Below are 52,252 nucleotides of genomic sequence, written 5' to 3'. Positions count from 1 at the left end.
GCAGAACCTCAAAGGTATTTAGGTTCTCGTCTTCCACCTTTGAGTTCTGGACTTGTGAGTTTTTTCCAGTAACTTCCATAAGCTTTGGATGAGAACTTCTGTCAGGCTCCTTTTCTGCACTCTGCAAAGTGTGCTTTGTATGAGTGTGCGTTAGTGCTGTTATAACGAATGCCAGCCTCGTTATCTGTTTCTGGGAGAGTCCCACTAGCGCTGGTCAGGAATCTTTTGATAAAGCAGCTTTTTGTTTGAAAATGCCAATTCTGTGAATGCAAAACTTTTTGTGGAAACAGAGCTGGTTTCATGAAACATAGCCAGGACAGACTATGTGAGAATAGCCCAGGGGTCAGGGCCCTCACCTGGGATGTGAAAAAACCCTGGTCAACTTCCTGATCTGTCCCATTCGGAGCAGCGACTTACTTGTATCTCCTACCTCTCAGGTGAGTGCACTCACTGTTGGGGGAGTGGGTTGCTCTCAACTTGTTTGGGAAATTGTGAAATGGTTTCATCCCGATTTGGGACAGAATTTTTTTTTTTTTAAATATCAAGGTTTTTGTGGGATGCGAAAACCATTTCCTGCCCAGCAATTTACAGGCTGCCCTGTATAAGGCACTTTTTGTCCTGAGACTATAAGCGATTCACATCAGGGAATCTATGTTGAGGGGAAGGGAAGCAAAACATGTAATTTATCTACACATCAATAGACCAGGTCAAAACCTTGCCATCAAAACATTTTTCTTAAACAGAAAATAACTTTTTTACAAAAAGAAAAGGTCTAATTCCCTTCCCTCCTCCCCAATATCTTTATTTAGGTTGAATTTAATTTCTTTTTTTTTGTTTGGACAAAAGATTTTGAAATGAAAAATTCTGGAAAGAAACTCCCCCCCAACTACTTTGTCTCTCTTTAAAAACTATTTTCCCCATCCCTCCCTCCCGACTTGGGAAAAAGAGTTTCTAGAAGTGAGGAAGCAGAGTCGGTTGGTTTATTTTTCCTCCTATCACAAAAAAGCTTTATTTACTTGTCTATTTTAAACACCAGACTAACCCCAATGGGAGGTCTGGCTTATGTGGGAATTATTTGGTGGCAGGTCTCTGGCCTGTGTCGTACAGGAGGTCAGATGATATGACCACCACCGTCCATTCTGGCCTTGGAATCTATGACTCGTGTTCAGTTTTCCATTTGTGTTTTTTGTTTGCTTTTTGCTTTAGTTTCTGCTCCAAGTTAAGGACCCTCAAGTTTCCCTCATCCACCATGGCAGCTCCCTTGCGACTCTTAGAGCAGATTTTCAGAGCAGCTCATCTCACTGGTGTAGATTGCCATGTACTTTTAGGGGCGAAAGAAAAATGCAGAGCTGTTATTTACCAGGCTGCACGTGGCAATAGACTGTATAGGTAAGGGATGCAAGGAGGGTCTGGGTCACGATGCAAACTGCAGGCACGCACACAACTAAAATTAGTTAATTAAAAGTTTTATTGGGGATAGTTACAGGGGGTAGGGGAGCAGCATATGATTAGCTAATAGGGTTAATGGAACTTAAAACATACAATGGCTAAAGTATTTACTATTAAACAATATTTATAAACAAAGATGCAATAAACAATATTTATAAACACAGATGCAGCATTTAGTAATAACCAATACTTATGAAAACAAACCAACTCATAACGACCGGCAAACGTAGAAACTCTGCTTAAAACACGTGAGCTGAGAGAGGCTTCGAGGTGATCAGGCTCGGTTACGGGTGTGCACAAGGTACACAGGATTCGTTTTTCTTTCTCCTCTTCTGCCTGCACATGGTAAACCAGCCTAAAATACCCACTATGACATCATAGAAGTGTCATAGGGGATGGGGCCCAAAAACTGTGTGTGTTCGTTTCTGATTGGTACAAGCAAAGTTTACACCAAGTAGGGGAGCAGGTGCCTGAAAGTCTGGCTTCGCCCCCAAAAGGTGAGGAAATCCATATAGTTCAGAAGGCCTTTAACACTGACTGACAAAGGAAGAGGCCAGGGCAATACCGGTATGGGCAAGTCTTTAGGATGCAGACAGGAACTTATCTTAACAACTGGATATGGTGTCTGTGAGCTGGACGCCGGACTGGTGCCTTTCTAGAAGATAGATGTTAGCCAAACACAAGTTCTTGGGCTCAATACAGGGGTAAGTGGGGAAAATTCTCTGGACCGTGCTAAACAGGAGGCCAGACTAGATCATTTAATGGTCCCTTCTAGCCTTAATCTACATGAATCTATTGAAAAATCTGGCCACTCATTTTGGTTCCTAACTGGGAGTCATTATGGGTTACTCTGGTATTTACACAGCCCAGGGGAAGGGACTAAAACCTTCCAGGAGCTCTCCCGACCCAAACAGTCTTAGCTCAAAGTAATGAATTAAATGCAGATGATGAGAGATGCTGACTAAATATCTCCCATTCACAGTTTCTGTCAAAATTGTAAATGAATAAATAAATATATAAAGGATGGCAAACAAGTCCTGGAGAAAACACTGTTAAAAATGTTTCTTGTCAAATTCTGATCAGATCTACTCAAAAAGGCATAAAAAAATAAAGTTCATCAGAACAACCATACGGGGTCAGACCAATGATCCATCTGGCCCAGTGTCCTGTCTTCCCAAAGTCGCTGGTGGCAATTGCTTCAGAGGGAATGACCAGAACAGGGCAATTATCAAGTGATCCATCCCATATCATCCAGTCCCAGCTTCAAATGTCTCCAAGATCCACTGGCTACTTCTTACCCCAACTTTGGTTCAATGTCTCTTCGGCCTTTTCCCAAGTGTATCCCATGGGTCTGTATCCTACACTCAGAGTCTCTGTCCCCCTGTAGTAGCAGCTGTTCACAAGTCTGGTTCTTTAGCTCAAAGAGTAGCCACCTGTGTCTGCAGAGGCAGCGATCCCAGACTCACATCATGGCAGATGCACTGGGTTAACTTAGGGCTGCAGATACGCTGGTGCAGTGTAGATACTTGCTAATGAGACAGGTGGTTTTCTTCTCGTCACTACTGTAAATCCAGCTCCTGGTGAGACTGTAGAATACTTTCCTTGACCAAGCGGTGTCTACAAGGGGGCTGAGGAAGCTTCACTACATCTCTCAGGGCTGTGAAGTTTTCACACCCGACAAAGTATCTAGGTCAACCTAAGTTTTAAGCGTAGAGAGACCAGGTGTGCTCTTTGCACACTAGTGTCCACTTCCCATCTAACCTTGATCCCCCCCACCCTCCTACACACACGTTGAGCAACACAGAAAGGGCAGGTGAGGTCACAACTAATGCTGGGCATATAATGGATTTTTTCCACTTTGTTGGAAGTTCCAACAAATCAAACAAAAATTAGTCTTCGATAAAGTCAAGAACAATTTTGTTTCAAAATTCTCATTGCAACAACAACAAAAAAATTGTCGAAAAAAAAGTTTCATTTTGATTTTTAAGGTTTAAAAACAAAATTAAAGGAAATTATGAAACAAAAAGCCAAAACCAGCGAAATGAAATGATCAGCTCTTTTGGAGTTTGTTTCTAGGTTGTTTGTCTGCTAAATTGATCTGGCAAAATTGATAAACATTCTCATATTGTTTTGGTGTCAACAGATCTGCATTTTTGGCCAAAAATAAAAAAGATTTTGTCAAAACATTTCACCCAGTTCAAGCTGCGACCAAAATTTATGACCTTTAGATTTTGTTAATCCAGTTTTGTCGAACCCAAACATTCAAAAATCTCCCCAAAATTATGACTTTTTTTAATACACAAATTAAGGGTTTTTTTTAAAACCCTTGTTGGGGAGGGGAGGATCCCATTTTCAAACTTTTCTCTACAATCAGGAAGGCTAGAAATATTCTCATGTAATCATATGACTCCTGGGGCTAGAGATTTATGAAAACCCTCCAAATAAAATCACATTCCAGTAGCAGAATCTGGCTTTAAACTAGTAATTGAGACTTAGACCCTCAAAAGTATTTAGGCTCCAAGGAAACCTTGGAGGTTCCAGGCCTGAGTTCTTAGCTCTTCTGTCCCGCATTCAACATCACTCAGGGGGATCCTTCTTTTAGAGCAACCTGTCCTTTCCATCTCTTCTTTCTCCATCCTCCCCTCTCTGCTCTTTCCCCTTGTCTTTGTCACTCTCTTCCTTTCTCCCCTCTGCAGCTCCAAGCTCTCATTCACTAAAATGAGCTAAATTAATTTACGAATTAATGTGGTAATTTTAGTGTCAGGCCAGTTTCCATTGCGGAGGGCCAGCCCATCGTGGGAATCCCCCAGGAGGAGCTGGAGTCTGTTGTGGAGGAAAAGGAGGTCTAGTCATCCCTACTCTCCATGTTGCTGTCACAACCCTCAACAGGAAAAACCGGCATAAAGGAAAAAGAAAAAGACGACTTAGTGTCATCACTAAGTTCCAGAGTTAACACGTCAATCAATTAAATGGGGCACTTTTCTGAGTTATTGTTTCAAGTTCTGGGCTGACTCAGGCTCTCTTTGTTTGCCAGGGCTTATTCACTTTAGGTATTAATGCAATGTTAGATTTAAACCTCTAAAGCACCTGTGCAGTAGTACCATGGCAATGGAGTTATTGTGCAGTAGAGTTAGTGTCGTGAGCATTGAAAGATGGTTTTTCAGCAGAGATCTGGAGGGAGAAATGGTTGCAGAGGTAGGATGCAACGTACCTTGCTAGACTTGATTTTAACAAATAGGGAGGAACTTGTTGAGAATTTGAAAGTAGAAGGAAGCTTGGGTGAAAGTGATCATGAAATCAGAGTTTGCAATTCTAAGGAAGGGTAGAAGGGAGTACAGCAAAATAGAGACAATGGATTTCAGGAAGGTGGATTTTGGTAAGCTCAGAGACCTGATAGGTAAGGTCCCATGGGAATCAAGACTGAGGGGAAAAACAACTGAGGAGAGTTGGCAGTTTTTCAAAGGGACGCTATTAAGGGCCCAAAAGCAAGCTATTCCGATGGTTAGGAAAGATAGAAAATGTGGCAAAAGACCACCTTGGCTTAACCACGAGATCTTGCGTGACCTACAAAAAAAAATGGAAACTAGGTCAGATCACAAAGGACGAATATAGGCAAATAACACAGGAATGCAGAGGCAAGATTAGAAAGGCAAAGGCACAAAATGAGCTCAAACTAGCTATAGGAATAAAGGGAAACAAGAAGACTTTTTATCAATACATTAGAAGCAAGAGGAAGACCAAGGACAGGGTAGGCCCACTGCTCAGTGAGGAAGGGGAAACAGTAACGGGAGACTTGGAAATGGCAGAGATGCTTAATGACTTCTTTGTTTCGGTCTTCACTGAGAAGTCTGAAGGAATGTCTAGTATAGTGAATGCTTACGGGAAGAGGGTAGGTTTAGAAGATAAAAAAGAGCAAGTAAAAAATCACTTAGAAAAGTTAGATGCCTGCAAGTCACCAGGGCCTGATGAAATGCATCCTAGAATACTCAAGGAGTTAATAGAGGAGGTATCTGAGCCTCTAGCTATTATCTTTGGGAAATCATGGGAGATGGGGGAGATTCCAGAAGACTGGAAAAGGGCAAATATAGTGCCCATCTATAAAAAGGGAAATAAAAACAACCCAGGAAACTACAGACCAGTTAGTTTAACTTCTGTGCCAGGGAAGATAATGGAGCAGATAATTAAAGAAATCATCTGCAAACAGTTGGAAGGTGGTAAGGTGATAGGGAATAGCCAGCATGGATTTGTAAAGAACAAATCGTGTCAAACTAATCTGATAACATTCTTTGATAGGATAACGAGCCTTGTGGATAAGGGAGAAGCGGTGGACGTGATATACCTAGACTTTAGTAAGGCATTTGATACGGTCTCGCATGATATTCTTATAGATAAACTAGGAAAGTACAATTTAGATGGGGCTACTATAAGGTGGGTGCATAACTGGCTGGATAACCGTACTCAGAGAGTAGTTATTAATGGCTCCCAATCCTGCTGGAAAGGTATAACAAGTGGGGTTCCGCAGGGGTCTGTTTTGGGACCGGCTCTGTTCAATATCTTCATCAACAATTTAGATGTTGGCATAGAAAGTACGCTTATTAAGTTTGCGGACGATACCAAACTGGGAGGGATTGCAACTGCTTTGGAGGACAGGGTCAAAATTCAAAACGATCTGGACAAATTGGAGAAATGGTCTGAGGTAAACAGGATGAAGTTCAATAAAGATAAATGCAAAGTGCTCCACTTAGGAAGGAACAATCAGTTTCACACATACAGAATGGGAAGAGACTGTCTAGGAAGGAGTATGGCAGAAAGAGATCTAGGGGTCATAGTAGATCACAAGCTTAATATGAGTCAACAGTGTGAAACTGTTGCAAAAAAAGCAAACGTGATTCTGGGATGCATTAACAGGTGTGTTGTAAACAAGACACGAGAAGTCATTCTTCCGCTTTACTCTGCGCTGGTTAGACCTCAACTAGAGTATTGTGTCCAGTTCTGGGCACCGCATTTCAAGAAAGATGTGGAGAAATTGGAGAGGGTCCAGAGAAGAGCAACAAGAATGATTAAAGGTCTTGAGAACATGACCTATGAAGGAAGGCTGAAGGAATTGGGTTTGTTTAGTTTGGAAAAGAGAAGACTGAGAGGGGACATGATAGCAGTTTTCAGGTATCTAAAAGGGTGTCATCAGGAGGAGGGAGAAAACTTGTTCACCTTAGCCTCCAATGATAGAACAAGAAGCAATGGGCTTAAACTGCAGCAAGGGAGATTTAGGTTGGACATTAGGAAAAAGTTCCTAACTGTCAGGGTAGTTAAACACTGGAATAGATTGCCTAGGGAAGTTGTGGAATCTCCATCTCTGGAGATATTTAAGAGTAGGTTAGATAAATGTCTATTAGGAATGGTCTAGACAGTATTTGGTCCTGCCATGAGGGCAGGGGACTGGACTCGATGACCTCTCGAGGTCCCTTCCAGTCCTAGAGTCTATGAGTCTATGCTGCACAAGAGATGGTGAATGTGTAAGTTCTGCATCCACTGAAGAGGCTGCATTGACCCTTTAAGTGATCTTAAATATTGTGTCCCCTCCTGCGGCACTGGGCTTCCTTCTAGAGCACTTGTCCGGCCGCTTGCAGATGAAATGTCTCTCTGAGTAGCACCTGGAGCTGCTGACCCCATATTCATCCAGGTAGGTGCACTGCCCTTCCCCTCTGACTGGAAACCTGCAAAGAGAAGCGGTGTGGGGTTATCAGATGCAGCCGGCTCCCGTTCCTGCTCACTTACAGAGAAACGATGTGGTTCAGTGGCGTACGATGTAGAGGAACTGGGTTCTCAACCAGGCTTTGCGACTAATCAACCCTGAGCTAGTCACTTCTAGCTGTAAATGTCACAGTGGATGCTGAGCACCTGAAAATCAGGCTCACAGAAAACAGGAAACAGAGGTTGTGAAGTTTCTTGCAGGTCTTTCCAGTGTGTGAGGGGACATAGGCCTGGAAGGGAGCTCCTGGGTCACTGTGTCCAGCCCCCTGCTACGGCAGGCAACTCCAGAATATCATCCTGTTCACGGACTTCTCCGGCTGTGTATTCTATCTAGTTAGGTGGTTCGCCCCACGGCTCCTATGGGGCGGCTGCTTCAGAACCTCCCTCCTCTGATGGGCAGAAACCTGCTAATTTCCAGCCCCAAATTAATTCCTGGCCAGTTTATCCCTGTGTGATCTTGTGCCAACATTGTCCTGTAGCTTTCGTAGCTCCTCGCCCGCCCAGGTGTCTACCCCCGAGGTATTTACAGAGAGCAATGAGATACCCTCTCATCTTGCTAGGCTCAGCCAGCCAAGCTCTTTCAGTCTCCTCAGATAAGAGAGACTCTCCATTCCCACGAGCATCCTAGCTGTACTTCTCTGCACCTGTTCCAGTCTGAGTGCGTCTTTCTTGACTACGGGTGACCAGAACTGGACACCTTAGTGCAGCTAGACCAGAAATCAGGCAATACCTCAGGGTAAGCCAACCTCATAAGAACGGCCATGCTGGGTCAGACCAATGGTCCATCTAGCCCAGTATCCTGTCTGCTGACGGTGGCCAGTGCTAGGTGCTTCAGAGGGAATAAACAGAATGGGGCAATCATCAGGTGATCCTATTGGCCACTCCCAGCTTCTGGTAAACAGAGCTAGGGACACTCAGAGCATGGGGTTGCTTTCCTGACCATCATGGTTAATAGCTATTGATGGACCGGTCCTCCCACTTTCCCTCCAGACTCGCCTCTTCCAGCAACTTCCCCTCTTTCCCACAACCCTTTTGCTGTCCCACCTGCCCCCTCACCCATTATGTTCTCCACTTGGGTCTCCCAAGCCCTCCCCCACACTTCCCAACCATTTCCTCTGCCTCTCCTCCCCAGGCAGCCAGAGCCCAGCTCTCCCATTAAGATGCCACATGTTCTGCTGCATCCTGTAGCCATAGCGATTCTCCTCAGTGGGGTGTCACTGTGCATGAACGATGGGATGTGCTTGTGAATGCCTCAGGGGGAACTGTTTACACAGAGGTGGGTGGCAAATGGAATTTCCATCCTGAGGGAAATTCTCATGTTTTGGGACAGAAAGGTCAAAATATTTAAAATTTCCTACAGAACAGAAATTCTCTTCCCCTCGCCCCCCCAAAATGCTTTAGCTTGACCCAAAATGAAACATTTTCCTAATACGGTGAGGCTGATGCCAGGCATCATGGGAATTGTAGTTCTTGGTTCTTCCACTCATGTTCTTTCCTATAGGTCCTGATTCCCATCTGGACTACATCTCCCATGATGCACTGCGGTGTCTTCCTACCACCAAAATACCATATAAGAACATGCATGAGTGAAACACTGGGCTGCAGCCCACGAAAGCTTATGCTCAAATAAATTTGTTAGTCTCTAAGGTGCCAAAAGTTCTTCTGTTCTTTTGGTGGATACAGACTAACATGGCCGCTACTCTGAAACCTGAAACACTGCAGTGCATCATGGGAGCTGTTGTCTGGTCAAAGACCAGGGACAAATGGGACTGGAAGAACCCAGAACTACAATTCCCATGATGTGCTGCAGTGGCCCCACAGGCAAACCAAAATGAAAATATTTCATTCTGGGTTGACTGAAAATAAACATTTGAGTCAATTTCCGCAATGAAAATATCTCATCCAGTGTACCTTTCCTTCCAGGAAATTTTGCTTTTGACACAATCAGATTTTCCATAAGGGAAAACTTTGAGTAGGAATTTTTCCAACCAATCCCACTGGTGTCATCCACATTAACTGAGTGGGCCTCTCTGTCCTCCTCCGGTGCCTACGCTATGGAAGAGGTCTACAAGTCTCCTACAGGTGCAACATCCACAGAACGAGCCCTGTAGCTCAGGCAGTAGAGGATCAAACTTTTTAAGATCCTGAGGTCTCGCTTCCAATTCCAGTTCTCCACCCAGCCCAGAGTTTTTTGTTGCATTTCTCTGCGCCCTAATACTGAGAGGGTGAATGAGGAAAAGGGACACACAGGTTGTTGAATATGGTGCCGTTGGTCCACTTCCAGGGCTGGCCCTCGCCTTGTTCCCTCCGGAGGCCAATCCAGTGGTAAGGCACCCCTTTATAGCGCAGCATGAAATCCTGTGGATAAGAACATACACACTATATCCTTAGCTGTATTACATCCGCCTTCACGGGAATCAGGGCCCCCATGCACTGGGTGCCGCACACACAGAAAGCTGGCCCCTCGCCCAAAAAGCTGCCAGTCAAACTACACAGGACAAAGGGGTTCATTCAAAATGATTTTTTCCACAGGAAAATTTATTTAAAAAACCCAAATACTTCCCCCTCCCGCCGTTTCATAATTGGGCAATTTCCTCCCATTTTCTTACAATTTCCCAACTTTGGGGAATCATAGAACATAGGGCTGGAAGGGACCTCGAGATCATCATCCAGAGCCCTGCACTCAGGCAGGACAAAACAGACCTAGACAATCACCTCCCATGTCTTATGTACAACACTCCTGTTCATACACCCCGGGATGAGATTAGCCTTTTTCTCAGCTGCATCACACTGTCAAGTCATATTTAATTTGTGGTCCATTGTAACACCCAGACCCTTTTCAGCAGCACTACTGCCTAAGCAGGTATTCTCTATTTTGCCTTCATGCATTTGATTTTTCCTTCCTAGGTGAAGTACTTTGCACTTGTCTTCATTGCTGGTTAACTTATATAGATACTGTATACAAAAATGAGGCATATACTGTTGAGATAAAAACATTCCTTTCTTTTTCAGAGTAACCTTTGCACTGCTTTCCTGCTGGGAAAAGTCTGGGAAATAGTTTTTGTTTTGTTTTTTAAGGTGGGTTTCCACACCTTTTCCCCATGCTTTTTATTTTTCCTCCGTTTTTCCAGTATAAAATGATGTGGGAAAAGGGAAAAAAAGGGGGGGGGGGCAGGATTTTGGAGGTTTTTTTTAAACTGAAATGAAATTTGAAGTTAAAAATTTGGGAGAGAGGGAAAGAATCAACTTTTTTGTATTAAAAAAAAAAGTAATATCCTGCCCCTGAATTTCCATTTTACAACCAGCTCCTTGAAACTAGGAGCTGCCTTAGGCCTTCGGGGGGCGCCAGGCTCTGGCATGTTCCTAGCTGTGGTTATGAAGGTTTGTGTCTCTTCCTTACCAGCTCTGGCAGGGAATCAATGGAAGTCAGGGAGGAGTTGAGGGAAGAGCAGTTGCTCTGGCTGTTGTTCCAGTTCCCTTCAGTCTCTGAGAAGTAGTAGCATTTCCCTTGGTATCCCACCCAGCCATACGGGCAGGCAGCAGTGACATGGGGCGGGCAGCCTGGGCAGGGGGGCGTCTTCGTGGCTGAAAATAAGGAAGTAGCACAGAGGTGAGAGATGGACCTATCCCGGGTGTCTGTCTCTGTGTGGGAATCCCGTACAGAGAGGGCACTAAGACCCACACATCTCAGGCTGGGTTGTTATTTTGCATAGATCCCAAGATCAGAAGGGACCAATCTCTTGTCTGACCTCTTGCATCACACAGGTCTTAGAACTGCCCCAAAATAATCTCTCGAGCGGAGCTTTTACATCATCATCCCATCATGATTTAAAAACGGTCAGTGACGGAGAATCCACCCTGCCCCTCGGTAAATCGTTCCAAGGGTGAATAACGCTCACTGTTAACAGCTGCTGCCTTATCCCCAGTCTGAATTTCTCCAGCTTCAACTTCCAGGCACTGGATCGTGTTAGACTGAAGAGCCCATTGTTAAATATTTGTGCCCCAAGTAGGTATTTGTAGACTGGGATCAAGTCACCCTTTAACCTTCTCCTGTAAGTAGACAGAGCTCTTTGAGTCTATCACATAAAGCAGGTTTTAATCCTTCTTGTGGCTCATCTCTGACCCCTCTCCAATTTATCAACATCCTTCTTGAATTGTGGGCACCAGAACTGGACACGGGTTTCCAGCAGTAGTCGCACCAGAGCCACATCCAGAGGTAAAATAACCCGTCTTCTCCTACTCGAGATCCCCGTTTATATATCCCAAGGTCGCATTAGTTCCTTTGGCCATAGCATCCCACTGGGAGCTCGTGTTCAGCCAATTATACCCCATTACCCCCAAACCTTTGTCAGAGCCCCTGCTTCCCTGGACAGAGCTCCCCCTCCTAGTTGTACGGCCACCATTTGCATGGGGTGGCTGGGGAGGACAAAGTGGAGCTAAGATGGCGTCATGACCCACTGTAACCACGCATCCAAATGGGCCCATCGGCCATCTTAACTTCCGGCACTATCTAGGTGCACCCTTTCTGTCAGGCAAGAGGTGAAAAATGGGAGGGGTGGGCGCATTTCATGGACTCCTCCTTGACATATCATCCTCAGTGCACACGTGACGGCTGCCACATCAGGGCTAGAACTGGGGCCCTCCAGAGCTAAGAGTGAGACCCATAATATCGGAGCCGAGAGCCCCTAGGTGGGGCTAGAAGAACTCACGTTCTCTGTGGCTGGGCCATAGGGTGACCAGACAGCAAGTGTGAAAAATTGGGCCGGGAGTGGGGGAGTAATAGGAGCCTATATAAGAAAAAGACCCCAAAATTGGGACTGTCCCTATAAAATCGGGACATCTGGTCACCCTACTGGGCCCAAAGCCGGCCTGTCACACACACTCGCCAAGGCGTTTCACTCAGGAGAGCAAAGCAGCCACTAAAACGGAGGGCAAAGGAGCCTAACAAGAGGGATGCGGGAAATGGTTTTCCCAACATTCTGCAAAAACGTTTGAGGTTTCACAGAATTTTCCCTTCCTGAGTCGAGGAGCAAAGTCAAACGTTTTCATGAACTGAAAAGCCAGAAACAATTTCAGTTCGGGTCAATGGAAACTTTTACCAGCCATGTGATTTCCCAACGCACAGACGCATTAACTATGAGCAGACATGCTGGCACGTGCTCTGTAGCAAAACAGCACATGGGAATGTCTGGCATATGTCGGAGATGCTGGCTTTGTGCTTCCTGTATTCTGGGGCCATTCAGGGCCCTGACCTTCCCCTGGTGTGACTTAGAGCAGCCCCAGGGTTGCTCTAACTTACCCTCTGCTTCTCAGGCTGCCTGGGAAGCACAGAACAGCTGTAATGCAGCGTGCTTTGGCCACAACCCCAACCCATCCCATATACCAGTTTCACACCAGCTGGGGCGGGGGGGGGTCCTCTGAATTGGGGGAATTTTCAGAGGGCTCTTTGCATCCACCATGAGTCCCCAGAGTAGTGTCAAGTGGTCTAAGGATCCAGCCCAGAGTCTCCCACTCTCTACGCAGTCCAACCCGACCCCTACAGCATGTTCCTCCCTGTAGCCATTTCCAGTGAGGCCAAGCAGCCAGCGCCTCGCTCCAACACGAACAGCTGTCACCGCACACTCCCTACCACGTGTCTTCTCTAAGGAATCCTGGGAACGCTTCGGTTCCCGGGGGCAAGACACACACACCCCAACACACCCCTTTCTGCTGCGCCATCCATACCCAGCCAGGAATGGGAAGAATTCGTACAGCATGACAGATTCTCTGTGAGTTTTACGGAAGAACTTTGGCACAGAAAAAACATTCAGAAATGCTCCCAAAGCCACGAGAGACTGGCCGGGATCAGGGAACTGAATCCTCTGCCTGAGATTCCCAGTTGCATTTACACACAGTACTGTGGATGAGGGAGTATCTATTGGGTTTCCGGGAAGTGGGCGGGCAAAGCCAGCCCACTGCTAAAGGATCCTCCCCCAGCCTAAGGGGAGGACCCACAGGACCACAGAACCCACTGATTACGGGGGACAACTAATAAAAGAACAGGGACAGGAGTGCGGTTAAAGGGTCATAAGAAGGGAACCTGACTGGGACACCGAGCAGAGAATCCCGGACAGCGCCCACTGCTCCTCGAAGGCGTCAAGGGAGCCAGTGGACGCCGCCCAAAGGAACTCCGCCCGGATTCGTGAATGGACCATGGAGCGGAAACAAGAATAAATGGATTGCAAACATTTTAGAGATGCACTGTGAGCCATGGCCACACGGTGGCACCCAAACCTACGATAATTTAAGGTGAGACTGGGCGTTGGATGACGCAGAGAGTGGGAGGCAGGGAGACCCACCCACTGCATCCCTACAACACTACCCAGGCCTGGGATCCAGTGGGGCTGCTTCCAAGGGGGCAGGGAACAGGGTTAGGTCCTTCCTCTTTGGGGAAAAGGGTCTGGAAATTGCTTCAATGGAGGAGTCAGACCAGGGCAAAGACGGGATGAGAAGAGGCCGTGGGAAACGCAAGTGGGCACCGTGACCTTGGGGCTAGGACAAGCAGTCAGTGAAGAACCAGTGACAAGGAATGAGAATCAGCTGGGTTAGTAATGACCCTTCACTCACCTGCCAGTGCAATTATGGTGATGATCAAAGCTGTGATTACGACAGTAACAATAATTGGGATTCGTTTACCTTTAATGCATTTTAGGCTGAAATCTGAAAAAGAAAAAAAAAATATGAAAGCAGACAAAGGCATTTCAATAGCAAATGCTGCCGAGCCCTGATCTCAGCTTGGGCAGGGACTGTCTCTCCCTGTGGGTCTGTGCAGCACCCGGCACAACGGGGCCCTGATCTCAGCTGGGGCAGGGACTGTCTCTCTTTGTTAGTCTGTGCAGCACGCAATGGGGCTCAGCTGCTGTTACCATATTGTACCCAATAAATAATGTAATTATTTACCCACATCTCTTCCCCTTTCTTCCACTGGTCCGTGACCCCGCAGCATTGCGCCAGTCACCCCTCCACCTACCAGAAAGCAAAAGAAACTGTCATTTAAGGTCAGATCATACAGTCCCCTCCATGCAGGGCCCAGTGCTGTGTCCAAAGCCCAGGCCTTTTGAAGTGTCCAGCACTGCTTCTCCTCCCCCTGTGCATCCCAAAGTGACTGGCAGTCCCCAATCTTGCCATCCCCACCCCACACTTGGCCTGGCTGAGGGGCTCCAAGCAGATTAGAGAGCATGGCAATGCAATTGACAAATTGTGTGCCATGTCCCCCCTCAAGTGGCTGGTAAGAGGATAAAATCTCTGCCAACATTTTTGTTACCATTATAACAACTCTGGCTCTTCCTGTTCTCCGGAGAAATCTCCAATCCCTCTTGGAATTCTGCTAAGTTCTCGGCCTTAAGATCATCGGTTGATGTCACCTAGCAGCGAGTTCCACCATCTAATTACCCAGTGTGTGAAAAATTGTTTCCACTGATCAGTTTGAAGTTCCCACCTTTCCATTCCATTGACTGTCCACTTTGTGCTTGTGCTAGACACGGATCTACCTTCTCTATCCCATCCATTATCCTGTCCCTTGTACCCGTCTCCTCTCCAAGGTAACAATCTCCGTCTTTTCAAGCTCTCTTCACAGGAGAGTTTTCCCAGGCCCTTGAGCCTTCTTGTCACCTCTCTCTGAACGCCCTCTAGTTCTACAATATCCTTTCCGAGACTGGGCACACACAGTATTCCAGATTTTTAGCCTTTCACTACACCAGATCTCCTGTTGGCCAGAGTCCTTCAGGGTAGAAAAGACCCAAATTGCTAATGTAAACAACAAGCATGAACCAAAAAGCAACAAAAACTCCTTGTTTCCTGTCTTTATCCCTCATAAAAAAGAAGGGGAACCCACCCACTGTATTTTTGTCCCTCTGCCAATCACATTGCAGGCTCCCTTTTAATTAAGACTAAAGGATTTATTCTCTTTCTGATTTCTTCCTCTGCTGGGAGTTGACAGGTCCTCTCCAAGAGGTGGAATGAGTGAAAGGATTTATTATTTACTGGTATCACTTGCTGCTTCGGCGCTCTCTTCTGCCATTTTCTGGACAATCAGCACCAAGACTGCTGTGTCGTCACCTACCAGGAAGGAACAGAGACGGTCACTCAGGGTGTGTTATTTTAATTATGCATGTCTCATTTAAAGCCGTCAGAACGTACCATGTGCCAAATGCAACAGACAATGCCTAGTCCAACCTCTCACTGTATCCATCAAGGTGTTTTCAGTGCGACTGTCACCATGTAAGAACCACGGTCGTGGCTTCCCCTAGCCTTAATATCCTCCAATACCCAACAGTCCCCACCCCTCCTTTAGAGAGTCGTAGATTTTAACACCCGAAATCAGGCTGTTGATTAATTGCAGTTAACTCACGCGATTAGCTCAAAAAAATTAATTGCGATTAGTTTAGTGGGGTTTAGGACACACTCACTGATCAGAGAGATCTCCTGGCTGACAAAGGGGCCTGTAATATAATGGGTACACAGGGTTCCCCAAACAAGGGCTTAGTAAGTAAGAGCAATGGGCCAGCGCTGCACTTTCTCCTGCTCCAGCTACTGGCCTCTGGGCCACCAAATTCCCAGCCTTCACTTACACCAACCACACGGCTACTTTTAAGGCATTAAATAATATGACCTCCACTGGCACCAGGCCTTTACCTCAAGGGACACACAGAATTTCCTTTCCACCTTGGCTTCAGTGGTGCGGGCTGCTGGGCAGGGCAAGCGAGACTTTGCACAGACTCCTGGGAATGCAGAAGGCTCTTGTCTGTCTCCCTCATTCCAGCCCTTAGTGTTGTCAGTTCTATCTCGTCACCGTAGCTTCTGAGAATCTCCCACGTACTCGGTGCCAACGCACCTACGGTTAATATTATTAGCTGCTTCACTTGCAGAAGTCTCACAGGGCATCAACCAAGACTGAACCCCCGTTTTGCCGGCGCTGCCCAGACACACAGGGAGAGACAGTCCCTGCTCCAGCTGAGATCAGGGCCCCATTGTGCCGGGCGCTGCACAGACACACAGTGACAGTCACTACCCTAGAGAGATCAGAGCCCCATTGTGCAGACAGTCTCTGACCCAAAAAGCTCACAATCTAATCAAAGGGCGTGAGGAGAAACAGTGCAGAGAGGGGACTTGCTCAGAGTCACATTACAGTTTAGTGGCAGAACCAGGATTAGAACCCAGGTCTTCTGTCACCCACTCTGCTGCTCTAGGCACTAGCATAACCATGGTTTTTTTTGTCTTGATTAGCATAAGCCTGGCTGGAGTCCTTGGCATAACAACAGTGTGACCAAAGTAGGCCTGACCCCTCGTACAACAGGGAGGGGATGACAGAATAACAGATCAGGATGTTTTGTCGCAACTAGAAGGTACAAGGCCAAGGGTGGTAACTAATAATGTCTGTATTGATGCCTAAAGAGGAGAAGCCAGAGGAGGGGTGACTTTTCGCTGATCTAGAGGATCCTGGTGCGCTGACTGAGCAGGTACCATTGTCCCAGGTATACATGTGTTAGTGTCCTTGTGGCTCCTAAGGGACGCTAGCACTGTGGTGTGTCAACAATGAACCTGGACGAGTGCCTTAGCCACTGAACCGAGCCCTGGGGCTTATGAAAAACACACTGAATGAACTCGCTGCGCTGTGAGCGGGAACAACGCTGCAGCATCAGCCGCGCCCTGCAGAGTGGACGAGAGTCATTGAAAACAGCCAAATTTACAGAAACAGCTGAGCGTCAGGGATGCTGAAAATCAGGTTCTTTCCCCAGTTCAAAGGCTAGCAGGGCCCATTAAGATCATCTCGTTAACCACAGGCCAGAGACCCTCCTTGGCAGCGCGTCCGATATCCAGAACTGTGAAGTGTTAAACAGAGCGTGTGTTTCAGGAAGATAGCTAATCTCAGTTTACTGATTTTGCCTGCCATGGGAACCCCTCGGCCTTGGAGAGTTGTTCCATTGACTGATTAACCTGTGAAAACAGGTACTGTTTCTGCAGCCTGATTTTCCCCACCCTCAGCTTCCTTCTCTTGGCTCTGCTTTTGTCTGCTCCATGCCAGGGACTTCCATGAGGCTGCCCAGCATGGCCTCTTCAGTCGCGGTGCTTATTTAGCCCGGTTTTCTCTGCAGGCAGGAAACAGGAAAAGGCCGGTGATCTCCAGAGCGGCATTACCAAGATGACAGCGGTTGCTGGGCTCCCATCTGAGGCCTAGGCTACCCGAAGAAGTGATTCCGGAGTAAGCTAGGGAGAGACGTTAAAGGACCAGAGCAGTTCTGGAATAACTCCCAGGGCAGGTGCTCTCGTTCTGAAATATGATCACCTCGTTCTGGTTCAGCTTCACCCACTTCTGGAACAAAAGGAGCTATTCTGGAGCAGCGCGGCCCACGGGAGCTATTCTGGTCCATTTCCCTGTGTAGACAAGCCCTCGGAAGGCGTTTGATTGTGAGAGTCAGACTTGAGCTTGGGGAAGGCTAAACCACCCCTCCAGAAGGATGAGGAGCCATGACAGTGCAGTGGATTCTCTCCCCACTCCCCCCTTATGCCGCTCTACTTGCTCAGAAGCCCTGTGCCCCCCTCCTACACAGCCCCCAGCACAGAGGCCTTCTGGGGGTGCAGCTAGGGCTAGGAGTGAGCATGACTCTGCAAGGTTGCTGCAAATTAGAGTAGCTCTCGGGCTACTCTAACTTGCACCAACATCCCCAGAGCAGATCTGAAAAAAGGAGACCCTCTGGTGGTTTATGCCTTTCCGCCCCACTGCCTGGGCTCTGATCCCTGTGCTGACACCTCAACATCTCCCCTTGTCCCCTCTTCCTGTCAGAACTCCAGGGGTTAAAGAAAGGGGGAGCTAAAAGGCTTTGCAGCTCCCCTTCCGTTCTGGCTGGTGCAGACAGGATGCCCCCTTCCTGTTTCTATCTACTTCAACACCCATGGACTCCTGTGGGACAGGATGGTCCAGCAGCAATAGGGTGACCAGTCAGCAAGTGTGAAAAATTGTGACAGAGGGTGAGGGATAATAGGAACCTATATAAGAAAAAGCCCCAAATATCAGGACTACTCCTATAAAATCAGGACATCTGGTCACCCTAAATACAGAGGGTACCATGCTGTGTCTCAGAAGAGCTAAATTATGTTTTCAGCTCTGCCACTGCTTTCCTAGGTAATCTTGGGCAAGTCCCTGCTCTGTGACTCAGTTTCCCCTCCTGCCCCATTCTTTCTGGTGCACTTCACTTGCAAGCTCCCTACTTCTGAGTATGTGTGTCTGTTCTGTGCCCAGCACAGTGGGATCTTGGTCTCAGTTAGGGCCTCTAGACCCCACAGTAATAATACAACCAGTAAAGTAACAACAGCTAACTGGGAGTGAGAAACATCAGATGACACCCAATGGAGCTCAGCTGAGGCACTTCAGCTGAAAGTCTGGTGCTGGTTTAAAGAGGAAGATGCAGCTGTATTGGCCTTCATTACAATCACAGTCCTTAAATGCTAGAACTTTCACTTCTCACTCCATGGATCTAGTTTCCTTCCTCTCAGACATTTTCAGGTGGGATTGGTGGAGTGAGACCTTTAATTGAACTTGAGACTTTCACATCGATGGGCCTTGGAGGCTTTTAGCTTTGGAGCCATTGTTACGTGCTATGCATTTACTGAGCCAGGGTGGAACGGCAGCCAGAGCCGGGGCTGATGGTATGTTCAGGCAACAAATATTTTGGACTGACAATGCTTAAAAGCAAAAATCTAAGGCGGCAAATTGCCCCGAGCTCCTCAAAGAGCCAGTTCATCAAATCATAGGATCCGAAAAATGTCGGGTGGGAAGGGACCTCACAGGTCATCAAGTCCAGCCCCCTGCGCTAAGCACGACCAAGTAAACCTAGACCATCCTGGATGGGGGTTTCTCCAATCTGGTCTTAAACATCTCCGGTGACAGGGATTCCACAACCTCCCCTGGAAGCCTGTTCCAGAGCTTAACTCCCCTTAAAGTTATATTTTTCCTAATATCTCACATAAATCTCCCTTGCTGCGGATTCAGCCCATTACTTCTTGTCCTGCCATCAGCGGCCATAAAGAACAATTGATCATAGTCTTCTTTATAACAGCCTACAAATACATTAAGGATTATTATTAGGTCCCCCCTCAGCCTTCTCTTCTCACGACTAAACACGTCCAATTCTTTCATCCTTTCCCCATAAGTCGTAAGAACATAAGAACAGCCATACTGGGTCAGACCAAAGGTCCATCCAGCCCTGTATCCTGTCTACTGACAGTGGCCAATGTCAGGTGCCCCAGAGAGAGTGAACCTAACAGGTTATCAACAAATTATCTCTCTCCTGCCATCCATCTCCACCCTCTGACAAACAGAGGCTAGGGACACCATTCCTTACCCATCCTGGCTAAGTTGGGTTTTCTAAACCTTTTATCACTTTTGTCGCTCTCCTCTGAGCTCTCCCCAAATTGTCCACATCTTTCTTAATGTCCAGAAATGGGCACTGTACCCCAGATGAGGTCTCACCAGCACCGAACAGAGCTGGACAATGACCTCCTCTGTCTTCCACATGGCACTTGTGTTCATGCACCCCGGAATGATATCAAAGCGTTTTTTGAAACTGCATCACGTTGTTGTCTCACATTCAAGTTTTTGATCCACTAGAATCCCCAGATCCTTTTCCCCACTACGACCACCTGGCCAGTATTCCCCAGCTGGTAGTTGTCCATTTATTTTTTTCTGCTTATTACGTTTAGTACTTTCCACTTGTCCTTATTGAATTTCATCTTGCTAATTTCAGGCCAATTCTCCAATTTATCAAGGTCACTTTGAATTCTAATCTTGTCCTCCAATGTGCTTGCAACCCCTCCCGGCTTGGTATCAGCCTCCCATTTTATAAGCATTTGCTCCACTCCATTATCCAGCTAATTCCTGAAAATGATGACTAGCACCTGACCTACAACTGACCGTGCTAAAGACTACTAGATACATCCTCTCAGATGGACAGCGAACCATTGATAAGTATTCTGAGCACAACCAGTTGTGCACCCACCTTATAGTCATTTCTTCTAGACCACATTCCTCAGTTTGCTTGTGAGAATGTCATGTGGGACTGTGTCAAAGGCCTTGCTAAAATCAAGATATATCACGTCTCCTGCTTCTCCACTAGGCCAGTGACCCTGTTAAAAGGAAATAAGGTTGGTATAGTTAGTATGATTTTTTTCTTGACCAATCCATGTTGACTCTTACTTATCACCCTGTTATCCTCTAGGCTAGGGGCTTGCACACTGATTGTTTTATCATTTGTTCTAGACCCTTTCCAGTGATGGAAGTTAGACTTACTGGTCTATAATTCCCTGGGTTCTCTTTCTTCCTCCTTTTAAAGGTGGGTCCACTGTTTGCCCTGCTCCATTCCTATGGGACCTCACCCACCTTCCATGAGATCTTGAAGAGAATCGCTAACAGTTCTGAGATGATTTCGCCTGCATCGTCACTGCAAAGTGGGCAGGTTCCAGGCTCTCAGTAATGACCCAGGGTACCTCTACACTGCAAAACACCCATGGCAGCAAGTCTCAGAACCCGGGACTAGAGACTCGGGCTTGTGCTATGGGTGCTAAACAGGGGGAGACGCCCCCTTCTCACCAAGCTTCAGGGCAGGAACTTCTACGTGGCTCCTTTTAGCACCATTGTGTGTAGACCCAGAATCAGAGATGAACATCTGTCACGGGTTGTTTGTTCTCTCTTGCTCTATGCCCACGGGGTGAATTGCCAGTGCCCTGGAGTGTTTTGTTTTGGTAGGTGTCAAGGCTAATTTGCCACTCTGGCATTTCAAGTGCAGAAGATGGGGGCCCACACGGATTTTAAAAAATTAATACTGGCCACTTCAGGCTTGTATTAAACTCCCAAGGTTACAGCTTTTCTCTGACCTTGGCTTGGTAAACGCTGCCATCACCCAAATGCAAAATAAAATAAACAAACCCTTTGAACCCAGTGTCATAACTTTAGTCCCAGATTTGGACCTTAGCGTCCAAAATATGGGGGTTAGCATGAAAACCTCCAAGCTTAGTTACCAGCTTGGACTTGGTACTGCTGCCACCACCCAAAAGATTAGAGTGTTTTGGGGCAATCTGGTCCCCCTGAAAAACCTTCCCTGGGGACCCCAAGACCCAAATCCCTTGAGTCTCACAACAAAGGGAAATAATCCTTTTTCCCTTCCCCCCTCCAGGTGCTCCTGGAGAGATACACAGAAGCAACCTCCGTGAATCTAAACAGAGGGATTCCACCCCCTCTAATTCCAGTCCTGGAACAAAAAAAACACTTCCCTCTGACTTCTTCCTCCCACCAATTCCCTGGTGAGTACAGACTCAATTACATCTGGAACTTAGGCTTTTTCCTAGATCTTAAAAGACAATTACAAAAATCAAGCATCCAAAAGAGCTTTCTTGGGGGTTCAGCTTAAAGGTTTCAAGCAAACAAAGGCCTCTGGGGTTCGCACAGAGGAGTCCACAAGGCAGTAAGAAATAAAAGAAATAACCCTAATCGTGTCTAGCTAAACATTCTGATCTACTTACACAGCTGGAGCTCAGATAAGTAGTTCTAGGCACGATGTAATAAATTTATGATCATGCCTGGCTTCAGCTGCTTATAGCCCGGCTGCTCTGTCTCTCCAGCCCAGAGAACAACAGACAAACGGGAAGTTTCTTTCCCTATTTTATAAAGTCCTACCTTCCCATTGGCTCTTTTGGTCAGGTGCCCACTTTTTTTTTTCCTCTTTACCTGGGGGACATTTTAACCCGTTACAGGTGAAGCAAGCAACGAACAGCTACCAAGCAGAAATGATGGCTGGGTGTCCATCAAAGGGAGCTACTCACTTCCATTTATCACAGCAGGGTTGTGTTGTTAATGCACACACTGCCCTGTGTACTAAACAGCAACATTTGTTGCTAGTCATAAAAATCTCCAGGCTGTGGCAGCTTTTTTCTGCTTCCAAGGATTTGTCTTTGCCGCAGGGTTAACTGGAGGTGCCACTCGAGCGTTGCCCTGAGCCAGCTCCCATGCACACCTACAAGCCTCTAGCCTGAGTGAAGCGGTGCTGTAACCACGATCCAGCCACCTGCTGGGGCTGGGGGGACCCGTAGCTCGAGTGCTGCTGATGTCAGAGCTAGTACTGCAGTCTGGCCATCGTTAGCGCAAGTCGTCGGGCACAAATGCTCTGCCCTGCCAGTCTCTGTGCTGCCCATGAAATCACCCGGTGGCGCGGTTCTGCAGCGTGGATCACTGGACTCAGTCAAGCGCAGCACCTCGAGCTGGCTGTGACCACACACCCCTTTGGGCCTGGAGTGTTGTTACATTACTGGGGGGGGGGCACTTTGTAGCATGTGCTGACTGGCCTCATTGCACCCACCAGGGGCTCCTGGATCTCCCCTTATCCTGCCCCTGCTCCACAGGCTGCCTGATGCCACCTTCCTCTTCTTCCCCTTGCAGGCACTTCCTGCAACCGCCCCCAAACTTCCCCCTGGCAAGGCTTCCCCATGCCCCCCCTTGGTTCCTGTCAGGCAGGCCCAAAGCAGAAGGCCACAGTCCCAGACAGAAAGCAACCAAGCAACCACATCTCTGCACACCAGCAGAGCTTTTCCCATCCCCCCTCCTCTTTCTTACACTGCTCTGCAATTTTTGAGAAGTCGTCTGCTTCAGAGATAAAATATGCTATTTGTTATGTATTTTGATGTGCTGAATTCAAATATGACAATTAAAACAACTGATTGGCTACTGTTGCTAAGAGATTTAAGTTTTTACATTTTATGTCTATGTATATTGCGTAGATAGTAGAGTTTTAATCATAAATTGTCAACCTAGGTCTTTTCATGTGTTTATGGTTGCTTTACATGATAATATTTCACCTGTCCTGTTTATGTAACACTTTAAAAATCAGCAAAAGGGTTATAGAAATAAAATTGATTATGAAACAAAAGGCAAAAATCTATTATGTACATAGTTTAGTCCTATTCAGTGTCAACTCGGCGCTTCTTGGCTTGTCTTTTGTATTCGTTTAGTGGAGCATCTCTTGTCACTGTCCAGCAATAGTCTGCAAGCATCGATGGGCTCCCTTTGCCCTCAAAGCCTGCCAGGAGATTCCACTGCTGTAGTCTGGAGCCCAACAGCTCTGCCTTACTCTTAGGTAGTTCCAAATCCCTAACAAGGTCATTCAGTTCACCTTGTGTTATGAGGTGTGGTTCAGAGGAGGAGGATGGGAGAAAACGTGGGTCCTGTGACATTGATGGTTCAGGACCAGAAGTTTCATCCTCTTCCTCGTCTGACTCAAGTGAGAATGATTCTGGTGCATCAGGAACCGGCAGTCCTTCTCCGTGGGGTACTGGGTGTATAGCTGATGGAATGTTTGGATAATGCACAGTCCACTTTTTCTTCTTTGAAACACCTTTCCCAACTGGAGGCACCATGCAGAAGTAACAATTGCTGGTATGATCTGTTGGCTCTCTCCAAATCATTGGCACAGCAAAAGGCATAGATTTCCTTTTCCTGTTCAACCACCGGCGAAGATTTGTTGCACAAGTGTTGCAGCATATGTGTGGGGCCCACCTCTTGTCCTGATCTCCAATTTTGCAGCCAAAATAAAGGTGATAGGCTTTCTTAACCATAGTGGTTATACTGTGCTTTTGTGATGCAAAAGTCACTTCACCACAAACATAGCAGAAGTTATCTGCACTGTTCACACAAGTACGAGGCATCCTGCTCACTTTGGCTATACAGAAATATGTCCCTTTGCAAAATCAAACACTGACAAATAAGAGAGCACGACACTGTATGATTTCTAGAGCTGATATAGGGCAATTTGTTCAGCAGAGTGATGTCAGCTTCATTATGATTGCATCATCCATGACTTCTAGGAATAACATGATGCAATTCATATCATGTATGACGTAATACCAGCTTCAGATTGCATCATTCATTGTTTTGCCTCAAAAGCAAGTACTGTCCAAACCCAGTCATAGATTTATTCATAGATCCATTCAAAGATGTATTTTAGTCATTTCTGGTTTAAATTGAGATCCCTTCCCTTTATAACTCACTTATCCTCCGCCATTCCCAAGTCAAGGGTCGTATATACTGACCCAATAGCATATCTTGAAAACTAGAGCCAACCAACAATTTTAAGCATCATTTTCGTTCTCAGTGACCCAGAATTAGTAAAGTTGGACTACATTTATTTCAGAAGCATTTTGGCTGTAGAGCAGTGTTATCAGGCTTAATCAGACCTGTAGTGCCTGCCCCACTGCTTACAATTTATGGCCATGTTCCCTTGTGGAGGATCGGGAGTCTGGGGGCTTCATCACCACTTCTTTTGTACCCCATGGGAGGGGTAAGGAAGGAGGGGTGTTTCAGCTAGGCAGGGTCCCCCTACACACACACACACTCCTCTCTCTCCCCTCGACTGGTTGCTTGACCTTGGCTTGGGTTAGGAGTTGGACATTCTTCAAGTGTCCACTCATCCTTCAAACTCCCACCACCTCCAGCGAGACATTCACTCTCTTCCTTCTCGTCTCTTTGGGTACTATAAACCCCACCTGGCCATGGGCAGATGCAACACAAGAGTCTTTGTTCACCCATTAGTGAGGATATAAGAATATCAAAAGTCAAACAGATAAATGAACCCCAAATTCTATCTCAGGCTAATAAACAGCCCTAAATACTAGATGATCATCACTAATCCCCTGGCAGGGGTTCTCTGCGCCCCCAGCTCTGTCTCCTCAAGAGATATTTTAGAGCTGCGGCACCGTTACAAGGCAAGGGACAAGCTGTGATGATCACCGACTCCCTAAATCGTGCTCACTGCAGTTGCCCCGTCCGTTTCAACCGGTTGCCTCATTGTTGTCATGACTTGTTTGCCTGCCTCTCGACTGTTGCCACGATTTGAGCCTGTGGGTTAGGTGCGGTAAGTACCTTCTGTGCAGGCATCAACACAGTGGGCCCCCTAGGCAGGGCTATAATGCAAATCAGTTAGACTGACTGGTCTATAATTCCCTGGTTCCTCCTTCTTCCCCTTTTCAAGTCTCAAAGCCCGGGACTAGAGACTCGGGCTTGTGCTATGGCACTTAAATTGCATGGGCTCGGAGACCACCCTTCTCACCGAGCTTCAGGGCAGGAACATCTACATGGATCTAGTGGCATCCACCAGGGTCCTGTCTCAGGAGCAATTCATTATTTCCATGAACAACAGCGTGGAGAGCATGCTTGTAAAATTTGCAGCTGACTCCACACTGGGAGGATCACAGGCACTTTGGAGGGCCGGATGAGAATCCAAAATGACCTTGACAAATGGGAGAATTGGTCGGAATTCAGCAAGATGAAACTCAGTAAAGATAAGCACAAAATACTGCACACGGGAAGAAAAATCAAACACACTACTACAAACTGGGGACTAGCTGGCTCGGGGGTTGTACTGCTGAAAAGGCGCTGGGGGTGCAAGTGGATCACAAATTGAACGAGTCAGCAATGGGCTGCAGCTGCAAATAAAGTGAACCCACCCCTGGGGGTCAGATTTTCCAAAGAGCCCAGCACCCAATATCCCTTCTTCCCGCACAGCTGAGCTAATGAGGGGCAACAGAACCTCCTTGCATCCAGGGTAGCAGCTGATGGTCTTGAGGCCTTATCAGAGACAGAGGGTGGCCTTGTGATTAAGGCCTTGTCAACATGGGGGAAAAAAATGTAATCACTTGTCCACTGTGGTGGGAGGATAAACTGCCTGGCACCCACACATGAGTGAGTGAGTCAGAACAGGCAACGGCAGAACTGATCATAACTCAGAATTCTGCTATTTCATCAAGAACAGATTTCCCTCTTCATCTCCTTGCAGACTGCCACTGACGCTCGCGGGAACCTCGCTGTGCATTGAGGGGCATGCGTAGCTCTAAATTTATGCCCCTGGCCCCTGGATTGTGATTAAACACAGGGCCGGGCCTGTCACACAGAATTAATTGAGGAACTTTTGTATCCTATAAGTAGAATGAAACCAAAACTGACAGGGGTTAAAAACAGACCAGAGAGCAGCTGCGGCATTAAACTTAATTAGACAAATAACACACAGGTGTGAGACTGCAGCCAATCTCAACCAACCACATCACTAAAAGCCTCTTCCATTCTTCACTATTTTCACTTGCATGTTCTTGCCACAGCCCCAGCTGCTGGTCTGTTTCGTGTCTATTCAGACTGCCAGCTCCTTGGGGAAGGGACTTAACTCGGTCTGTAAAACTCCCAGGGCAAAGGGGCTCTGATCCCAACAAGTCTCCAGCCGCTGCCGTATACATTCTATTCTCCTCATTGCTGCATGACATGAGCACCTGTCGGTGACCCAGGATTCATTCCCTCTCATCCTGTCGCTGGAGGAGAACAGAGAGGGCGCGCTGGGGAGCGTTTTGCTTTTAGTGCACACACTGGTCTGGGTACTAAATATAAATGTTTACTCTGGCAGCATAAAGCATCTTTCATATTGATGCCAATTTTCTCTATACTCGCTTTAAGGTAAAGAGAAGGAATTCTCTCTCCCTCCTCCACTGACCCCACTCCCTCCCTCCACTCTCACACACAGACACACACAACACTCACCCCTTCATGTCATTCACAACGTGGCTGCAGAAAACAGGAGAGTCACAGCGATGTCGGGCTGGACAGGACTTCACGAGCTCAAGTCCATCCCCTTCCGCTGTGGCAGGCCCAAGTAAACCTAAACCAGGCTGACAGGCGTTTGTCTAACCTGCTCTTAAAAACCTCCAGTGATGTTACCCTTAGAGTTTGTTACCCTGCCAACTTAGATGCCTCACTGGTCTCGCACACTCCTCCACAGCATTAGACACAAGCCTCGATGCCTTTACGGTTTGTGTAACAGCCTCATTGCAGGGCCCTCCTGGCTCCTGCCCCCCTGGGCTGAGAAAGTCACCCAGAGACCTTTAGGTGCAGAGCCCACCTGGTGCTTTTACTTACAGGCTGTGCTCCCACCATCTTTCACCATACACGTCGTCCCCTTCTCACAGACCCCCGGCAGGAGAGAGGGGGCAAGTTATCTCTCTGCCTCCCCTCACTGCCCTTCTTCTACTGCAGCTTTCCTCTTTCCAGCTTCCCCCTGGCTTCCTTCTCCTGGGCTCTTATCCAGCCAGCCTGAGGAGGCAGCAGCTGTTCAAACTTCCCCAATCAGGGCCAAGAGGTTTACCCAGCTCCATTCACCCCCACTTCGTTGGAGCTGGAGTGACTGAAGGCTGGCAAAGCAGTTTTCTGCTTAGTCCCTGTCACAGTTCATCACCCTTTAGCCCCCTAGCAGACCTGCAATTTTATCAAACCAGGGACATGGCCATTTCTCTGCCAGTGATACCCAGGCTCCCCCCTCATCAAGGTATAAAAAAGTCCCTAGCAAAAACCCAGAAAGTCCCTACAATACCTTTCTTTCAATTCAGCTCTGCTCTAACACCCACAGACCATGGACAGCTGGTGAGGGCAGGGCTGGGGGAAGCTGAGACTGTAACTGACTATGCAAAACATGCTGATTTTATCTGTCAAACAATTTGCTTAAACAAGCACCCACAGGGAAAAATTAGTGGGTACTCTGCACCACTGGCAGTTAAGCTCCCCATACCCCCCGTCCCACCTCACCTCCCACCCCCTGAGCACGCCACATCCCAGATCTTCCGTCAACCTCCCAGTGCTTCCCGCCGCCAAACAACTGTTTGGTGGTGCTTAGGACTTTCTGGGAGGAGGGGGCGGACGTGGTGCACTCAGCAGAGGAGGCGGGGCAGGAGTGGGGACTTGGGGGTGGAAAGGGGGGCAGGGGCGAGTTATATGGGACCTGGTGCCCGGGCTCCGGCAATTAAGGGCCTGGGGGCCTGGCTCCACCAATGTTTGGGGTCGAGTCTCTCTCCCGGCCCCACCTACCACCCTCGCGCGCCTCCTCTGAGTGTCCCTCAGCCCTCACTTGGTGCCCCCGTGCACCTCCCCTGGGACCAGGCATGGCCCTGCCTCGAGCCAGCGGCTGCCTCCTGCAGCTCTGGGCTGCACACCACTCTGCCGGCTCCCAGCATCAACTGCCACCCCAGCGTCCTATTGCCCCCCACCACTAGTGTCAGGGCCAGCTGACCCTGCCCTTGCCTCAGACCCTTCCCTTTTCCAGTGGGACCCTCCACCAGCACAGGAGGGCCCCCCGCCCACGGTCATTGCTCATGCCCTGTGCTGGGCAAGGGGTAGCCCCACTCTCCACCCCCAGTGAGGCTACAGTGAGGGGCAGCAGCAGGGCAGAAGGGGCACATGTCATGGCAGCCCCCCCAGCACCCACCACAAGGGAGGCACGGGGGCTTCCTGGACCTGAGAGGGGCCCTGGGAGCATGTGCAGTGACAGTGGTGCGAGGTGAGTGTGCTGCTAGGGATGGGGGCGGGGGGAGAAGCAGGGAGAGGGAGCCCCTCCCCCAGAGCTCACTGCTGCTGGGGAGAGGGCTCGGGGGGGAGTCCTCCTCTCTAGCCCCAGTCCTGGTGCAGCCTGCCTCCACATCACACTCCTCAGCCCCGGCCCTGCCCGCTCCTAGAGCCCACACCTCCAGCCAGAGCCATCACCCCCTGCACCCTAACCCTCTGCCCCAGCCCTGAGCCCCTCGCACACCCCAAACCCCTCATCATCAGTCCCACTCCACAGTCCTCACAGTTTTACATTATTTAAAAAAATATATCAGCTTACAAGGCAGGTGTAGGGGGCGGGACTTGGACCTGTTATGGGCACCACCAACAATTATACAAACCTGCTGCCTCTGGTTATACAGAGGACAGGGATCATTGTTCTCCATGGCCACTGAAGACAGGACAAGTGATGGGCTTTAATCTGCAGCAAGGGAGATTTAAATTTGATATTAGGAAAAACTTTCTAACTCTCAGGGGAATTCAGCTCTGGAACAGGCTTCCAAGTGGAGTCCACGTCACTGGAGCTTTTCAGACCAGGCTGGACAAACACTCGTCAGGGACAGTCTACGTTTACTTGGCCCTGCCTCAGCGCAAGGGGCTGGACTTGACGACCTCTCCAGGTCTCTTCCTGCTCCACATTTCTATGACTAGAAGCTTACGGCCTCGAGGCACTGCTGTAATACCAGTGACAATACCCAGTGCTGCTCCTCCAGCAGATTCTGCAGGGGAGTAACAGTCTGTTTGCAGTAACAGGCTCTTAATTAGGACAATTCACAATTCCCCACAACCCTATTTAAGCCTGTATTAGCATCGCATTAGCACCCGGAGGTCCCATGTCCCCAGATCCTCTATTTATGGACCCCTCACAATAGCATCTATTCACCTTAATTTTTTAATATATTTAACCATACAAGACAGGGCACTGCTTTTACCACCGTGTTACAGACGGGGACCTGCAGCCCACACAGATTTCAATGGGAAATAGGCATGTAAATACCAGTGAAGATCAGGCCCAGGTGACTCACCCCAGGCAGTTGCATAGCTAGTTGGGTGCAGGGGAAGCAGCCGCTTCCCCTCAGCACGTTTTTCAAAAGCAGCACCAGAGCGGGTTGTCTGGGAGCTGTCGGAGCTCTGGGTCCCTGCAGCGCGGCACAGCTCGGCTCGGCGGTGGGAGAGGGGAAGCTGCTGTGGCAGCAACTCAATACATTCCGGCACCAGGCAGAGTGCCGGCGGCTTCGCGGTGTGGAGGGGCTGCAGCGGGGTGCCTGGCTTTATATTAGCAGTAAATATGCCCAGTGGCCTGTGATGGGATGTTAGATGGGGTGGGATCTGAGTTACTACAGAGAATTCTTTCCTGGGTAAGTCTTGCCCACATGCTCAGGGTTTAACTGGTCACCATATTTGGTGTTGGGGAGGAATTTTCCTCCAGGGCAGATCGGCAGAGGCCCTGGGGTTTTTTCGCCTTCCTCTGCAGCGTGAGGCACAGGTCACTTGCTGGAAGATTCTCTGCACCTTGAAGTCTTTAAACCATGATTTGAGGACTTCAGTGGCTCAGACATAGGTTAGGGGTTTGATACAGGAGTGGGTGGGTGAGATTCTGTGGCCTGCGTTGTGCAGGAGGTCAGACTAAATGATCATAATGGTCCCTTCTGACCTTAAAAAATATGATACTATGAGTCGATGCCTACTCCAGCCAATGCTAATGAGAGGGCTGTGTCCTACACCCTGCCTCTCTCAGGGAGTTTGGCACCTAAGTCCAGGCTGGACTGAGGCACCTATCTCTTCTAGCTATCCACGAATAGGACATGACTCTGGAGTCAGGCGATTAAGCTGCCTGAGTAGTTTCTTGTGAGATAGCGACAAGCAGCTGGGCAGGGAGGATGACTACGAGTCAGAAATGTGATGAGCCCATGTCATAAACAGATAGCTAAGGGTTAATGACTCTTTCACCTGAAGCACCTGACCAGAGAACCAATCAGAAAACCGGATTTTTTCAACTCTGGGGGGAGGGAAGTTTGTGTCTGAGTCTTTTGTCTGTCTGCCTGCTTTCTCTGAGCTTTGGAGAAGCAGTTTCTACTTTCTAGTCTTCTGTTTCTAAGAGTAAGGACAAAGAGATCAGATAGTAAGTTCTATGGTTTCTTTTCTTTGGTATTTGCATGAATATAAGTGCTGGAGTGCTTTGATTTTATTCTTTTTGAATAAGGCTGTTTATTCAATATTCTTTTAAGCAATTGACCCTGTGTTGTATCATCTTAATACAGAGAGACCATTTGTATGTATTTTTCTTTCTTTTTATATAAAGCTTTCTTTTAAGACCTGTTGGAGTTTTTCTTTACTTCAGGGAAATTGAGTCTGTACTCACCAGGGAATTGGTGGGAGGAAGAAATCAGGGGAGATCTGTGTGTTGGATTTGCTAGCCTGATTTTGCATTCCCTCTGGGGGAATAGGAAAGTGCTTTTGGTTTCCAGGATTGGGAACGGAGAGGGGGAGTCACTCTGTGTAGTTTCACAGAGCTTGTGTCTGTGTATCTCTCCAGGAGCACCTGGAGGGGGGAAGGGAAAAAGGATTATTACCCTTTGTTCTGAGACTCAAGGGATTTGGGTCTTGGGGTCCCCAGGGAAGGTTTTTCAGAGGGACCAGAGTGCCCCAAAACACTCTAATTTTTTGGGTGGTGGCAGCAAGTACCAGGTCCAAGCTGGTAGCTAAGCTTGGAGGTTTTCATGCTAACCCCCATATTTTGGACGCTAAGGTCCAAATCTGGGACTAAGGTTATGACATGGTGTAGCAGTGGTGGGATATAGACAGAATCCAGAAGCCAGTAGGAATATTATATTTTTCTCTTCTCTGCTAAGGGCTTTTTAGCAGAGAGAAACAGTTTGGTTTTAAAAAGGGAACCAGAGAGAATTTTTTTTTTCTGCTCTCTCTGGCAGTTTGTGGCTTGCATGTTAAGCAAGAAGCCATTACCAGACTGTTAAGGGTCTTTTGTCATGCAATAGCCCTCCCATTAAGAGGCAAGTACCAGCACTATATGCATGCAAATAAAGTGGTTTTTCAGGTTTACTTAACATTGAAGATTAGCTAAAGGCACTGTTGCTAGGCAGACTTCAGGAGGCAACAGAGAACCTGAAGTTCAGAAGATAAACACTGGAGGGCACCCCAACCCAAGAAAACAGAAAGCATGACTTCTAAGGCAAAAATTGAGGCCGAGGGGCAATTCAGAGAAGCTGAACACAGGCGACAACTGGAAATAAAACAAAAAGAGATGGAGATGAAAGAAAGAGAAGAACAGATCAGAGAGGCAGCCTACCAAAGAGAACAGGCAGCCTACCAAAGAGAACAGGCAGCCAAAGAGGCAGCACACAAAAGAAAACTAGAAGAAGAAGAGGTAGCCTACCGAAGGAAACAAGCAGAAGAAGAGTTGGCCCACAGAAGGAAGCAAGAAGAAGAGGAGGCGGCCCACCACCGAGAAATGGAAAAACAACAAAAAGAAATGGAAAAACAACAAAAAGAGAATGAAGAGAAGGAAAAACAGAGAAAACATGAACTGGAGTTGGCAAAAGCTGGGCTGCATGTGCCAGCCAACCCTAACAACCCGGCACCAATTATTGCTCCACAGCACAGGAAATTTCCCACCTACAAGGCAGGTGATGACACCGAGGCCTTCTTGGAAAATTTTGAAAGAGCCTGTCTTGGGTACAACATCCCCGAAGACCAGTACATGGTAGAATTGAGGTCACAGCTCAGTGGACCTTTAGCAGAGGTGGCAGCTGAAATGCCTAAGCAGCAAATGAATGACTATAAACTTTTTCAAACAAAAGCCAGATACAGAATGGGGATAACCCCAGATCATGCCCGTCGGCGCTTCAGAACCCAAAAGTGGAAACCAGAGGTGTCATTTCCCAAACACGCCTACTACATTGCAAAAAACTATGAGGCCTGGATAACAGGAAACAACGTTCAAACCTTGGGAGAACTGCACCTCCTCATACAAATGGAGCAGTTCTTGGATGGTGTTCCTGAAGACATCACACGGTACATACAAGATGGAAAACCCAAAGATCTCGCTGAGGCGGGGGAGATTGGAGCCAAATGGATGGAACTGGCAGAAAGCAAGAAAGCTACTGTCAAGGGGAACGATTACCCCAGGGGGCACACAGACCATAAACCCTACAACCGAGGACAGCCAAAGACCCCACATACCGCCCAAGTAAAGCCACAGACACCCTACTCTTCCACCTCACCAGTCTCCAGTAACTCACCTCGGCCCAGTGACCCATCAGATGGAAGATGCTTTAAGTGTAATGAACTGGGACATATCAAGGCCAACTGTCCAAAGAACACCATGCGAGTGCAATTCATTACACCACCATCACACCAAAGATCCCCAGGCCCGGATGCCTCTCAAATACCCTTGGAGCGAAGGGAAAATTTGAGAGTGGGCGGAAAGAAGGTTACTGCGTGGAGAGACACGGGGGCACAAGTGTCAGCTATCCACCAATCCTTCGTTGACCCCAAATTCATCAACCCAAAGGCCAAAGTTACAATTTACCCCTTCATGTCACAAGCTGTAGACTTGCCTACAGCTCAACTGCCTGTCCAGTACAAAGGCTGGTCAGGAATGTGGACTTTTGCAGTCTATGACAATTATCCTATCCCCATGCTACTGGGGGAAGACTTGGCCAACCAGGTGAGGCGGGCCAAGAGAGTGGGAATGGTTACACGTAGCCAAACCAGGCAAGCTTCCAGACCCATTCCTGTTCCTGAACCGTCCACAGACGCCCCGTCTGGGTTACCAGAGACCCAGACAGAGGTAGTGGACCCAGATTCCACGCCAACCACTGAAACAGCCACAACACCTCCAGTCCCAGGCCCGGAACTGGAACAGCAACCAGCACCAGCAAGTGCAACCACATCTTCAAACTCAACGCCAGAGGGCGCCTGCGAGCCAGAACTGGCAGAAGCAAAAGACAGCCGTACCCAAAAGGCTCAGCCAGAGCCTGAAATACCCTCAGGTGCACCAGCGGAGAGCAGTTCACCAGCAACGGAAACAACCCCATCACCTACATCGCTTCCAGAGGGACCAAGCCCAAGTCCACAGTCTGAGGAAGAACTGGTGACCCCAGCCTCAAGGGAACAGTTCCAGACTGAACAGGAAGCAGATGACAGCCTTCAGAAAGCGTGGGCGGCGGCACGGAGCACCCCACCGCCTCTCAGCTCTTCTAATCGATCCCGGTTTGTTATAGACCAAGGACTTTTATACAAGGAATTTCTTTCTGGTGGACACTGGGAAGAATGGCAGCCGCAAAAACAGTTGGTGGTTCCAACTAAGTACCGGGGGAAGCTCTTAAGCTTAGCCCATGATCATCCCAGTGGCCATGCTGGGGTGAACAGAACCAAGGACCGGTTGGGGAAGTCCTTCCACTGGGAGGGGATGGTCAAGGACGTTGCCAAGTATGTCCGGTCTTGTGAGGTATGCCAAAGAGTGGGAAAGCCTCAAGACCAGGTCAAGGACCCTCTCCAGCCACTCCCCATAATTGAGGTCCCATTTCAGCGAGTAGCTGTGGATATTCTGGGCCCTTTCCCAAAAAAGACGCCCAGAGGAAAGCAGTACGTACTGACTTTAGTGGACTTTGCTACCCGATGGCCAGAAGCAGTCGCTCTAGGCAACACCAGGGCTAACACTGTGTGCCTGGCCCTAACAGACATCTTTGCCAGGGTAGGTTGGCCCTCTGACATCCTTACAGATTCAGGGTCTAATTTCCTGGCAGGGACCATGGAAAAACTGTGGGAAACTCATGGGGTGAATCACTTGGTTGCCACCCCGTACCACCATCAAACCAATGGCCTGGTGGAAAGGTTCAATGGAACTTTGGGGGCCATGATACGAAAATTCATCAACGAATTCTCCAATAATTGGGACCTAGTGTTGCAGCAGTTGCTGTTTGCCTACAGGGCTGTACCACATCCCAGTTTAGGGTTTTCACCATTTGAACTTGTGTATGGTCACGAGGTTAAGGGGCCATTACAGTTGGTGAAGCAGCAATGGGAGGGGTTTACGCCTTCTCCAGGAACTAACATTCTGGACTTTGTAAGCAACCTACAAAGCACCCTCCAACACTCTTTAGCCCTTGCTAGAGAGAACCTAAAGGATGCTCAGGAAGAGCAAAAGGCCTGGTATGACAGACATGCCAGAGAACGTTCCTTCAAGGTAGGAGACCAGGTTATGGTCTTGAAGGCGCAACAGGCCCATAAGATGGAAGCATCATGGGAAGGGCCATTCACGGTCCAAGAGCGCCTGGGAGCTGTAAACTACCTCATAGCATTTCCCAATTCCTCACTAAAGCCTAAAGTGTACCATGTTAATTCTCTCAAGCCTTTCTATTCCAGAGACTTACAGGTTTGTCAGTTTACAGTCCAGGGAGAGGATGCTGAGTGGCCTGATGGTGTCTACTACGACGGGAAAAAAGACGGTGGCGTGGAAGAGGTGAACCTCTCAACCACCCTGGAACGTCTGCAGCGGCAACAAATCAAGGAGCTGTGCACTAGCTTCGCCCCATTGTTCTCAGCCACCCCAGGACGGACTGAACGGGCATACCACTCCATTGATACAGGAAATGCTCACCCAATCAGAACCCCACCCTACCGAGTGTCTCCTCATGCCCAAGCTGCTATAGAACGGGAGATCCAGAACATGCTACAGATGGGTATAATCCGCTCATCTACCAGTGCATGGGCATCTCCAGTGGTTCTGGTACCCAAACCAGATGGGGAAATACGCTTTTGCGTGGACTACCGTAAGCTAAATGCTGTAACTCGTCCGGACAACTATCCAATGCCATGTACCGATGAGCTATTGGAGAAGTTGGGACGTGCCCAGTTCATCTCTACAATAGACTTAACCAAGGGGTACTGGCAAGTACCGCTAGATGAACCTGCCAAGGAGAGGTCAGCATTCGTCACCCATGCGGGGGTGTATGAATTCAATGTCCTTCCTTTCGGCCTTCGAAATGCACCCGCCACCTTCCAGAGGCTGGTAGATGGTCTACTAGCTGGACTGGGAGAATTTGCAGTTGCCTACCTCGATGATGTGGCCATTTTTTCAGACTCCTGGCCCGAACACCTACTACACCTGGAAAAGGTCTTTGAGCGCATCAGGCAGGCAGGACTAACTGTTAAGGCCAAAAAGTGTCAAATAGGCCAAAACAGAGTGACTTACCTGGGTCACCAGGTGGGTCGAGGAACCATAAACCCCCTACAGGCCAAGGTGGATGCTATCCAAAAGTGGCCTGTCCCACGGTCCAAGAAGCAGGTCCAATCCTTCTTAGGCTTGGCCGGATACTACAGGCGATTTGTACCACACTACAGCCAAATCGCTGCCCCATTGACCGACCTGACCAAAAAGACCCAACCAAATGCAGTTAAGTGGACTGATGAGTGTCAAAAGGCCTTTGCCCAGCTTAAGGCGATACTCATGTCTGACCCTGTGCTCAGGGCCACGGACTTTGACAAGCCATTCCTAGTAACCACAGATGCATCTGAGCGTGGTATAGGAGCAGTGCTCATGCAGGAAGCAACAGATCACAACTTCCATCCTGTCGTGTTTCTCAGCAAAAAACTGTCTGAGAGAAAAAGTCACTGGTCAGTCAGTGAAAAGGAATGCTATGCCATTGTGTACGCCCTGGAAAAGCTACGCCCATATGTTTGGGGACGGCGGTTCCAACTACAAACTGACCATGCTGCACTAAAGTGGCTTCATACTGCCAAGGGGAACAACAAGAAACTTCTTCGTTGGAGTTTAGCTCTCCAAGATTTTGATTTTGAAATTCAACACATCACAGGAGCTTCTAATAAAGTTGCTGATGCACTCTCCCGTGAGAGTTTCCCAGAATTCAGTAGTTAAAAAGTGTTCTTAAAATGTAGAAGTCTGTTAGTTATATACTTAGTAGTATATGTAAAGGTGCATGTGTTGTATTAATCTGTTTATTTTAAAGTTCTAGAAGGAAATCGCCGCCAGTGAGCTTCCCCACTGTCTGCAATTTGGGGGGCGTGTCATAAACAGATAGCTAAGGGTTAATGACTCTTTCACCTGAAGCACCTGACCAGAGAACCAATCAGAAAACCGGATTTTTTCAACTCTGGGGGGAGGGAAGTTTGTGTCTGAGTCTTTTGTCTGTCTGCCTGCTTTCTCTGAGCTTTGGAGAAGCAGTTTCTACTTTCTAGTCTTCTGTTTCTAAGAGTAAGGACAAAGAGATCAGATAGTAAGTTCTATGGTTTCTTTTCTTTGGTATTTGCATGAATATAAGTGCTGGAGTGCTTTGATTTGTATTCTTTTTGAATAAGGCTGTTTATTCAATATTCTTTTAAGCAATTGACCCTGTATTGTATCATCTTAATACAGAGAGACCATTTGTATGTATTTTTCTTTCTTTTTATATAAAGCTTTCTTTTAAGACCTGTTGGAGTTTTTCTTTACTTCAGGGAAATTGAGTCTGTACTCACCAGGGAATTGGTGGAAGGAAGAAATCAGGGGAGATCTGTGTGTTGGATTTGCTAGCCTGATTTTGCATTCCCTCTGGGGGAATAGGAAAGTGCTTTTGGTTTCCAGGATTGGGAACGGAGAGGGGGAGTCACTCTGTGTAGTTTCACAGAGCTTGTGTCTGTGTATCTCTCCAGGAGCACTTGGAGGGGGGAAGGGAAAAAGGATTATTACCCTTTGTTCTGAGACTCAAGGGATTTGGGTCTTGGGGTCCCCAGGGAAGGTTTTTCAGAGGGACCAGAGTGCCCCAAAACACTCTAATTTTTTGGGTGGTGGCAGCAAGTACCAGGTCCAAGCTGGTAGCTAAGCTTGGAGGTTTTCATGCTAACCCCCATATTTTGGACGCTAAGGTCCAAATCTGGGACTAAGGTTATGACAGCCCATGAAAAAAGTTAGTGTAATCCTAGGGTGCATTAGGCAAGATATTTCCAGTAGAGACAGGGAAGTGTTCGTATCATTAGTCAGTACTAACTCTCAGGGTGCTTAAGCACTAGAATAAATTGTGGAATTTTGTGGGAAGTTGTGGAATCTGTCACTGGATATTAATAACAGCAGGTTGGACAAACACCTGTCAGGGATGGGCTAGATAATACTTAGCCCTGCCTTGAGTGCAGGAGACTGGACTAGATGACCTCTCTAGGTCCCTTCCAGTCCTACGATTCTCTGATTGTACAAAGCACTGGTGAGACCTCACCTGGAATACTGTGCTCCGTTCTGGTCTTCCGTGTTTAAGAAGGATGAATCCAGACTAGAATAGATGCAGAGAAGGTCTACTAGGATGATATCAGGCATGGAGGACCTACCTTATGAGAGGAGATTTAGGGACCTTGGCTTGTTTACCCTAACCAAATGATGGCTGAGGGGAGATAGGATTGTTCTCTATCAATACATCAGAGAGATCAGTACCAAGGAGGGAGAGGAGTTATTTAAGTCCAGGGCCAATGTTGGCACAAGAAAAAATGGATATAAACTGGCCATCAATAAACCGAGGTTTGAAATTAGATGAAGGTTTCTAACCACCAGAGGAGTTTAGTTCTGAAACAGTCTTCTGAGGGGACAATATAGTTGCCTACAGTGGCATGTGGCCCATCCATGACTGCTATTAGCAAATATCTCCAATGGCCCGTGATGGGACACTAGCTGGGGAGGGCTCCGAGTTACTACAGAGAATTCTTTCCCACGCGTCTGTCTGGTGGGTCTTGCTCACATGCTCAGGGTCTCACTGGTTGCCAGATTTGGGGGCAGGAAGAAATTTTCCCCCAGTTCAGCTTGGCAGAGACTCTGGGGAGGTTTCATCTTCCTCTGCAGCATGGGACACAGACCACTTGCAGGATTGAACTAGTGTAAATGGTGGATTCTCTGTTGCTTGAAGTTTTTAAACCATGATGTGAAGACGTTAGTGACTCAGCCAGAGGTTTGGGGTCTGTTACAGGAGTGGGTGGGTGAGGTTCTGTGGCCTGTGATGTGCATGAGATCAGACTGGATGATCGTGATGGGCCCTCCTGGCCTTCAGGTCTATGAGTCTATAGGGCTGCGTGTGTGTCTGGCGGGTGGGCAGGAGGGACACGTACATACAGGCCAGAGATCAGCAGATGAATCCCGCACTGCCGGGGCGGTGCCAGCATGGGTGAGTTGTGAGAGTCTGAGGAAGGCGTTATTCTCCCCCTCCATAACGAACGGAGTCTAAGAACAACACCCATGACATGTGCACCTGCCGAACTGAACAGGCAGTGGGAGGCTCCCTGCTTCAAGGCATTGTGGGCCAACCATCAGGAAACAGCAGTTGGGAGCTGTGCAGCTGCTGGGGTGTAGATACAACATGTCTCACAACTAAAGAGCTGGATAAGGAAAGCGGGAGGGGCGATGATACAATACGTTGGAAGTGGTGAAATACCACAGTTCTTAACGGAAAAGCATCTGAAATAAATTATTCTTTGACAAGTGTTAAAATCCCCTCTCCCCCCAAACCACCAATGAAGAATTGGGAAGCAGTTCTTGTTGGTGTCTGTCTGGCTGAATGCTTACTATACAGAATGCCATTTGTTTTCATTTTTTAAACTGAAAAATTCCAGGGTTTTACAAAAGCAATTTGCTTGGGGTTTTTGTAACCAATTCTTGACCTCTCCAGTACATGGAAATACTAATTATGTTTAAAAAATTAGATTAGCATGTTCACGTTAATAATAAGTTAGTCTAAGCATAAATGCGAGACTGTCTATTAAAGTGAAAAACACACATATGTGAATGCCTACATGTATGTACTACGTACAGTTCATAATACAAACAACAGAGAGGAAACTCAGTTTAATGCAATACTCCCACTTTCCTCTACTTGTGGCCTTTTTTTCCCCATGTCTCCCAATATTTAACTAGAAAACCATGAAGTCAATTTTTTGCCATGATTTTCACCTATGTTTAATTTTTTTTGTAATAAACACTGATAAATTCCCAGAGACTTTTAAACAAAATAAAAACCAAAAAAGAAAGGGCCTTAGTTCTATATATTACTAGTAACACATTAGAGAGTCTGGAATTGGTACCTTTGTATTATCTGAATCTTAATAAAATCTCCATCACTGTAAATGTTTCCATCAGGATTGAATGTTTTTCTAAACCCTCTGCTCTAGTTCAAACAGGAATTCATCCAGGGCCGCTCTCTGGCTGGTGCTATTCCGGAGCTCTGGCTACATGATCACAATGGTCCTGTCTGGCCTTGGAATCCATCAATCTTGTCCGCTCTGTCTCAGAGTCGTGGGACGTCAATGGGCCCCTGTTCCCGACCCTTCAGTTGTCACGAGCCAGTCTTACCACCACAGTTTGGCGCCAGGCTTTGTCCTTATGCTGCACTGGTAAAATGGGCTGCATGAACTGGGCCCATTGTTTGCCCTGCGGCTTAAATACCAACCCGGGTGGTGCAGTGAGTAAAGAGTCCCAGGAATGTGTTTGCTCCTAGCTCTGAACAAAGAGCTCTGCTAAAATGAGGAATCGCTCCCAGCACGAGTGACTGTCTACATTGGTGCTTTATAGCACTGAAACTTGCATTCCCCTGGGGGGTGTTTTTTCACAGCCCTGAGCGAGAAAGTTGCCAGTGTACACAAGCCCTAAATCAGGTGCGAGATCAACTCACCCAGCAGCTAGTAACAGCAGCTGCAGAGCTTGAAACTCGCAGTGGGCACTTCAAAGCAAACAGCATTATCCCCAAAGTCGCTCTGTCCATCTGCAATGTGGATACACAGCCTGGCACCAAACTCTGTGGGAGTAGGATGTGCAGTGAGCCTGTGGCAATGGACGGGTCTGGAACTGAGGCCAGCTGATGTCCCAAGACTATGAGACAGAGCTGTCAGCTTACGCCCATGCTGGACTCAATGCACTGGCTGCTTCTGGAGGCCGAACAGCCCCAGGCCTGTGCTTAGAAGACCAGTCAAGACACCCGGCAGCCTGTGTCATTGCACAGCGTCTGCCTAAAACCTTTCCCAACCCAACCCAGACTCGTCTCCTGAAGAAAAACAGACTATAAACTAAGAACTTGGCTAACAAATTTGTTTAAAAAGCACAAAAAACAGGATACAATCTGATGCACCTGTTATTCGTTGGCCTGACTCCTAGCAACCATATATGCATGCACACAGACATTTGTATTAGTTGTCAGGGAAGAACAGGAAAAAAAAACAAGCAGGAGAAGATAAATGAACAACAGACAGACAGTTGAATCTGATCAAATTCAGTTTTTGCCTTTTCCCGGGGTCTGGTACTTCTCCAGAGTCATTTACCTGGCAGCGTCTTGTATTATTTTAGTTCCTGCAGGTATTTCTGTAACCTGGCCCCCTGGCAGGGGTGGCAGAACAGCTGTGGGTGGGGAAGGGGGGCATGCGAGAGCACCCCCTCCACAATAGAAATATTGCAGGGGCTGATCTGTTTCCGGGGCGGGGGGGGGGGGCAAGCTCGCAGCTGCTGGGGGCAGAGACAAGAGCAGGGGTGGGAGCAGCCACTGAAGCTCCAGGGATCGGGCTGGGGAGCAGTGGGGGGGGTCTAACATGATCAAGTTAGCAGCAGCTACCCCTGAGGAAGAGACGGAATCACCGGGACTCCTCTTCCCCGGCCTTTTTACAGGACAAGATCCACAAAACAGACGGAGGTGGTTGTGCACCATTATCCCTGCGGTTAGAGCAGCTCCTGGGAGATGGTCAGGCTGTGGGTTGTCCTAGGGCAGGTACCTCCCAATCTCTCCTGCTGATGCCATATAAAGTACTCAGACCTTCACTGGCCAGAGAGCATGTGAGACTCTCCCAGCCACCAAGCTATGGAACCAGTCACCGAGGAGGGAGAAATCACTGATCCATCCCCTCTGAACGTCCTCCCCATAGAACTTTTAGTCCAGTAGTTATGACAGTATCTAACCCCCAACCCACTATTTTGTGAATGGGGTCAAGGGGTGGTGGGGAAGGGAATGGCCAAACTATTTGGTGAAATGGGGTCAAATAGCTTTAGGTCAACTGAAAGGGCATTTTACAGCAGATAAAATGATGCATGTGAAGAATTTCCATGCGATAAGCTAACATTACTCATGTTCAGCTACAAGTTATGATACATGCGGAGGCCTCATTTCTTGGAAGACAAGATTAGGGAGGTAACTAGAGCAGCAGAAATGTTTGCGCTAAGATAAGCAAATGGGACAGTAAGCTACAAGAGAGAGTGTCTGGGAGAGCTATGATAAGAGGGAGAACCCCCGGGGAACCAGTTGTTAACAGCAAGAAAACAGTGGACAAGGGAAGTCAGGAGCGTAAATATGTAAAGAGGTAAAGAGTAAAGTCGAACATAGTGCGTGGGTAGAGCTTGCTGTACAGGGATTGGTTCCTCCAAAGGAACCAAGCCAATTCCAAAATGTGAAGCGATGGATCATGAATGCAATGTAATGTACAAAGGAAGAGGTTGGCGTGTAACTTGGGATATGTGATACTTGGGTAAGTTGGCGATATGTGTAATTTTGGATGTGTGATATGCCCTATACCCACCCCCTACACTTGAGTCTGAGCAAGGCAGCGTAGCTTTGCCATCTGCCAAATCAGACGCCGGAGTGATCAGCCCAGAGTCGTTCTTGGGGAGCTGAGGGGAAGAGGTCTCAGGGGAACCCAGCATAACTAAACAGAGGAGAACCCCTGTGTGGTTGCCCTGAGTGGTGTGCTCTCAAAGATCTTAGGTCCAAGCATCTGGCATTTAGAAGCAGCAATGGGTGGGTGTGAGAGCAGCTGTTCACAAATTGACTGTTGTGGTCCTGGTGTACTGGGAGCAGGGGAGGGGTGGAAGGCAAATGGTCTCTTAGCAGCCGCATAGGGAGCATGCTGGGGGAAGCAAACAAAGGACTCTTTAAAGCAGAGAAGCAAAGTGCATTAGCTAAAGAGCATGGCTTACATGTCCTGTCTGGAATGGAGCTTTGCAGCAGGGGGTTACCTTGATCTTCAGGAGGAACAGAGTAGGGGGCAGTGGAGACAGGGACGGACACACACACAGCTGGCTTGTATCAGAGGGGTAGCCGTGTTAGTCTGGATCTGTAAAAAGCATCAAAGAGTCCTGTGGCACCTTAAAGGCTAACAGACGTATTGGAGCATAAGCTGGCTTGGATTCCTGAGTCTCTCATATTACAAGTGTAGATAGATCTCTCCTGAAACCTGGTCCTCTTTCTTCCATTATGAGCTCTTCTCCCCAAGTGTGTACTTTGGGAGAACACACATGAGAGGGGGTGCAAAAGGCAGGCACACACCCCTCTCCCCGCCCCCCCCCGCAAGACAGGGGAACTCACACATACTAGGAACCGCAGAGGACACAATGGCAGGGAAGGGATGAGACTTATTTTGGGGAATGAATGAGGACACTGAAAACACCCACACACACACACGGGTCAAGGACACAAACTAGGACAACACAGACATACATATTTGTGGACACAAACACATGCGCACACACACCCCTCTGCACCTGCTTGGAAGCAGAGAATATTCTGCAAAGGAAACCATTTTCCAGGCTCCTGAAAGTCCTCTTAATCCCCAGCCAGCTTTTCTCCCGGAGCCATTCATGCAGTATAAATAGGCTCAGAAAGATTTGATTTTTATCTGCCACTGTCAATAAACGTCAATTTCACAGCACATGCACAAACTCAGGACAAAATATTTCCAGCCAGATTATGGAGCTTCAAAGACAGGTAAAGTAAGGAAAATGCTGCTTGAGAACTGATTAGGGTTTGTTTGACGTGTATTTCCTTTGTATGTTTTGACATGAGATGTTAAAATTTGTGTTTTAAAGGTTACAAAGCTTTAACTGTTTAAATTTCAACATCTGTTATCATTAACTATTGTCTGCCCTCCCAATTAAATTTCCCACAACTGTGAGCATTTAAATAAACATTTTTAAAAGGCTTACAACCCATAATTTTGCACAGCTGTGAACATTTAACAATGGATAAAAATTAAAAAGCCTAAAAATAAACATCAATATTATCTGTCAAAATTATGAAAATCATCAACCTCTGCCAAGCCTCGTTATAAACACAAGTCATTTAAAGTCCCCTAGAAGACAAATCCCCATTAGCCCAAGCTCAGGCTGTTACCCACCTACTGTGGTTCTGCCAGCCCGGATCTAGCACTCAGTGACCTTAACAGAAACATGGGGTTTGGGATCAGGTTCTAGAATGTCCACACTGCAATGTAAGCCCAGGGTTCAAACTCAGGCTCAAGGGAAACCCCGCTTCCATCAACACACAAATCACACTAACCCAGGGTTCCACTAGGACAGAAGACCTGAACCTGATTCAAGCCAGGACCCACGGTTCAAGGTCTATTGCTTTGCTGTGTAGACGTAGCCCCACTGGACCTGTGGTCTGGGAGTCCGCCAATAGTATCCCACAATCCCACAGGCCGACTTTCTTTGTCCTCTGGACAGTCAAGTTTTCCCACACTGCACTACCACCAAAGGACTAGAGCGGCCTCATTCTGGCAGGGCGCTAGGAAGTCTGGGATATGAGTGGTTGGACTCAGGCCTGCACAGTGCATTGCAGACAATGGAGCCCTGGGGCGGGACCCAGGGTTGAACAATTGCTAACCTGGGTTACAAACAAGTGTAGACGCTCAAGTCCTAGGTCAGTGGTTCCCAAATTTTAACAACCTGCGAACCTCTTTCACTAAAATGTCAAGCCTTGCAAGCCCCCTCCTAAAAATGAATATCTCCAGGGATTTTCTCCTTTACCTGAGTATGAGTTATAAAAGCAGTGATCTGGGAAACATAAAATTTGTTTTTATGACATTCTTATTAAACACTACTTATTACATTGAAAACAGCAACACTCTTCCAGGATCTCACTTTCGTAGCTTGCATCACTTTGACTAAGCCTGTTCTAAGACAAGGCTTCTATGTTTCATCAAGGAGTATCAGATGGGAAACAGCAGGAAGGTATTTAAGAAAGCAATCCAAAGAGTTTCTCCTACACAAGCATTCAGGTCTTGAGCAGTCCAGGCAAACAACGCACGTTACAACAAAGCTTATACTTGTTCTTCATAATAATTTAAAAACAGCACTAGCTGCCTATTTAATTTCAAAAACAGCAAAAAAATATCCACCTCCCTTTCCATTTCTTCTAAGGAGTCTTGAAGTTTCAATCTCCTCAGTGCGACAGAGATGCTCGCTTTGATTTGTTTAGCTCTTGGAAGTTCAGAGGCTCCGGGCTGCTGGCCCTGTGCTGCCTGGGGTCCCTAGGGACAGCTCTGTCCGCCATTAGGGAATCCCCCCTCGAGAACCTCCTGTAACATTTCACAGACCCCAGTCTGGGAACCATTGTCCTACGTTAACACACCCCGAATCTGCTCACTTCAGTTCTAATAACCCTGGGCTTACGTTGCAGCGTAGATGTGCCCTTTCGTGCTACCCTCTATATCTTACCTCTCAGTCCCAACAAAGGATAGTGACAGCACTGGTCTGCTGACCAGAAGGTCTTGGTTCAGTTTCCAGCAATGTCACAAGCTCCTGGCATGACCTTAGGCTAGTCAGTTCATCTCTCTGGCCTTCACCTACCAACACGTGATAACACTTGCTTGGTGAGGGAATATTTCATTCCTAGTTTGGGAGGCCCAGACTCTGCAGTGACGAACAGCAGACACCTCCTAAGCTCCCCACACCTGGAATAGGAAATTCCACCCACCTTCAACTTGGCTGCTACCCCTGAGAGGCATTACTTTACATTTATACACATTATATTTCATTTGTCATTTTGTTGCCCAATCACTTCATTTTGTGAGATCTTTTTAAGTTCTTCACAGTCTGCTTTGGTCTTAACTATCTTGAGCAGTTTAGGATCCTCTGCAAACTCTGCCACCTCACTGTTTACCCCTTTCTCCAGATCATTTATGAATAAGTTGAATAGGATTGGTTTTAGGACTGACCCTTGGGGAACACCACTAGTTACCCCTCTCCATTCTGAGGATTTCCCATTTATTCCTACCCTTTGTTCCCTGTCTTTTAACCAGTTCCCAATCCATGAAAGGACCTTCCCTTTTATCCCATGATGAGCCAGCCCCCAGACGGCAAGTGTCATCCTTTGCTAACATTTCAATATTCCTAAATAACCCAAGGGCTCAAACATCACGAGTAACGGTCATGAGACTGGCTTCAAAAATCATGAACTATGTCAACATTTACTATTTTTGTGCAACAGCCGCCGTAGATGCATTTAATATCTTTGAGACCCCAGTATCAACTTCATACACATTATCTTTGTCATTGGGAGCAAGGGATTGTACTGTCAAAACTAAAAATCAGTGGTGGAGGGAGGGGCGTATCCTGAGATGAATAAATAATTCCAGGGACTTCCCACCACCTCTGTGCATTTAGGCCTTTCCCACCAGCCTCTGGATATTCAGCAGAACCAACATATGCCAAGTGCCGTCCTTAGGCATACACAGAATATGCAGCCGCCCCAGTTTTCATGGTGCCCGATGCAGCTGCTTGCTTCTATGCTATCCCCCAGCTGGGCTGCCTGTGCGTTCCTGGGGGTGGTGGTGCCAGGCCCGGGACAACTCCCTGTGCCCCTGCCCCATTTCTTCCCACCCCTTCTCCCAAGCCCCCTCCCCCAGCGACAGACGAGGCCCAGGGGATTAGCGGGGGGGGGGGCCTGGTAGCAGGGGTCAGGATTCCGCTTCCTGCTCCCGGTGCCAAGTCTCTTGCTAATCCCCCAGGACACTCTGGGCCTGTGGGGCCCCCAAAAGCAGGTGAAAGGGACTGGGGGTTTCCAAATTAAGGCAGGGCCTGGGATTAGGGTGTGGCCCAGCAGAGGTACATCCAGGCAGCTGGATGGAGACAAGCAGGCACTAGGCTAATGGAAATCACCCTGTGTTATTGTGACAGCCCTGCCTCCTCGCAGCCCCCAGGAAAACAGACACACACATTGCCCTAAACTCCATCAGGGGTCCCACACTTCCTAGCCAAGCTCCCTGCACACACCATGGGGTACCTGCATCCACCCCCCAACCTCCCCCACCCCCGCACAGCTCCCATCCTCCTTTATTGTAGGGACACCAAGCAACTCCCTCCACTGTGCCAGGGGCTCTGTGTGCCCCCAAATTCCTCCTTCCCCAGATACAAGGATCTCCCATTCTGCCCCCAAGATAGGGTCTCTGTGCATGCCCCTCCCCACACACCAGCACCCCGCAAGGTCCCATCCCCCCACAGGGCTCTGTGCTCCCCCTCTCCACACACCAGCACCCCGCAAGGTCCCATCCCCCCACAGGGCTCTGTGCTCCCCCTCCCCACACACCAGCACCCCGCAAGGTCCCATCCCCCCACAGGGCTCTGTGCTCCCCCTCCCCACACACCAGCACCCCGCAAGGTCCCATCCCCCCAGAGGGCTCTGTACTCACCCTCCCCACACACCAGCACCCCGCAAGGTCCCATCCCCCCACAGGGCTCTGTGCTCCCCCTCCCCACACACCAGCACCCCACAATGTCCCATACCCCCACAGGGCTCTGTGCATCCCCCTCCCCACACACCAGCACCCCACAATGTCCCATTCGCCCACAGGGCTCTGTGCTCCCCCTCCCCACACACCAGCACCCCGCAAGGCCCCATCCCCCCATAGGGCTCTGTGCTCCCCCTCCCCACACACCAGCACCCCATAATGTCCCATCCCCCCACAGGGCTCTGTGCTCCCCCTCCCCACACACCAGCACCCCACAATGTCCCATACCCCCACAGGGCTCTGTGCATCCCCCTCCCCACACACCAGCACCCCACAAGGTCCCATCCCCCCACAGGGCTCTGTGCATCCCCTTCCCCACACACCAGCACCCCACAATGTCCCATCCCCTCACAGGGCTCTGTGCTCCCCTCCCCACACACCATCCCCCACAATGTCCCATCCCCCCACAGGGCTCTGTGCATCCCCCTCCCCACAAACCAGCACCCCACAATGTCCCATCCCCCCACAGGGCTCTGTACTCCCCCTCTCCACACACCATCCCCCACAATGTCCCATCCCCCCACAGGGCTCTGTGCTCCCCCTCCCCAAACACCAGAACCCCACAATGTCCCATCCCCCCACAGGGCTCTGTGCTCCCCCTCCCCCCCCCACACACTCATTTCTTTACGTCTGGGCGATCAATCACACAAGGTGCCAACCTGCCAAGCTCCCCTGGGACAGGGCCAGGGCTGAGCTGGGGGCGGTGATGCTGGAAGGTGCTGCCAGCACCGGCTCTTTGATCCCCAGACCAACCCCTGCCATCCTGCAACGGATCAGCTGCAGCTTCCCAGCAGGGCCGGCTTTAGGCCGATTCGCCCGATTCCCAGGAATCGGGCCCCGCGCCTTAGACATTTTTTTTTAAACTTACCCCGGGTCCCTGGGCTGCCATCTACTCAGGGGTCTTCCACAGTCCCGCTCCCTTAAGCAAAGCGCAGGCGGGACCGCGGCAAGCCCCACGGCCCCACTCTCCTGGCTGGAGCCCCGGCCAGAGCGTGGCAAGTCCCGCTCTCCCGGCTGGAGCTCTGGCCGGACCGCGGCAAGCCCCGCTCTCCTGGCTGGAGTCCTGGCCGGAGTGCGACAAGCCCCACTCTCCCGGCTGGAGCTCCGGCCGGAGCGCAGCAAGCCCCGTGGCCCCGCTCTCCCGGCTGGAGCTCTGGGCCTTTAAATAGCCTCCAGAGCCCTAGGATAGTGAGGGGCTATGAGGGCTATTTAAAGGGCCAGGGCTCCAGCTGCCTCTGCCACCCCGGTCCTTTAAATAGCCGCCAGAGCCCTGCCATTCCCATGCATTCCGCAGTGCTCCCACAGCTATTTAAAAGGTCCAGGGTGGGATAGAAGCTGGGGAGCCCCGGACCCTTTAAATAGCCCCCAAACCCCCAAAGTCCACTTGTGCCCTGCAGTTCCCAGGGCAGTAACCCTGCACACCTGCTTCAATGAGGGGGGCAGGGAGCAGCTGGGACCCACATATGTGAAATGGCAGTCATTAATAACTAATCAACAGCATGTATGATGCAATGTACATATTATATAATTGTATTATTTATATAGTTATGGAAAGTAAATAATACATGAAAGAAATGGAAGGCTTTTTTTTTCTCCACTTTTTTTTTTAAGTCATCCCTGCCAGGGCCTCGCCGAAAACGTTCGAATTGGGCCCCGCACTTCCTAAAGCCGGCCCTCCTTCCCAGTCAGCCTGACACAGAGAAATGCCACCGAGCCCAGCGTTGCCGCCTGTTTGGCTGGGCCAATTCACCCCCCTGAACGAACCTTTTCTCCTCCCTCGGATCCGCTCCCCCCAGGTGTCCAACCCTCAGTCCCTTTCGGGTGTTTCCCCCACACCCCTGCGGGCTTAAAGGGGTTTTTCCCTCTTCTGCCTCCAGCAACCACATCCCTTTAAGAAATCCACTAACCCCTCCCAGCCCCCCCTCAAATTTCCCCAGGACACAAGGCACCACTTACCCTGAGTCCAAGCAGCTGCAGCGAGTTAAATGCATTGCATCAGTTTCATGCAGTGAGCATCTGCAGGATCCAGAGGTTGACACACTGCAGCATTTCAGCGCCCCACCCCAGCCTCTTATCTCCTGAGCCCGCCCACTCCTTCTCCCATTGCCTTTTCAGGATGCCGAGCAGTAATGGCAGGGTGGTGCAGGGGGAGAGATGAACAGATAGAGTTGATGATGAACTCCATTCTTTTCCATGTCTCTGCTAGCCCTGCTGCGATGCTGCTAAGCACTGGAATAAATTGCCTAGGGCGCTTTCATTTTCCCTGGGAATTTATCAGTGTTACCACAGCAAAAAAACAGGTGACAATCAGGGCAAAACCCAATTAATAATTTTTCTGGGTGAATATCAGGGTTTGTTTTGGTGGGCGGAAAGACGGGGGGAGTATTCTGTAGATTGATGCTTTGAATTCTGTTCATCAATGCGGTTTGCTGCAGGACTCAAAGGGAACTCAGAACACAAGGTCACATGTCTCTAATCCCCAAATAAAACTTTTCATTTGAACAAACAGTTACTGTTGTAGACTTAGAACTATGATTTCCCTCCCATGGAAAATTCCAGTGGAGAGAGAGTGAGAGAATGAGCCTGTGAGTTCCAAACAGGAATTAATGGTCAGCTATGCGATACTTTCCACAGAAGGGATTGTTTAAAAAAAAAATTATTTTAGAAGAATTTTGCGAAAACGTCCAGTCCCACTTCTCCAGCTCCCTGGCATCCCACTGGGGCAAACTTCCAGACAGGCAGGAAGCACTCCCACCCCCCCCCCCCTCAAATTTCCCCAGGACACAAGCCACCACTTACTCTGAGTTCAAGAAGCTGCAGCGAGTTAAATGCATTGCATCAATTTCATGCAGTGAGCATCTGTAGGATCCAGAGATTGACGCACTGCAGCATTTAACCCCTAGATCCCTTTCTGCCGTTCTCCTTCCTACAACCTTTTCATCTGAGCAAACAGTTACTGTTATAGACTTAGAACTATTGGCCTATAACTGTTTACATTTTGTATAAATATTTTTCATTTTTTTCTGATTTTTTATCCCTACTTTTGTATCATTCATATATGTAAAAAATAACTTGTTTTATGAGGAAAATACAATACATTGTGTGCAATCTATGTATTATGATCGTACATTAGTCTGTGTGTATATGCAAAGCTGCCTGTTGAAGTAAGGCCATGTATTAGTCTAGAAGACACACACAATGAACAAACAGGCATGAATGCAAGCTCTGAATGTACTGCTGAATCTCACGCCCACCACGTACACATTACAAGCTGTTAGCAGATAACAGTTTCGAGATCTGACACCCTAAAGGGGAAAGAAAAGGAAAGTCTGTCGCAGAATACGGTTCAGAACACAAGTATTCAAAAGTTTTAAAACAACAAAAACAGGAGAAAAGGATGAAGTTGAGTGTAGGTGCTACAACTATGCGACCCAGTTATTAAATGTAAACAGTTATAGGCCAATAGTTCTAAGTCTATAAGAGTAACTGTTTGCTCAGATGAAAAGGTTGTTTTGAGGATTAGAGACATGTTGTTTTCTTAGACTCTGAGGTGGCCTTGTGTTCTGAGTTCCCTTTCAGTCCTGCAGCAAACCGCACTGATGAACAGAATTCAAAGCATTAATCTTTCACACATACAGAATGGGAAGAGACTGTCTAGGAAGGAGAACGGCAGAAAGGGATCTAGGGGTTATAGTGGACCACAAGCTAAATATGAGTCAACAATGTGATGCTGTTGCAAAAAAAGCAAACGTGATTCTGGGATGCATTAACAGGTGTGTTGTGAGCAAGACATGAGAAGTCATTTTTCTACTCTACTCTGCGCTGGTTAGGCCTCAGCTGGAGTATTGTGTCTAGTTCTGGGCACCGCATTTCAAGAAAGATGTGGAGAAATTGGAGAGGGTCCAGAGAAGAGCAACAAGAATGATGAAAGGTCTTGAGAACATGACCTATGAAGGAAGGCTGAAAGAACCTTGGGTTTGTTTAGTTTGGAAAACAGAAGACGGAGTGGACATGATAGCAGTTTTCAGGTATCTAAAAGGGTGTCATCAGGAGGAGGGAGAAAACTTGTTCACCTTAGCCTCTAATGATAGAACAAGAAGCAATGGGCTTAAACTGCAGAAAGGGAGATTTAGGTTGGACATTAGGAAAAAGTTCCTAACTGTCAGGGTGGTTAAACACTGGAATAAATTGCCTAGGGAGGTTCTGGAATCTCCATCTCTGGAGATATTTAAGAGTAGGTTTGTCATAAACAGATAGCTAAGGGTTAATGTCTCTTTCACCTGAAGCACCTGACCAGAGGACCAATCAGGAAACCGGATTTTTTCAACTTTGGGTGGAGGGAATTGAGTGTCTAAGTCTTTTGTCTGCCTGCCTGCTTTCTCTGAGCTTTGGAGAAGTACTTTCTACTTTCTAGTCTTCTGTTTCTAAGTGTAAGGACAAAGAGATCAGATAGTAAGTTCTATGGTTTCTTTTCTTTGGTATTTGCATGAATATAAGTGCTGGAGTGCTTTGATTTGTATTCTTTTTGAATAAGGCTGTTTATTCAATATTCTTTTAAGCAATTGACCCTGTATTGTATCATCTTAATACAGAGAGAACATTTGTATTTTTCTTTCTTTTTATATAAAGCTTTCTTTTAAGACCTGTTGAAGTTTTCTTTACTTCAGGGAAATTGAGTCTGTACTCACCAGGGAATTGGTGGGAGGAAGAAATCGGGGAGATCTGTGTGTTGGATTGCTAGCCTGATTTTGCATTCCCTCTGGGGGAATAGGAAAGTACTTTTTGTTTCCAGGATTGGGAACAGAGAGGGGGGAGTCTCTGTGTAGTTTCACAGAGCTTGTGTCTGTGTATCTCTCCAGGAGCACCTGGAGGGGGGAAGGGGAAAAGGATTATTTCCCTTTGTTGTGAGACTCAAGGGATTTGGGTCTTGGGGTCCCCAGGGAAGGTTTTTCAGAGGGACCAGAGTGCCCCAAAACACTCTAATTTTTTGGGTGGTGGCAGCAGGTACCAGGTCCAGGCTGGTGGCTAAGCTTGGAGGTTTTCATGCTAACCCCCATATTTTGGACGCTAAGGTCCAAATCTGGG

The 52,252-nt window shown here is 48.1% G+C and overlaps 1 protein-coding gene across 14 annotated transcripts; it reads right to left on the bottom strand.

Annotated features, from left to right (window-relative positions):
* Positions 1 to 1,450: 1,450 nt before the first annotated feature.
* LOC127032728 (C-type lectin domain family 2 member D-like) lies at positions 1,451 to 45,389 on the bottom strand. Of its 14 annotated transcripts, XM_050920175.1 has the most exons (10): positions 45,096 to 45,348; positions 20,235 to 20,361; positions 19,203 to 19,296; positions 15,874 to 16,072; positions 15,223 to 15,297; positions 14,140 to 14,205; positions 13,807 to 13,899; positions 10,601 to 10,785; positions 9,449 to 9,558; positions 1,451 to 7,163 (listed from the first exon to the last, which is right to left on the bottom strand). In XM_050920175.1, the coding sequence occupies exons 5-10, from the start codon at positions 15,257 to 15,259 to the stop codon at positions 7,001 to 7,003; spliced, it is 654 nt and encodes a 217-aa protein (XP_050776132.1). In that variant the 5' UTR covers positions 15,260 to 15,297; positions 15,874 to 16,072; positions 19,203 to 19,296; positions 20,235 to 20,361; positions 45,096 to 45,348; the 3' UTR covers positions 1,451 to 7,000. The 14 variants fall into 14 exon arrangements, 13 of the variants coding, with proteins under 13 accessions (XP_050776132.1, XP_050776139.1, XP_050776133.1 ...); XM_050920182.1 differs by lacking the exon at positions 15,874 to 16,072; XM_050920176.1 differs by lacking the exons at positions 15,874 to 16,072; positions 19,203 to 19,296; positions 45,096 to 45,348 and adding an exon at positions 45,355 to 45,389.
* Positions 45,390 to 52,252: the final 6,863 nt, after the last annotated feature.

Source organism: Gopherus flavomarginatus, chromosome 12 (genome assembly GCF_025201925.1).
Source record: "Gopherus flavomarginatus isolate rGopFla2 chromosome 12, rGopFla2.mat.asm, whole genome shotgun sequence".
Lineage (NCBI taxonomy): Eukaryota > Metazoa > Chordata > Testudines > Testudinidae > Gopherus > Gopherus flavomarginatus.
This window is presented reverse-complemented; position numbering and strand designations above follow the sequence as displayed.

Bases quoted from the DNA above. Each gene is read 5' to 3' on its own strand.
- LOC127032728 (XM_050920172.1), bottom strand. From the start codon at position 14,747: ATGGATGGGATAGAGAAGGTAGATCCGTGTCTAGCACAAGCACAAAGT. The intron at 13,900-14,139 runs GTAAATAATTAC...TTTCTTTTTCAG, and splicing joins AGAAAGGGGAAGAGATGTGG to ATTTCAGCCTAAAATGCATT. The intron at 9,559-10,600 runs GTAAGGAAGAGA...TCTTATCCACAG, and splicing joins TTGATTCCCTGCCAGAGCTG to GATTTCATGCTGCGCTATAA.